General features: G+C 41.8%; 1 protein-coding gene across 2 annotated transcripts; it reads left to right on the top strand.

The window, feature by feature from the left end:
- The first annotated feature begins 21,582 nt into the window (after positions 1-21,582).
- Positions 21,583-51,841, top strand: Armc1 (armadillo repeat containing 1). Of its 2 annotated transcripts, none has more exons than XM_021157671.1 (7): positions 21,583-21,752; positions 26,860-27,080; positions 34,984-35,075; positions 39,764-39,953; positions 48,860-48,976; positions 49,066-49,140; positions 49,759-51,841. In XM_021157671.1, the coding sequence occupies exons 2-7, from the start codon at positions 26,898-26,900 to the stop codon at positions 49,948-49,950; spliced, it is 849 nt and encodes a 282-aa protein (XP_021013330.1). In that variant the 5' UTR covers positions 21,583-21,752; positions 26,860-26,897; the 3' UTR covers positions 49,951-51,841. The 2 variants fall into 2 exon arrangements, with proteins under 2 accessions (XP_021013330.1, XP_029331137.1); XM_029475277.1 differs by lacking the exon at positions 21,583-21,752 and adding an exon at positions 21,783-22,065.
- The last annotated feature ends 5,251 nt before the right edge of the window (positions 51,842-57,092 follow it).

Genomic DNA, 57,092 nt, shown 5'->3' with positions numbered 1-57,092 from the left:
TTTCTCTTACTGCTTTTAGTATTCTATCTTTATTTAGAGCATTTGTTGTTCTGATTATTATGTGTCGGGAGGTATTTCTTTTCTGGTCCAGTCTAGTAACATAGTTCTTATGAGAATATAGCAAGTGCCTGCGGATGCTGATTTTAAGATCAGGTTGCAAAAAGATCTCAGCCTTGACCTTGGCTTGCCTACTCTTGTCTCTCTTTCCCTCACTCTGAGGGAAGCCAATGGCAAGGGGTTCTCTGGTCAACAGGCAGCAATAAAAGTCCAGTGTTCAGTCTGTGGCAGCCTACATCCTACTAAAAGCCATGTGGCTTCAGCATGAGAAAGATCCTCTTGCCGAAGCCTTGAAATGACTGCAGCCACAGCTAGCACCTCTGTGGTACCTTTGTGAAATACCAAGACAGAAGCACTCAGTTAATCTCCGGTAAGCTGCCTGTATTAGGCTTGATACAATCTGTAGTACGCTGATAGGAAGTAAGAGATGATGAGTCCAGCTTCTCTCCCACAAGCTCATTGGTTCCTACATTTCAGTTTGGAGCTACTAATATATATGCACAAACTCCCACTAAGGTGGTTTGGAACAAATTGGTAATCAAATGGCAGATATTACAGGGCAATCCACTTGGGGATACTCGCTGTACATAGATTTTTTTTTTTTTTTTTTTTTTTTTTAGTATATTTGATCCTGGAGGGTCCCCCCCCTCCCCAAATGGATAGTTCAGCTTTTTCTGAAAGAATCTTGAATAACTGAACTGTCTGCCATTTGAATGAAGAGAGGGAAATGAATCAGCAGTTGTCTTGAAAAGGCCCTTTGACTTACAGAGGCCAGGGTGATGCCTCACTAAATGAAGGCTGTTGCCACCAAATTTCACAGCCTGTATTTGATACTGGGACCCCGTGGTGGTTTGAATATGCTTGGCCCAGGGAGTGGCACAATAAGGAGGCGTGGCCTTGTTGGAAGAAGTGTGTCACTGTAGGGGAAACTTTGAGAACCTTTGCTAGCTCCCTGGAAGCTAGCCTTCTGACTGCTTTTGGATCAAGGTATAGAACTCTCCACTACTCCAGAACCATGTCTGCCTGGATGCTATCATGCTTTCTGTCATGATGATAATGGTCCAAACTTCTGAAATTGTAAACCAGTCCCAATTAGTTGTCTTTAATAAGAGTTGCCTTGGTCATGGTCACCACAATGGGAATACTAAGACACATTCCCATACACAAAATAAATAAATGTAGCAAAGAAATTTTTCTTTTGACTTTGTGTGCCTCTGGTCCCAACAGGACAACTCAGAGAATCCTTGAGAACTACTGCATAGCATCTGCCATTCTAAGGTCAATTTCATTTTATCACAGAGACCCCCCCCCCCAAAAAAAGGACAAAAACAGAAATTCCTGCGCTTATGATCCAGTGTTTAGTAAGACAGGAGACGGAATAATGACCTCGTTAGCCCATCCCATGTCAGGCTGAGTGACAGTCACATTTGGTAACACAGATTAAGTTATTTACATGGGGTCTCTTCCAGCAGTCAAGATTCATTTCTTCTTGTGCTGCTTTTACCTTAGCTTAGCAGCCTTGGTGTAGGAAACGAATCGCACAGGCTTCCTGGTTAGAATCAACTGTAATCTAAATATGACAAAGCATCACATACACTGAAGAAAAAATGTGATAGAAATCCTACAGTATGTGTCAATGAAGAAGGGCAGAGTCATATTCCAATCTGACATCTGCAGCAGGCTGAGGAATTCAAGGATTCATGATGTTAAATGCAGAAATAATTTGAAGCCTAGTCACTGTCCAGCAGTGTTGGAGGCTTTATTAAAGCCATGTTTAGGCTTGGGGGATGACTCAGTGGATAAAGCACTTCCTGTGCACGCTGAGACCTGAGTTTAGATCCTTCTAACCCACTTAACCAGGTATGCTAGCTTTTACCCCAGTCCTTACACCTGCGGGGCAGGAGGCAGACACGGGAGAATCTCCCTGTGCCAACTAGCCTGGGTTATGCACTGACACACAATAAAAAACCTTGTAACAAGGTGGAAAGTAAGAAGAAACACACCTAAGTGGCCCTCTGATCTCCACATGCATGCTGTGACACCTGGACACACACACACAGAATTTGTGTTTAAGATCTATTTTTATTTCTGTATATATGTTTCTGTGTGAGTATATGACACACATAATTTTAAAAGACTTTTTTTTTTTCCTTTCTTTGTGTTGTTTTTAAGACAGACCCTGTCTGTCCTGGAACTCGATCTGTAGACCAGCCTGGTCTCAAGCTCACAGAGATCTGCCTTCCTCTGTCTCCCAGATTCTGGGATTAAAGGTGTGGGCCACCACCACCTGGTTAAAGGCACTTTGATAGACCAGCACAGTCAAGAGCATTGATGTGTGCTTCTCAAAGAGGAGTCACAGAATTGTTATAGGTTCTTCAAGAGAGTTGCAATGGTCTCAGAGTTCACCATATATCTCTCCGCTTACATCCCATCATCCTCTGAGGTTATACTGTGGCTCCTGAGACAATTTGGATAGAATTATGATCTGATAAAGTTAAGCTATGAGTCACTAGAGTTGCACAAGGAGTTTAGTACATTTTTTTCCCCTATGGTGAGATTTCTAGAAAATTACAGATTGACATCTGGAAGGAAGAGAGGCCCTAAGCAGGTGTTAATTGTTCTGGAATTCTTGCTTTGTTGGTAGCGAGAGGCTTTAGCCAGATTCCATGGTGAAGAGGATCCTTTGTTATCTCTGTCCAGTTTTCATAAAAGCCACCTTCAGCAATCAATAGTCTACAGTACTGCTACCTCTATAGGCTCGTCCTTCCTCTGATTCATTAAATTTTTTTTAAAAAAATTATGCCTGTGTGTCTGTGTGTGTGTGTGTGCCTTCATAGGCATAAAAATACCATGGAACCTGTGGTATTGAGATCAGGGAACAAATCTTTTTTTTTTTAATCTTTATTAAACTATTTTATTTATTTACATTCCAAAAGTTGCCCCCCGTTTTGGTCTCCCCTTCCCAAGTTCTTCACCCCCTCTGAGAGGGTGCTCCCACTCCTGCCCACTCCTCTCACCCCCACCAGCACCCCTCTTCCCTGGGGTATCAAGTTTCCACAGGATTAAGTGCATCCTTTCCCACTGAGGCTAGACAAGGATGCCCTCTGCTGCACATATGTCCGGGCCAGGAGCCAGACTATGTATGCTCTTTGGTTTTTGGCTTAGTCTCTGGGAGCTCTGAGGTGTCCGGGTTAGTTGACATTGTTGTTCTTCCTGTAGGGTTGCTATCCACTTCAGCTCCTTCAGTCCTTCCTCTAACTCCAACTCCATATTGGCCCCCGACCTCAATCCAATGATTGGCTGTAAGTATCTGCATTTGTCTGTCAGTTGCTGGTAAAGCCTCTCTGAGGACAGCCATGCCAGGTTCTTGTCTGCATGCACAATATGGTCCTCGTAATAGTGTCAGGATTTGGTGTTAATGTGGGGTAGATCCCAAGTTGGGCTGGTCACTGGGTGGCCTTTCTTTCAGTCTCTGCTCAAATTTTGTTCCTGCATTTCCTTTAGACAGAAACAATTCTGGGTTAAAAATTTTGAAGATGAGCCAGTGGCCCCCTGCCTCAACTGAGGGCCATGTCTATCTACTGGAGGTGGTCTCTTTCAGTTCTACCTCTCAACTGTTGGACATTTTGGCTAATGTCATCCCCATTGAGTTCTGGTAGCCTTTCACATCCCAGGTCTCTGGGACTTTCTAGAATTTCCCCTCTGCCTCCCAACCCCCACTACTGCATATTTTGATTCATTTTCCTGATCTTCTGGTCGTCCCTCCTGTCTCTCCCCATACCTGATCCTGCCCCTCCTTTTCTCCTCCCTCTCCCCTCTCCCACCCAGTTTCTTCCCTCCCTCTGCCTCCCATGATTATTTTGTTCCCCTTCTAAGTGGGTTTCAGGTATCCACAGTTGGGCCTTCCTTCTTGTTAAGCTTCCTATGGTCTGTGAGTTGTAGCATGGGTATTCTGAACTTCTTGGCTACTGTCCACTTATCAGTGAGTGCATACCATGCATGTCCTTTTGGGTCTGGGTTACCTCACTCAGGATGGTATTTTCCAGTTGCATCCACTCACCTGCAAAACTCATGATGCAGAGGATAACTCTTAGGAGTCACTCTCTTCTGCCACCTTGCAGTACCTGGGACTCAAGCACAAGTCATCAGGTCTTTGAACAAGTGCCTCTGCTCACTGAACCATCTCACTGGCCTGATGATTCCTTCATTTTTTATTTGCCCTGAGTTCGTGTAGCCTTTTGGCTGACACTCGTCTTTGTTTGTTTTCTTTGGTTGTTTGCCCCGTGCTTTGCGTTTTGCCGGGTTTTGTTTTCTCTTGAATTGGAGTCTCATTTATGTAGTCCACTCTGGCTTTGCTCTGCAACTGAGGATGAGCTTGAGCTGCTCATCCTGCCTTTACCTCTCCAGTTCTGGGATTCTGGCCATTTGCCACAGTGCTTGATATACGTTGTACCTGCTAAGTGAGTGTTCTACCACTTCCCTGAACTACATCCCATTCTGATTCTTCTGAAACTAACCTCAGATAAGTCATTCCATTGAGAAGTGTTTCAATGTATACAATTAAAGGACAAGAAGTCATTTTAAAATATAGCTGTAATACATAATCAGAACTAAAATGCTTACTTCGTTTTATTGTCTTTGCCGTTGTTTTATTTTTGAGACAGGGTCTTAGGTGGCCCTGGCTTGCTTTGTATTCTTGGTCCTTTTGCCTTCACTTCCCAGACACTTTGGTTATGTGTAATCAACCCAAGATCAATTTACTTATTAATATCAGATGATAATCCAGCTTACCATGCTTGGTTTGGTTTTGTTTCTTCATTTGTTCAGATGAGTCTTGAAGCTTTTGATTCTCCTGTTTATTTGTGATAAACCTTTGAGATAGCTTTTATTTACTTAGTTTAACTGGATAGGTCTCCCAAGAAAGCCACACCTTGCATTTGTGGCTATTTCTTTATGATCTATTGTAACATACAGATATTTCAGTTTTCCCTTTTATTTGTTTCTGTTAAGAAACTTACTTTTGTTCTTTAGAATTTCTCACATTCTGGCTATTGCTAGCTGCAGTGACATTTAACAGAGATCTCTGTTTCCTTTCACTGTCTATAAGCTGGTGCTCATGTGTAAAATGTGGATCTGATTCAGATTGGCTGGATTCTATCATAAGTGGCAGGGTGCCATTCCATCAGAAAGCACATAATGATTTGCCAATTGTTTCTTAAGGCATGGTTTCTTGTTATACAGCTCAGACACTGGCTTTGTCCTCATTCTACCACCCAGAATGACCTTGAACCTGAGGTTCTCTTGCCTGGGTGCTAGGTTCATAGGCACCACCACGCCTGGTTTGGTTTCTTTGTTTGTTTTAGGTTTTGTTTTGTAATATTAATATTGATTATTGGTGATCATTAAAGGTTCCCGAAGAGTGCTATTTAGTTATTCCTTTATTTGTTACCTAAATAGTTAAAAAGAGACACAGCTAGAAGAAAACCAGGTTGAATTACTTCTTTCTTTCATTCTTCTTTTTTGTTTTATTTCATAACACTGGAGATGGAGCTCGGATCTCTGCATGATACAGAAGTGATCTACTACTGTTTTTGTTACCTTTACATATAACTCTTACTGAAAATGCAAGTTTTATGGTTGATTTGATTCTCTTTCTTTGTTTTTTTAACCAACTATTGTTAAAAAGATGACTTGCTTACTTAGATTCTCTGATGGTTCATTTTGTTGAGAAGAACAACTGGACTGAGACAAGCCCTGGGCAGTGGTACAGCAAATCTTTGGAAGTGTTTACGGCTCCTCCAGAGATGATTAACTCGTGAAGGTTTAGGCCTAGAGTGGACTCACCACTCACTGCTGACCAGACTCCTCTGTTATTTTTGTCCTTGCTGTAAATAAACTTGAGAGAGTAAAGACTTAGGGCTAGTGAGATAGCTCATTAGTTATGAGCAATAGGTTTTCTTCCAGAGGACCTGGGTTTAAGTGCCAGCACCCATGTGATAGCTCACAACTGCCTGTAACCCCAGTTTCAGGGCATCTAATGCCCTCTTCTGACCTCAGTGCACACCAGACATACATATATGCAGGTACACAGACATACACATGCAGACAAAACAACCATGTACACAATATAATAAAATAAAGGAATAAAAAATAAAATAAATGTTTATTTGGGCTATGCTTTGTGGATGTAGTCCATTGTGGTGGTGTGAATGGCAGCCAGGGCAGCTTATAGCTGTGCAATGGAGCATGAGGCTGTGCATCTGTATCTCTCTGTCAGGAAGCAGAGATGGACAGGAAGCCTGCTGAGCCCTATATGTGACACCTCTCCCTTTTCAGAGCTATTTCCTACAGCTTGCCCCGCATCCTAAGGCTTTATACCCTTCCCTAACAACACTGACAGCTGGGAGCCAAGTGCTCAAGAATAGTAGCGGGGGCGGGGGGAGGGCATTTTAGATCCAAAAGCAAAGATTCTTAATATGGCAGCATTATTGAAAGTGGTGTGTTAATCTGGAACTTTGTGAGAGAAAAACCAATTCCACAATTTTGAGTCGAATTTGAAGCAAGATTTAATTAAGTACTGATTAGGATAGACTTACCAGAGTAAGGCCCATTCTCTGGAACCACAGCACGTGACGGCAAGCCACGAGTCATACGGGCTTTTAAAGGACAAAACCATATGGCCATCGAATTTCCAGTGTGGCTTTGCTATTTTCCAAGACGTATAACTTGCAAGATTCCAGGGAGTTACCTGGTCCTTGGGCAGGTAGGGTGTACAGGCTGCTTAGGCTCTTAGAGGTGGAGGGTGGAGGTAGACATGAAATGGTTGTTAGGGGTGTGCTCTTGGGATCTATACCATACCTTGACCCCTTAGACTCACTTTTTCTTCTCCATGGCCACCATGCTCCTAGCTGTTCTACTCTGCCTTCCTGGCCATGCTGGGCTGAACTGCCCAAATAGACCAAAATGTTACCTGTGGTCAAGATCTGGGCTAGATGTGTACAGGTCCCTGCCTCTAAATGAAAGGACTGAATCAGGGCTCCCACAGATTCATAGAAGTAGTAAGGTAACCTTGTTTAAAAGCAAAGCAACTGCACAGATCTGATGAAACAAATACTGGTAGTATTGACACATGATGCATGAGTGATGGTTTTCAAGGTAGGGGGTATAGTTGGGGTGGTTCTCTATTTCAATTGATAAGTAATATATTCATTTTTCTACTGCACATATCTCTTCATAATGCAGCTGGGTTTAATCATGTGCACACCCAGATTGGCATTAGAGATAAATAAGGGAGTCTCCTACAGATCCATTGAAGACCCAGTTTGCTTTACTGCACCATCATCCAAAACCAGTTAAGGCCAAATCAGTCTTTCCAATCTGTGGTCCAAACACTGGAAATATATTTGAATAGAAACTGTCTAAATCTCATTGTTATTATTGGCAGAGGAAGTTAGTTCAGAGAGGAGTGTATATATGGTCATAAATGTGTAGGCTCATGGTAGAGCCTTTTCCTAAGCATGAAGAAGACCTGCATTAGAAGCATCCACACTCATACGCAGGCACATACACTCCCCAACACACAGAGAAAATAGAGTCAGAGGGACAGAGTCAGACAAAAGGGAAGGGAGAAGGAGACAGAGAGAGCATGAGAAAGAGAGATAGAGCGACAGAGAAAGAGACAGAGAGAGAACTTACAGGAAGACAGACAGGAGAGAGAGAGAGAGTAAGACTTGCATAAATGATTTCACTTAATGCAAACTAGTCACATACAAAAAAGTATTTTATATCCCATTTCCAAGTAATATTATCCTTGCTTTTTAACTTTTCTTTATTTTGTGGACTCCTGTAATGATTACGGTGTTCTGTTTTGTTTTGTTCAACTTGACACAAGCTAGAGTTATCTGGGAAAAGAAAACTCAACTGAGAAAATGTCTTTATCAAGTTGGCCTTTAGGCAAGTGGGGACATTTTCTTAATGAGTGATTGATGAGGGAGGGCCTAGCCTCTGTTGGCAGTGCCATCACCGAGCAGGTAGTTCTGAGAGGTATAAGAAACTGTGTGTCTGGTGAGCAAGCAGCATGGCTCCACCTTCCCTGTTTAAGTTCCTGCCTCCACGTTTCTGCTCTGCTTGAGTTTCTGCCCTGACCTCTCATGTGATAGACGGCAACTGTGAGCTGAAACAAACCCCTTTATCCCCGAGCTGCTGTCAGTCATGGTGTTTATCACAGCAATAGAAGCCCAAGACGGCTCACATCCTGTCCCACTCATTTCAACTGAGAAAGCTAAGTATACCTTTCTGTATTTTTAGTAATCTCATCAGACATGGCTTGTGTACTCATGTATGAGATGGGTGGGGTGAGAGGGATGGTTAAGAGCAGCAACTGAAGAGAAATTAAGAGGACTTTTTGTTCTTGCAGAGGACCTTTTCCAGCACCCACATGCAGCCTGCAACTCCAGTTCCTTGGGGATCCAGTGCCTTCTTCTGACCTTGGTGGGCATCAGCCATGCACATGATGCCTGCACATATATGCAGGCAAAAATCCCATACACAAAATAATATTTAAATATTTCTGCTATCATTTTTTATATATGCTTTTTTATATATGCTTATATATGCTTTTCTGGTACTACTTAAGACTGTAATCTTACAATGCTGTTTATACACCTCTAGACTTCATTTGTTTTTAGTTAAATTACATTTCATTATTTTAATTTTTAATTGATTTATTTAATGTGTACGGATATTTTACCTGTGTATCATGTACGTGACTGGTGCTTACAGAGGTCAGAAGATGGCAATGGAACTAAATGGGACTAGTCTCCTGGAACTTAAGTACAGACAGTTGTGAGTCGAACCTGAATCTTCTGAAATAGCAGCAACTGCTTCTCAATCACTGAGCCATATCCCATCTCCTTGAGTTTTTCAGGCAAGATCTCACTTTGTAGCTCAGACTATCCTCAAACTCAGTTTTCCTACCTGTTTCCCTTGTCCTGTGCTATATGTCTACACCACTATCAGAGTTCTGACCTGTTTTTATTTGTGGTTATACAATGGCCCAAAGCCTTTAGAACTATCATGATTTACTCAAACGGTCCACTAATTCTTTCTTTTTACCTTATTGTTCTTATTAATTTTTGTGGTCCTCAGAATGAGCCCCCACCTCACCTCTACCACTGAACCATGACCTCCGAACATTCCATTCATCCTTGCTGAGGCAGCTCTTGCTTGTTTTTTCAACTTTCTGCAGAGCCCAGGCTGACTTGGAACTCACAATCCTTCTGCCTAGCCTTTCATATTAAATGGGGTTCCTTAAAGGAACAGAACTGATAGAATGTATACATCAAAGGGGGATCTATTAGACTGATTTGCTGAATATGGTCTGAGGAGTCTAACAATTGCTGTCTCAGGATGGAAAGTCTGAGAATCCAGTAGTTGTCCAGCCCACAAGGCTGGACGACTCCGTCCCAAGTTGGTGCTAGAGGCCTGAAGGGCTGCTGGAGAGCCAGTATAGCTTTTGTTATGATGGCAGTTTGAATGAGAATGCCTCCAGTAGGCTCATATATTTGAATGGTTGATCCATAGTTGGTGGAACTGTTTTGGGGAAGGATTGGAAGTGTCCTTGAAGGAAGTGTATTACTGGGGATGGGTTTTAAGAGTTTCGGGAGCCCACTACAGATCCAATCTCATGCCCCCTGCTTGTGGATCAAAACTGTAAACTCTCAGGTACTGCTCCCACCTTGCCTACCTGCTGCCATGCCCGCCAATATGATTGTTATGAACTGACCCTCCGAAGCTAAGCAAAACCCCAGTAAATGCTTTCTTTTATATTTCTGTCTTAGTTAGAGTTTTACAACTGTGAACAGATACCATGACCAAGGCAACTCTTATAAGGACAACATTTAATTGGGACTGGCTTAAAGGTTCAGAGGTTCAGTCCATTATCATCAAGGCAGGAACATGGCAGCATTCAGGCAGGCATGGTGCAGGAGGAGCTGAGAGTTCTACATCTTCATATGAAGGCTGTTAGCAGAATGTTGACTTCCAGGCAGCCAGGATGAGGTCTTAAAGCACACACCCACAGTGACACATTTTCTCCAACAAGGCCACACCTACTACTCTAATAGGGCCATTTCATCCAATAGTGCCACTCCCAGGGCCGAGCATATACAAACCATCACAGTTGCCTTGGTTGTGGTATCTCTTCACAGAAATATAAAAGTTGGGGAGGGCACACGGTCTTTGTGCTCAAAGATAAGCATGAGGGAAACCAGCAATGTTAAGCAGATAGGTTCTCCTCTTCAATGGAAGAAATGTGTGAAGTGGTGGGCTATAAGAGCCATTAAAGCATTTAAGAACCCTTATTAAAAATAGGTTTTGAAAAATCTAAGCATACAAATTTATATAGCTGTTTTCCATTGGGAATGGATACTGTTAATAGCCTAGTGAGCTATGCTGTCTTTGAGGCCAGGCCCCTCCTGAATCCCCCAGACTATTAAGTTAATCCCAGACTCTTCCAGCTTACACCTTTATCTTTACCTCTCAGTCAATAGAAACCAACCATAGGGGAGATGTCACATATTCTTTATAGGCTGGTGACCTCTTTCCTATCTGTGTGATGGAGACCACACTAGATCCTAGGCCCTTATGCTATAAAACCTATCATTATGGAAGAGGTTACATATACTAGGCAAAATATTGTTATAATTGTCACGAGAAAACCTTTGCTCAGCGTTGTACTGTACTTAAATATGTCTAAAATAAATGGCTCAATGTCAGTCTCTAGAAGTTTGAAGCAGCGGAGGCTAACTCAGTTGTGTTGAACGGGATTTCCTTCTTGCCTCACATAGATGTCGCTCTGCTCGCATCTGCAGGAACCCTTACAAAAGTAACTAAGATAGTCATCTATTATGAACAGTGTTGCAGTAAACATCATTCTTCTCATAAATTTATATGCATTTTTTTTGTTTCTATGGTTTAGATCAGTGGTTCTCAAACTGACCCCCTGAGGGAGGGGGTGAACTACACTTTCATGGGGTCACATTTCAGACATCCTGCATATCAGACATTTACATTATGATTCATCACAGTTTTGAATAGCACTGAAATAACTTTATGGTTGGGGGTCACTACATTGGAGAGAGCTGTATTAAAGGACACATTAAGAAGATTAAGACCCACCATTGTGATGGTTTGTATATGCTTGGCCCAGGGAGTGGCACTATTTGGAGGTGTGGCCTTGTTGGAGTGAGTGTGGCCTTGTTGGGGTAGGTGTGTCACTGTGGATGTGAGCTTTAGACCGTCATCTAGCTGCCTGGAAGTCAGTATTCTGCTAGCAGCCTTCAAATGGAGATGGAGAACTCTCAGCTCTACCTGCACCATGTCTGCCTGGATGCTGCCATGCTCCCACCTTGATGATAATGGACTGAACCTGTAAGCCAGCCCCAATTAAATGTTATCCTTATAAGAGTTGTCTTGGTCATGGTGTCTGTTCACAGCAGTAAAACCCTAACTAAGATTCCCATCTAATTTAATTAGGGTGGCTTATGTGAGCATAGGTTGTGTGTGTGTGTGTGTGTGTGCGTGTGTGTGTGTTGGGGGGGGGGTTACAAGAGCATTTAACAATGGCTATGCCTCTGAAGAAAATGACTCTCCCTTCCACAGCAACCATGAGTCATCAATAGCTCCTCAAGAGTGAGTAGGATTTTTGAGTTTCCCTTCATCCAAGATGGAATATTGGCATGTTCCCTCTCATGAAGGTCTTGTGACAGTAACCAAAGCCACTATAATTTCATGAGTGTAATGGTCAGCTCACGTCAAGAAGACAGCAACTCGCAGTAATCTTCTGTATTCTCTGGCTTTTACAATCCTATTCCTCTTCTAAAATCCTCAGAAGAAGGTGGAGAGGGTGACAGTGATGTCTCATTTAGAGCTCAGCACTCAATGGTCACATATCCTCAGAACTTTGTCTAGATACAAGACTCTGCATTAACCACTGCCTACTGCAAAGAGAAGCTAACACCAGGTCCATTTACAAAAACAACATCAACAAGTTCTCTGCTCCCTGCAGATTATGAGCTCCCAGCCATGAGATTTTTGATCATGTTTATGGTACTAGGCATAGATCCCTTCTTGTGGAACAGACCTCAAATCCAGTCAGACAGTAACTGGTTACTCCTATGCCAGGGTTACAACAGGCATATCTTGCCTCAAAGGTTTTGAAGGATTCACAGCTGGGTAAAATTGCTGATTTTTTTGCCCCCCAGGAATCTGCATAATATGTTCTAGTATTACGAACACTGTTCAATAGGGAGGCGACTGCTAGCTTTGTTCCAGCTTAATTTCTCTTTGCAAGCAAAATATGTGGTGTCTTCAGCACCAAAGTTTTACTATTCAGTTCCAGTGCGTAACAAAGAACAGTGGAAATAGCATGTACTCTTGTGGAGGTCACTGGGACCTTAGAATCTTCAGATTCATTCTTTTTTTTTTTTTTTTTCAGTCAGGGTTTCTCTATGACTCTATTGGCCAGGCTGTCTCGGAACTGTCTATGTAAAGCAGACTGACCTCAAACCCAGAGCTAGATCTCCCTCTGCCTTCTGATAGCAGGAATTAAAGACGGGCATCACCATGCTTAAATAGATTTTTAAAAAGATTTACTTTTATTTTATGTGTATTCCATGATTTTGTCACATTTGTACAGGTGTGGTTTGAAGCCAGAAGAAGGTGTCCGATTTGGAGCTGAACTTACAGGTATTATAAGCTGCTTGATGTAGGTACCACAAATTAAACTTAGTTTTTCTGTAAGAGCAGTATGTACTCTTAAATGCTGAGCTATCTTTAAATATATACTATTCTCTCTCTCTCTCTCTCTCTCTCTCTCTCTCTGTCTTTTCTTTTTTTTCTTTTCTTCTCTTCTTTTCTTTTCTTTTCTTTTCTTTTCTTTTCTTTTCTTTTCTTTTCTTTCTTTTTTTCTTCTTGAGACAGAGTCTCACTATATAGCCCTGGCTGCCCTAGAACTCACTGTGTAGATCAGGCTGCCTGTGAATTCACAGAGATCTATCTGCCTCTGCCTCTGAAGTGCTGTGGTATAATGTATATACCACCACACCTGGCTAAAGATTCCTTATGATGATGGTGGTGATGGTTGCTGCTGCTGCTGATTTTTATAATAATAATGATAATAATAATAATAATTAAAGTTATGCTTATGCCTGTGAATATCTGCAGAAGCAAGAGGAGGCTTGTTGAATTCCCCTGGAGCTGGAGTTACAGGCTGTTGTGAGCCACCTAACATAAGTGCTCTTAATTACTGATCCATCTCTCCAGCCCCAGAATCTTTAGAGTCTTCGGGCCACAATTGCTGGGTCAAAGTGTAGCATTTTCTGGAATAGATTTTGATTCACTGCTCTTTACAGTGCTGTGCAAATTTACATCTTCACAGAACTGAATGGGAGTCCTTGCCCTGCTCACTGTCCCTGCTGTCATCATGGTGGGATCTAGACTTGGCCATCAGATCCAAGGGATTGCTCTTACTTTTACATTAAATTGTATTTCCCAATAGACATGAGTTTGCCTACCTTTTCAGGTATTCTGGCAACATTTTTCATTTTATGGCAAATACTATAGGGTTTTATTCTGGTTTTGTCTCTATCAGTAATATTCCAGATTATGTTGTCTACTGACACCTTTTATGCATTTTAAAGCACATATTAATTATATGCAGAATGGATTGCACTATATTTTCATCATGTATATAGAGTATTTGACATATTCATCCTTCATCATCCTCCCTTGCTTGCCCTCCTCCTGTTTCTGATGATCTCCTTCCTCCCTCCCTCCCTTCCTTCCTTCCTCCCTTCTTCCTGCCTTTCTCTTCTTTCTTTCCTTCCTTCCTTCCTTCCTTCTTTCCTTCCTCCCTCCCTTCCTTCCTTCCTTCCTTCCTTCCTTCCTTCCTTCCTTCCTTGTGAACCAATGAATTTAGTTGGGTTAAGCAAATTATCATGGACAACTTGCAGTTTTCTGAAAAACATGTATTTCCCTCCCCCAGCAATGATTAACTGCCTACGAATCCTCCAAAAGGAGAGAACTAACTCCCATAGACATGCTGTGACATGTTACCTGCTCATATTTGAGGGTTTTTGATGTTGTATTGGTGAGAAAGGAAGGGCCTTGCATATGCTAGGGAAGTCCTTTACCACAGAGCTGCACCATACCACCTAAATTTGCTTTAAATATGTATTTATTGTGTAAAAGAGGACTTCATATACTAAGGCATGTGTGTGGATATCAAAAAACAACTTCCAGGAGTCTGTACTCTCCCTCTACCATGTGGATCTTGGACTAAACTCAGACCATCAGTGTCTTTATACACTGCTCTCCCTCCAGCCCTGGTTGAAACCCTTATCTTCCTGCTTCCATCTCCCTACTTGTGTGACTACAGGTGTGTTACCACACAAGGCAAAATACAGTGTGTGTGAGAGAGAGAGAGCGAGAGAGAGAGAGAGCGAGAGCGAGCGAGAGAGAGTGTTTGATGATGGAGAGACCGTTTGAAGGGCAGACATACCCACCACAGTGTGTGTGCACTGTATGTCAGAGGACAAGGCTGGGGAATCAGTTCTCTCCTTCCTTTATGTGGTGCAGTGTTTTGAATGTGAAATGTCCACATTAAGAGACAGTTCTAGGAAAAGACTTTTGATGTTTTATAGTCTGCCCTTCCCACCCCAGCATTCTGTCCTGGTTTGTTTGGTGATTTTTGTCAACTTGCCACAAGCTTGAGTCATTTGGGAAGGACTCTTAATTGAGAAAATGCTTTCATAAGAGTAGCCTGTATGCAAGTCTGCTGGGCATTTTCTTGATTAATGATTGATATGGGAGGGCCCAGCCCATTATGGGCAGTGCCAGCTTTGAGCAGGTGGTCCTGGGTTATGTAAGAAAGCAGGCTGAGGAAGCCAGTAAGCGGAGTGCCCCCGTGACCTCTGCTTCTGTTCCTGCTTCCTGTGATGATGGAATGTGCATGGAACTAATGCTGGAGTAATCCTTTTCCTCCTCAAGTTGCTTTTCCTCATTTTTCCCCCTCTAGAAACCACAACAAAGGATATCTAACTAACACAAAAATTGGTGCCAGGAGGGAAACGTTGCTGACAAACCTGAGCATGTGTTTTCAGGAGGGATGTTTGAAGGACTTTGTACCTTTGCGCTAGAAAAGCCACGGAGTGTTCAGAGCTTAATAAGCTGTGGCTGTGTGAACTTGGAAGATAATGCTGAGAGTAATCTTGCCGATGGAGGCCCGGCTGGTGAAGTTTAAAGAGAAGCAAGGCCATTATCAGGGCCATTTATTTGTTATTTTGAATTAAGAACAGTAGTTCTAGTCACTGGGAAAGGAAATTTTGGCTGTGATTAACAAGAGACCAAAATCGTGAAAACAAAACTTTGCTTTCCTAGGTCAGCTGATACTGGTCATGTAGGACTAAAGAATCAGCTGCAATTAAAAAGACATCAGCATCATTTTGGCAAAAACCTCGGAGAAGTGCTTCCTTAGGGCTGGCACACAGAAGCTGGGATACCGAGGGGGCCAAAGCTGCATCTCATCCTGGCAACCAAACTTGGTAATGTGTAAGAGCTACCCAAGTGGTACTGGTTTTGAAGGCCTGAAAGGAGTCATGCAGAAAAGCTGAGGTTTTGACACTGTGGCAAGTCTGGAATCCTGAAGAGAGTCTAGAAGAGGACGTTAGTGAAGGTGCAGCCTCAGTTGCAGTAAAAGCCTCAGTATTGACCGGATCATGGAGTGGAGTTGAGGTGTGAAGCAAGGTCATAGTCCCCAAACAGAGCCCAGGAGAAGCTAGTGATAAATGTGCATCCCATTTGCAGTGCAGACAGCAGACTTTTGGAGAGGTCAGTATAATGTGACAGCCATTAGAGTGGAGCAAGCCTGAGCCTATGAGACAAACTGTGTGTACAGTATGTAGCAGACCTGGAGACATGGAACTCCCTAAGCCCTTTGGAGGCCAGAGGATCCTCAGTGGGTTCCAGAAGTTTCTCACGGAGCTTTTATACTGATGGACTTTGGCTTTGTTTAGGTTTGATTGTGACTGTGCCCTGGTCATCCCCTCTTGGATTAGGAACTCAGTTAACTTATTTTGACTTTACAGGAACCTAGTTAAGAACCTTTAGATATTTTAGAGAAACGTTGGAGTTTTGGAAATATTGGATTTTTAGAGAGATATTGAACATTTCAAAAAGAGTCCATATGTTTAGTGTTTGACTTTTTAAAGACTGTGGTGATTTTGAAGTTGTGATGTTTTATATATGATGTTAATATCAATATATGAGATCCTGGGGATAAGCAAGAAAGGGTAGGATACTGTTAATAGTGTTGTATTGGCGTGTAAAGTTAACAAGGGGTTGATGGTCCTGTTTTTTTATTTTATTTTTCAGTGTGATATAAGCTAGAGTCACTTGGGATGGACCCTCAATTGAGAAAATACCTCCATAAAATTGGCCTGTAGGAAAAATCTGTTAGGCATTTTCTTGATTAATGATTGATGTAGGAGGATCCAGCTACTACATGGGCAGTGCCTCCTCTGGGTTGGTGGTCCTGGACTTTACATCCAAGTAGGCTAAGCAAACCAGGATGAGGAAGCCAATAAGCAGTGTTCCTGCTTTGAGTTCCTTTGTTGATGGACTGTAGTGTAGCTTTGTAAACGGAAATAAACTTTTCCAAGTCAATTTTTGTCATGGTGTTTTATCACTGCAATAGAAACCCTAATTTAAATACTATGAGTAGGCAAAATGTGATCTCTCTGCCCCTGACTTCCAGGTGAGCCCTAGGCAACTGTTGTTGTGTCTAACCTATCTGAATACCTAACTGTATTCTCCTCTAAGTTGCTTGTGCTCCTAAAATTTCCTCACAGCAGGAGGAAAGTAACTACACATTCCAGGGATCAGGTGCAGGACAGGCTTGCATCATCGGTGGCAAGCTGCCGAGCAATCTTCCTGGTCGAGCTGTTGGTTATTTGTCTCATAGTCTGATAGTCTTAGCCCACATTGGTGTAGAACTCACTAATAGTCAAGGAAATCATCTAATTCCCAATACTTCTGTCTCTGGCCCAGCAATAAGTAAGTAAGTAAGTAAGTAAATAAATAAATAAAAACAGATATTGTGATGGTTTGTATATGCTCTGCCCAGGGGGTGGCCCTACTAGAAGGTGTGGCCCTGGTGGAGTAGGCATGTCACTGTGGGTGTGGGCTTTAAGACCCTCATCTTAACTACCTAGAAGCCAGTATTCTACTAGCAGCCTTCAGATGAAGATGTAGAACTCTTAGCTCCGCCTCCACCATGCCTGCTGGGATGCTGCCATGCTTCTGCCTTGATGATAATGGGCTAATCCTCTGAACCTATAAGCTAGTCCCAATTAAATGCTGTCCTTATAAGAGCTGCTTTGGTCATGGTATCTGTTCACAGCAGCAAAACCCTAACTAAGATAGATATACACATATAAAAGCATGAAACTAGATACTTACCTTTCACACTGCATAAAAATCTACTCTGAACAGATCAAAGACATTAATGCAAGATCCAAGACTTTGAAACTGTAAGAAGAAAAGGTAAGCAAAAGATATCCAGACATAAGCATAGACAAGGGTTTTCTAATAGGATTACAGTTGCTTAGGAAATAATTTCAATAACTGACAAATGGGACCTCATGAAATTGAAAGGCTCCTATGATGCAAAGAAAATACTTAATAAAGAACATCCTGGATTAATATCCAGACAATACAAGGACTAAAAAACTGAACAAGAATAACTCACAATTACTTACTAAATGGGCTAATTGAAGTCAGCAGTCTACAGAAATTGTATACAGGAGAGACCTGAACAATATGTGAGAAATGTAAATCAAAACAAATTTGAGATTCTATTGTACTCCAATCAGAAGGTCAGAGAACTAATCCTGGCAACGATGTGAATGAAAGGGAACTCTTTTTTTTTTTTTTTTTTTTGCATTGACTTACTACCATCTTTATGAAAATCAAATGTACACACAACAATTATGAAAGTGTCTCCATTAAACTTTGATAAGACAACAAAAGAGAACTAACAAATAGCTAAGATGTTGCTGTTTGAGTTAAAAGCATTTCCATTAACGTTTTAATCTGAAAAGGTCCATATTTACACAGTATGATAATGCTTTTCCATCTCATTTTAAATGCATGATACACAAAGAACAGAGATAATGGTTGCAGCAGATCTTCCACCGTCTGACTTTGAAAGGGAACTCTTATTCACAGATGTTGTCCTGTAAACTAGTCTGGCATCCATGGAAATTGGTATGGAAGTTTCCAATAAACTATAAATCAATCAAAGAGACATTTGCACATTACTGTTTAATACAGCACTATTCATGATTGTTAAATGATGGCACCAAATCACCTGGATGAAGAAACTGTGGCATGTACATAGAATGGGATCTTTTTTGCCACAAAGGATTAAGTTATATTGTTTGTAGGGAAATACACATACCTGGAGACAATCATATTACTTTAATTAAGCCAGTCTCAGGAAGATAAATCTCACATTTTCTTTCATTTGTAGTTCCTATGGCTGCTGACTAGTCTTGTGTCAATTTGTTTCACACACTAACAGAGTCATCTGAAAGTAGGAAACCTTAATTGAGAAACATGCCTCCTTTAAGACTCAGTGAGTGATTGATGGGGGCGGGCCCAGCCCACTGAGAGTAGCTCCACCGTTGGGCTGGTGGTCCTGGGTTCTATAAGAAGGCCGAGTGAGCAGCACCCCTTGTGGTCTCTGCATCAGCTCCTGCCTCCAGCATCTTCCCTGTTTGAGTTCTTGTCCTGTTTTCCTACAGTAATGAAAATCCTTTCCTCCCAAAGTTGCTTTTTGGTCCTGGTGTTTCACTGCAGCAATAGAAACCCTAACTAAGACACTAGATTTTTTTTTTTTTTTTAAAGATTTATTTATTTATTTATTATATGTAAATACACTGTAGCTGTCTTCAGACACTCCAGAAGAGGGCGACAGATCTCGTTACGGATGGTTGTGAGCCACCATGTGGTTGCTGGGAATTGAACTCAGGATCTTTGGAAGAGCAGTCAGTGCTCTTAACCGCTGAGCCATCTCTCCAGCCCCAAGACACTAGATTTTATATAATCACATAAAATCATGAACGTATACAGAACATGAAAGAGAACATTAAAGTAGAAGTGAAATTGTTTGGGAAGGGTAACTAAATGGGAGATAGAAGAAATGGGTGGGAAGATAATATAATCTGTACCTGTAAGAAAATTACAGAGGCAGGCGGATTTCTGAGTTCGAGGCCAGCCTGGTCTACAAAGTGAGTGCCAGGACAGCCAGGGCTACACAGAGAAACCCTGTCTTGAAAAACCAAAAAAAAAAAAAAAAAAAAAACCAAACACACACACACACACACACACACACACACACATACTACACACACACACACAAAGAAAATTAAAAACAAGATTAAAATTTCAAAAATGAAAAAGGATTATCTGATCTCAAAATGCAAGAAGGACAGTGGGTTTTTGTTTTTTTTTTTCACTTTGAACCATAGCTAAGACTGTCTCTGGTACAGTGTGTGTATTCAAAAGATGAATGTTAAATAAAACTACAGGGATCTGAATACTGTCTTAAGCAACAGTGGTTGAGAAACTTTACATACCAGTCTGTCCTGTGGCTAGACCCAAGCAACGAGTCATAATGGTAGGTAGCACAACATCACAGGTGTCAAGTTCAGACACTTTTAAACTAGAAATGTGAATTCATAAAGACTTAAAAGACTTCCCTGAGGCTTGTAATCCATTCACAGGAGTTTAGGAAGCACTAATTAATATTTTGTTAAGGCTTCCTTTGCTTTTTAGTTTCAGCCATCTTCTCTTGGTAATGGGATTTTGCACAAAGTTTAGACTTTGCAGAGCTTTAATGGCATCAGTGTGAATACATTAAATTTCAGATGGTGAACTTTCAATAGCTAAAGACATATTTTCACTGACTGGCTCAAAATAACCTGTCATTACTTATTAATTCTGAAAATACTTTATGTCTTTTCTTAATAGGCAGATTAACATTAGCAAAAACAGCGAATTTCCCTTTCTGGATTACTGAGTCACCTTTTATTAGAATATTGGGCAATTCTTCACTTACTCAGCCAGATAGGTTGTGCTGTACTGGGTATGCCCCTTGGACTTAGTATATTTACTTTATTTTTTATTTTTCCTGCTTTCTACATTCACTGTTTTTAATTTAGGCTCAATGTTCTCTTACCACTAATCCCTGTCTTGGCTTTGTGAATAAAGTACACAGACTGGTTTTTGCCTGTAGGTGAGATGGTATTTAGAGACTTGTTCTTGTTTTCTACCAAGCTTTACTTTGGTCTTGTTTTCATTTTGGGTTTTAATAAGATAATCAAGAGCACGGGATCATTAAGAAACTCAAAAGATGGACTCTTTTGTTCTTCTTCTTTTTTTTCTTTTTAAGTCAAGGTTTCTGTGAAGCTCTAGTTAGCCTAAACTGGGCTTGAACTTGAAATGGTCTGCCTTCAGCCTTTACCTACTTAGTGCTCAGATTCCGCCGTGGCGGTCTGGTTTATAAATTCACTTACAAAATATTGGAGATAATAGCGTAGAGTACAGTCCGGTGTAGTGTCTTCCACACCCTTTCCAAATTAAAGCCCTTTCAAATTCCTTGTAACAACAAGAATAACAACAAAGTTCCTGTAACTTTAATGTATGAGCAACACGTCAGAATAAGATTGTAGAAACGAAGATCAAAAAGAAGTATGGATGGATGTATTATTTTCAGATTAGCCTGCGACACTTGGGTTACAATTTCAGAAATACTTTGGAAAATAAAACATACCTAAAGCAACTCCTCGGTAACTAGTATCGATAAAACAAGTATGTCTTTACTTTGATAAATAGAAAACAGCATTAACAAAACTTCATGATGAACTGGAGAACTCTCTTAACAGAAGTCTCTAACAAGAAAAAAGACAAAATTCTTTTCTATGTCAAATCACTTAGGCCAACCCAACAAAAGCACTTCGCATCCCTAGCTTTGCTAGAAAGCGGCACTGGAAAGAAACGAACAAAATCCAGAGAGGCCAGACAGTGTCGACGTTCATAGTAAAAACTACAAGAAAACGTCCGAAGATTCTGGGTAAAGACTCAGACGTGGATGAAGGGTTACAGGTTGTTTTATCAGACCTGGAACACTTGCTGAAGATAAACTATTCTGTTCGCGTGTCTGCACACAGAAGCAGAAGCCCTTCCTGCCGCGGGAACCCTGGGAATTGTAGTCGCGGAGCCGCGATGGCTGTAAATTTGTTTAGCACTCTGTGGACGGCGAGCCCTTGGGGCCAATTCAGTGTTCTGGGTCCTCATAGGTCCGGTCTAGTTCACCAATGAGCTACTAGGTTTGAGAACATCCCGTCTCTGGTTGGGTGTCCTTCCTCACGTTGCTTCATTTTCAGCCAATGGGATAATAAAGCCAGCAGAGGTGACAGGGTCACCGCGGAGCCTGCAGCTCCACGGCCGCCAGCGACTCAGCCCTGTGGTTCTTTGAGTCAGGCCGCGGCTCGGGGTCTCCGCCGCCCGTTGTCCGCCGTGGTGGGTGCGGCTCTGATGCTGCGGCAGGCTCCGGACGCCCGGAGCTCTGGAGGGTACGTAGCCGGGGCCGAGGTGGGGCCGAGGGGCCGCTGCTGCGCGGGCCGGCCGCTGCGCCCGCCTCCTGCCGGCATCCCGCGGGCTGCCTCGGACGGCTCCGGACGTGCTCTTCTCTCCGCTTCCTTCTGACCAGCCAGCCCGCCCTACGAGTAGCGGGTGTCCATGTCTCGGCGTTCTTTCTGTAAATCTGCGAGCCTCTGCGCGCAGGCCTTCATTCAAGAGAAACTCGTGTACACAGGTGGTGGGCATTGGTGCACTTAGCTGCTCCTTTGGTGATACTCAGCGCTTGCAGTAGAAGTTTCCCACTGGGTTAGTTCTGTGCTTGCATGGTACTTGCCAGACATTTTACTGCCTTGCATTTTTTTTTTTTCACCCTGTTACCCGCTCAAAACTGTTACCTGAAGAAACTGAGGCTTGGAGACGGTAATTCAATTCCAGAAGAGTTACAGTTAATTGCAAGGAGAAGCCAGATCGGGTCTCGGTGTTTGATAGTGGTAGTTGCTTTTCAACCCCGCTTAATCATTAAGGATTTAGGATAAGTGTGTGCCCGCAGCAGCACGTGAGGGCTAAATAGTTCTATTAACTAAGTGGTGATTCTTAGCTAAAAGAAAAGGAATACCTTTCCGACATCTGCCCATACACTGATGTCTCGCGTGTCTCTAACTCCGTGCTTCAAGACTTCTTGCCTGACGGCGGCATCCTCCTCATCTGGAAGTTGGTTGGACATCTCAGATTCCCAGACCCACTTACACCCACTGAGCTTGAACTTACTTTTGACAAGGTCCCTTAGGTGATCGCAGTGTCCTTAAAGTTTGAGAAGGGTTCTGTTTGTCAACATAGAACCAAGGAAGAGAAAACAAGTTTGGGTCGTGATGGTGTGCCTGTAATCCCTGCTTTGGGAGGTATTGGCAGGCAGACCCCTCTTAGTTTCAGGCTCATCTCAGCTACATAGGTCAGCCAGAGCTCAGTAAGGAGAAGAAAAAGTAAAGGCATACATCCTATGCACTGTGACCTCTACTCAGACTGAGATACAGAAAAATGAGAACAAAGCTTTTGTCACAGTTTTGTCATTTGCACGATGTTTCTCTTGTCAGAAAATGAATGTGTCTCTTGAGAGTTTTAACTTAGCCGTCCCAACTCTTAAAGTAGACATCAGTATTAACTGTTTCATAATTGTCTTGTAATCATGTAATTGACAGCAGGTGCGGGCTTTGGAAGTAAAAGAGCAAATTAAGACAGAGGGGGTGCTGATTTACTGTTGATGGCTAGTTAGAGTAAAAGAACCTTGTGTTCTTTGTATTCAGTTTGGTGAGGTCTGTGTAAGCCCCACCCCCAGTTTCTTCCATTTGTCGTGAAGATCTTCCCGTTAGTTTTTTGCTGCTGCTACTCCCAGTTTTCCCAGTTTATCCATTTGGTTACTTGATAATAAAGCTGAAACAAACTGCCAGACTCACTTATCCTAATTCCCAGTAGTTAAAGATAGTGTTTCAGAGAGTTTTAGTTTTTAGTGTTTTAATAATAATAAAAATATTATCTATGACTGTTTTGACTGCATATATGTCTGTGCACATGCCTGGTGCCAGAAGAGGGGCATCAGATCCCCTGGAACTGGAGGTAGAGTTGTAAGCTGCTTTCTGGGTGCTGGGACTTGAAGCCCGGTCTTCTGGAAGGTCAGCCAGTATTCCTAACTGCCCAGCCATCTCTGGCCCCACTTTCAGTGCTGTGTTCAAAGGCATTCATTTGTACACCAGTGTAAAGTTTCAGGCTCTTGTTTGCACCAGCAATTATTCGATGTGCATAGGTCTTGGGTCTTGCCTTCAGAAACACCTACTGATTTGGACAGGCCCAAGGAAATTGTATTGTTTGACGTTGTCAGGTCCACGCTTCTTGACATGAGTGCTTTTGATGGAAAATACAACTAGCAAACAGATGAACAAGCACACTTGTGTTTGTGCTAATGTGGTGTTTGTTTGTTTTAACCGTTTATTTGTTTGTGGTTCATTAGCTACTATAAATGTGCTCAGGACAGCATTTCAGGTTATTTAATATTGCCCCTCTTTGTTGTGTGTATGTGTGTTGTGTGTGTGCACACACTGGTGTATGTGTCTGTATGAATGCCCGTGGAGGCTTGAGATCAACTTTGAGTATATTCCTCCATCTCTTACTCAGCCTTCCTTTTTGAGGCAGAACCTGGCGGAGCTAAGCTGGCTCACCTGTGCTCTACCTTCTACCTGCCTCTGTAGCTCCAGCACCAGGATCACCAGATGTGTAAAACCAAGTGCTTGCTTTCGTTGTTTTATACTGGGGCTTAGGATTCAAGTGCAGGCCCTTGTGCTTGTTCAGTCAGCACTACCCACTCAGTCATCTCCACAAGGGTCAGTATATGCATGTGTGCACATAGGGTGCACGTCTGTGCATGTCTGTGGAGGCCAAGGGTCTTCCTCAGGCTCCCTCCAGATTACTCTTTGAGATGGGGTCTGTCAGTGAGCCTCCAGAGATCCACCTGGGTGTTTCTCTCCAGCTAGGATCGCATGCAGCACTGCATCCAGTCTCACATTAGTGTGGGAAATGCGAACTCAGTTTTCATTGCATAGCAGGTACTTTATCAAGAGAACTATCTTTTCAGCCCTAAAATTATTGTTTTAGTTTGATACAGAATAAATAAATTTTTTACATTAGCATACAAAGTAATAAATTCCATGATGACATCTTCATACATATTGTATGTTGCTCTCATTAATTCCTTTCCTACATTTATTTTGATTTCTGCTAAATTTGGAATAGAGAAGTGTGGAGAAAATTCCTGCAGTAATCACATATAACTAGTTTTCCAGCCTGTGAAGGAAAATATTTCTCTTAATCAATTTGATAGTTAATTTAAGTTGATAGTTAACAAAGAATATTTAGTATATAAATTGGGCTTCAGGTTCTATTTTAAAAAAGATTAACTTTTAATTATATGTATTTACATATGTGCCCATGGAGGCCAAAAGAGGGTATCAGATACCCTGGAGATGGAGTTACAGATGGTTGTGAGCAACAAACATGGAAGTTTAGAGCTGAACTTGGGTCCTCTGCAAGAGCAGTTTGTGCTTTTAACCACTCACCATCTCTTCATCTCCAAGTTCTACCTTTTAGTGGTAACCCCCTGATATCCTGTCACTCCAGAAGCAGGTAGAGAATGTTGGGTGTCTTTGTCCCAGCGTCCTGCCTTGCGCCCCTCCCTCCTGTTTTTCTTTTATTGTATGCATTTATGGCACTAGGGAATGAAGTTAGGGTCTCATCCCCAGGCCAGTTGCTGTCTTCCTGCTTTGACAGGCATGGTCATGCACTCATGCAATCTCAGCGCTCAGGGAGCTTTAGCAGAGTGGGAGGTTGGCTCGGGCTGTGCACTGAGACCTTGTATCACAAATCAAAGTAAGGTAAAATAAAAATTGGTTATGTGAGCTCAGCAATCTGCAGCTAAAACATTGATTATTTGAAAAGGTTCAGGCCGCATAGTCAAAAAGGGGCGTCTGTAACCTGATGCCATCCAGATACTAAAATAAAATGAACTTCTGACATTGAATAGCCTTGCTTTGAAGTTTTACGTTAAATCTGTAATTTGGAGAGCAAATCCGAGCACTCCTGCCTGCTTTTCTTACGTTGTTTAAAAGTTGTCATTGCTGTGCCATTTGACCTACAACTCTCCTTGTTTTGGTGTTGAGTTTCTGACTCTTCCCTAGGTAGACCCCAGTTTGAGGCCTTATCAGTAGGGTTTGAGGATTGGAAGCTTTAAGATATTTTGACTGCACGTCATTCTAAAGGAAGGAGAAGATTATATATAGCATTTAAGGGGTGATCTCCATTGAGTAGTTATTGAAGGATGACAGATAAAAACAGAGTGTTACAGTGTCAAAGCCTGGAAGGACACTGTGAAAAAGCCACTGTTTGCTGCGTTTGCTTTTGTTGTAGTGAGTGTGTGTGTGTGTGTGTGTGTGTGTGAGTGTGTGTTAGCATGCATTCATTTACTGTATCTAGGTTTATGTACATATTGGTGCGCATATGCCACCATGTGCCGAGGGTGGAGGTCAGAGACAAGTTGTGGGGTAGGTTCTCTTGTTCTTCTGTTTTGGTTCCTCTGTTTGGGACTTAGTTGTCAGCTTTGGCAGCAAGTGCCTGTACCATGGTCTCCCAGATTGCTTGGTTGAGGCACAGATTAGAGAGAAGCCCTTTTTCATTGTTTCTTTCTTTCTCTCTCTTGCTTTCCTTCCCCGTCTTTGGAATTGAACTCGGAAACTAAGTAAGATGTGCTAGGCAGTGCTCTACCACTTAGCTTGTTCCTTGAACAAAATTTTCATTTTTTTGTCAGGGTCTTAGTAAGTCATCCAGGTAGCCTTGAACTTGAGCCCTTCCTGCCTCAGTGTCTGAGGTAGCTTGCATTGCAGGTAGGCCACAGTGCTTGGCAAGGGTCTCCTTTGCTTTAGGAGATTTCAGTTTGCTGTGCGTCTCTCCCCACCCCCTTCCCACAGATGAGTAAGAAAACCCAAGCTGTCAGCTCACTACTTTGCCTTGAGGCATTTTTTTTTTTTTAGGCCTAGAAAGGTCCTAGGAGGGAAAAGTCCTGGCAGTGTTACAGTTTGAAAAGGGGAGCAAAGGTTACAAGCTTGTACGTAAAGACCGTGTTTATTGGAACCTTAGTGTTAAAATATATATTGCTAAAATGGGATTTAGTGGAATATTGAGGATGGCATATGTGCTTTTGCATATATAAATAACTTGATTGCTTCCTTCAGCTTATGTTCATTTTATTTTTCACAAGCTTTAGAATTGCCAGTCCTTATTTTTGTGTGTGTGATTTAGATTCATCTGCTTCTTTCTAAAGATATTATAATGTAGTTACTTAAAGGTACCAGAGCTAGACACAGAGGGTGCTTGCTTGTAATCCAAGCTTTTGAGAATCAGAGGCAGGGGGATGAGGAATACATGGACAGCATCAGCAGCATAGTGAGTCTGAGGCCAGTCTGCACTGTGTAAGTAAATAGACAAATGGAATCCTCGTTTACCTTGGCAGACGAGAACTGATTTGTCAACCTGACTTCTACTCTTTTTTTTTTTTTACAGAATTTAAGAAGCTTTTATTCATGTGCATGTCATAGAAGATGAATTCATCCTCTTCTACTATGAATGAAGAACCTGATGCTTTATCAGTAGTTAACCAGCTACGGGATTTAGCAGCAGATCCATTAAATAGACGAGCCATCGTCCAGGATCAGGGATGTTTGCCTGGCCTTATTTTATTTATGGACCATCCAAACCCTCCTGTCGTTCACTCAGCTTTGCTTGTAAGTTGCTTTTAATACTTTGTGTTGTGGTTTTAATAATGCAAATACAAATTTTCCAAGATCTTTGATAACATGGTAAAAGACTAAAACATTAGATCATACAGTCTGTATTCTGGCATGTAAAAAACATGGAAACCATGGCATATATGTAGTTCTTCCACACAAATAGCAACATGTTGATTTTGTTCTTTAATGTAAATGGTAACCATGACACATATAGTAATAACATGTTCTGACCCTTGGTATTTCCAGTTAACATGGTGATCTGTTGTTTGTTTGGTTTTCTTTTTTGTGGGGCGGGGGTGATTTGAGACAGGGTTTCTCTGTGTAGCCCTGGCTGTCCTGGAACTCACTCTGTAGCCCAAGCTGGCTTCAAACTCAAAAATCCACCTGCCTCTGCCGCCCAAGTGCTGGGATTAAAGGCGTGCGCCACCACTGCCCGGCTTGTTTGGTTTTCTTTTTGACATGGGATGTGTTGTTGTGTTGGTTGGGCTGTTCTTTCAGCTCTTGGGCACAAGTCATCTTTTGACTGCAGGTATACATTCATCGTCACACCCAGCCTATTACTATTTTCATCCCGAAACCCCCCTGTGTATGTTGAATGTGTAGTGTGTGTAGCTGGGGCTCAAACCCAGGACTTTATGCATATTTGGCAAACCTTCTAATGTTCTCTAGGTCATCAATTAAGAGAATTCTTGAGTTCTGAAGATTACTCTTTAGTACAAGAGGTTAAAAATCAGGTGTCATGGATGTTAAGCACATGTTATACTGAGCTCACCCAAAAGATACATATATTTTTTAAATTTCATAATAGCTTTCTTTGTTGGGGAGGAGAATAAGACATCTTACTTTGTATCACCTGCTCACCTAGAACTCACTATGTAGTCCCAGACTAGACTTGTAGTAGTCATCATGGCCCAGCCTCCCAAGTACTGGGGTTACAGATGTACACTGCCTCATCTGACTTATAACAGCTTTTTCAGATTTAACTTTTATGCCATCGTAAAGGTCATGCATTTAAAATATACTCTGGAGTGGCTTTATTCACAGAGAGTGGTATAGCCATCATTGTAGTCAATTTTAGAACATTTTTTATTTTGTTATATTGTTTGAGACATAGTCTTTTTATGTAATCTACCTGGAACTTGAGATCCTGTTGGTTTAACCTCTGAAGTGTTGGGATTATAATGCTCTAGGAGGGCATTACCACATCTTTCTTTAGAAGTTTTTATCACCCAGATATCACCAGACTGTATTGGTCACCTCTTACTCCTCAGTGCCATCCCCATTATGTAGGCAACACCGATCGGTGCATTTGCTAGTCTGCAAAAATGCCTAAAGAGTTTTTATGTAGATACGGTCATATAATGTGTGACTTGGTGGCATTTCTTTTGTTTATATTGTGTTGGAACAGATACCTATATTCAACAAGTCTCAGCGCTATGTTCCTTTCATGTCTGAGAACAATGGAATCATTGCGTAGACATACACTGTTTCGTTTTTGTTTATCCATTTACTAGTTGATGGGCACGACACTTTAAGGTAAGGAGGACAGATAAGGAAAGAGAAAATATGCAGATAAAAGCTGACAATTCAAAAGGAATTACAGGAAACATGGAGGCTAGGGAAACATGTTAAAGAGCAACAAGACAGACAGATCCAGAATGGAGGAGTTTCTGAGTGACATAAAACGTGGTGCCTTCGGTGGTAAGTAATACAAAGAGGACAGGCAGCTGGGAAGAGGGTGATGATAGTTCTGTGTGCTTTTAAAAACCTATCGCCTTTGCCGGGGTTGCCCGAGCTACTAGCCCCTCCTGGCTTCCCTTTTGTACTACCCGCCTGTGGTTTCAGGAGGCGACCGCACTACCAACCCACTCCTGAGACTCTTGAATCCTCTCTTCGGATAAAACACACACACACACACACACACACACACACAGTTAATTCCTTTAAAATTACCTTCTTGACATAATTGGTGGGCGCAGATATTTCCTGCCTGGATAAGTGTGCCCTTACCAATTTATTATCTCCATCTTTCCAAACCTGCCCTAAACTTAGTGGCTAGTCCCACCTGGCCCTGCCAGATATCCTTGGCCACCTGCCTGCAGCAGAGGCTGCAGACCCTAGCTCTCCTTGAGGCCTTACATAATTGTTGTGTTCTTCTTCCTCCAAAGCATGGCAGAAAAACTCCTCTTCCTTGCATCTTTTCCTCCTGGAACCTAGAAGTCCTACCTGTACTTTCCACCCAGTAATTGGCCCCTGGCCTTCTTTACTGACAAATCAAGAACCAATTGGAGATCAGGACTTTAACCTCAGAGCCTCCCGTTACAGATAGTTACCTTATACATTTTATTTAAGAGATGAATCAGTCAAATGTTATTTGTAGACCTGACTTATATCCTGGTTTAAATGAATTCATCATAAACAACTTTTAAGTGACTGGAAGAGAATGTGCAGCATATGGTAAATGACATTAAAAAGTCATTATGAAGGCTAGTTAGATTCAGCAGTTAAGAGCTCAGACTATTCTTACAGAGTACCTTAGTTTATAGTACACAGGTATACATATAAGCAAAATACCCTTGTATGTAAGAGAAAACAGTTTTTAAAAATGTAAAGTTTTTGCAGCTAATAAGATATCTCAGTGGCTGGTAAAAGTGCTTGTGACCGACCGAGCCTGATGTCCTGAATTGATGTCTAGAACCTACATGTTGGAAGGAGAGAGCAAACCTCTGCTAGTTGTCTCATGACTTCCAGGCAGTCTGTTCTGGTGCAGGGGCATGCACACAAATTGAATAATGTAAAAGTCAAATTAAAAAAATTAATGTTTTAATGTGTGGTGTTAATGTTCTCATGTGTAGTGGCACAGACCTTTAATCCTGACTCCTAAAAAAGGCAGAGTTGGGCATCTCTTGAGTTTGAGACCAGCATGGTCTCCATAGTGAGTTCTAGGCCAGTTAGAGATATATAGTGAGACTCAGTCAAAGCAAAACAAAACACCTTGCTATTGTGGCATTAGTAACTAGGCAATAAAAATGTGTTGAGACTTGAAGAAAAGGTTGTTACTTTTTAAAAAAGTCATTTGTAGGATTTTCTTAAGATAATTAAAAGCTAATTTCTTCCTGAGCATGGTGTCACACACCTTTAATCCCAGCATGTGGGAGGCAGGGGCAGGTTAGTTCCAAGCTGGCCAGGTATATAACATGAGAACATCTCAAGACCCAAAACAACAACAAAAAAACTAAATTTCTTAGAGATGTAGTGAAGTAGATCAGTTATGACAGGAGAGAGGTGAAACCAGATTGTCCAGTGCCTGATGCTGAATGATGGGTACACGGGGTCACCACACGTTGTCTTTATACAGAGGTATGCTCCATATGTCTATAAGAGATGGGTCTGTGTTGGTAAACTTTGCACATCAAAGGTGGAGGCAGGAGAGTTGGGAATTAAAGGCCGGCCTGGGTCACATGAGATAAGTTGTTTTGATCAAATAACAGACAGAAACAACGTAAGGGAGGAAAGGTTTCTTTTGAGTAGTTCATGGGGAAGGCATACCAAGAGCAGCTTAGTTCATGAGTTCAGGAGATGAGAACATGTGGTGAAGCAACTGAACAGAGGCCTAGGGATGGGTCTACTCTCCCCACAATTAGTTTAGGCAGACTTTCCTGAAAGAGCACCGACTTCAGAATGGGGGTACAAGCTGGCTCAACCCCTCCTGCTCTATGAAACCCGTCTGTCTCACCTTTCTTAGTTTGGGATTACAGGTGTGATGCCGTCACAGCTGGCTGGAGTAGGTAATTTTTTTGAGGAGAATTTCCTAAGTATAGAAATTAGAATAAGCTGTTTACTGTGGGGGAGGGTAAAATTGCTCATCAATGTTGAGAGCTGCTTAGTGCAGTAGTACTGGATTAGTATGGTCCTGTGGCTGGATTATTAAACTACTTTTCTTCCCACTTCAGGCCTGCTATAGGCTCTGATAGCCTAATAGCTGGATTTATCCAGGGTTGGTACTTGGCCAGGTAAGTTGGGCAGAATGGCTGTAAGGTACTTAGAATAGGATCATGGCAGGAGTTGATAAATGGTGGGATGATAGGCCTGAGTAGAAAGGGAGTTGGAAGAGAAGGCTGGAACCAGTGAAGCTTAGAGGCCAGTGGGCCAAAGGTCTAACCAGGGTGGCAAGCACGTGCACATTTTAGTAGTTGCCCTTTCATAGCATAACTTCAGAACTTTATTTAGTTCAGTGGTCACTCCCAGTTTTATAATATGCATTTTCAATTTACTTGTCCATGTTTAACCTGATCATATGCCTTATTTATATATGATGTGAGAATCACACAACAATGTGCTACATCTTAATGGACCATATAGACATCATTCGTCTTCACCTTAGGCATTGATATTAAATAGGAAAACTGGTTCATGGCTTCCTTGTCAGCATTAGCTTCTACCTGTGTGTCTTGTATTCCCTTTTCTCCCATCATTGTGTTATTTTCATCATATATCATACTTCGTCTTTGTTTCTAAGGCATACATGCTACATACTGCTTTAAACAATGTGTTCTTTCAGTCTGTGTGTGTGATACTCAGGATTGAACTAGAACCCCATACATTCTAAGCAAGCACCTAGCTAAAGCATTTAGTTAGCTCTAAAATATATTTAAAAATGTAAAATATGGTTGTTTTTTCAGTTTGTTTCTGTCTACGCTGACCCTCACTTGAGACCTGCCTGCCTCTGTCTTTCTGATGCTGGGATTACAGGCTTGTGTTACCACACCCAGTTTCAGTTATTATGCCTCTTGAAAGTTTGGAGGATTTGCGGTGAGGGAGGAATAGGAATTGGAGTGCTGTTGCCCTGTAGTCCAAGCTTGTCTCCAACTTTGGTTTTGTTTGGAGACAGGGTCTCATTTATCCCTGGCTGGCCTGGACCGTAACCTTGTAGACCAGGCTGGCCTTGAGCTCACAAAGATCTGCCTTCCTTTGCCTTCAAGGCATGTGCCACTGTGCCAGGCCTTGCCTTCAACTAGTAACCTCCCTTGTTCACTTTTCCCAGAGCTAAGAGTTGGAGGTATGAGCCACCATATTCAAGTTCAGCTGTCGTTTATATTTATTGTTATCTTTCCCCTTTCTAGTATTCTTTATTCTTAAACATAGACTGAGATTTGTACCAACATCTTTTTTATTTTCCTGCCTGAGGAACTTTCTTTTAATTAACATTTGCAGTATAGGTTTGTTATTGTTTCCCTATACTTAAAAAATATTGCTGCTGTTTGTCTAGTGGCTTATGGCTTTTGTTGTTTTTTGTTTGTTTTGTTTTTTCAGATAAGGTCTCACTCTTATAGTCCAGGCTGGCTTAGAAATTACTATGTAAATCATGCTTGCCTGGGCAATCTGTCTATCTCAGCCTCAGTGTGCTGGGGATACAGGAGTAAGCTACCATATCAGGCTGCCAACTTAGGTGATTTCTAATAAAGTGGTGGACTTGTTTTGAGCATTTTTTATGCTTCTGTACGTGTGTGTGTGTGTGTGTGTGTGTGTGTGTGTGTGCGCGCACACTCTTGTGTGTGAGACAGAGACAGAGACAGAGAGGGTTCATTTGTGGAGGTCAGAGGACAGCTTTCAAGATTGGGTTTTCTCCTTCTCCCATATATTCTGGAGACTGACTTCAGGCTATCAGGTTTCCATGGCAACCCCTTTTACACACTGATAATGAGTAAATGCCATCCTGATAATGTTTTTTGTGACTTTATCTATGATGTTTTCCAGGAAATGATTGATCTATGTATTACAGATTTTGATGTATTTTCATTATTTTACTTGGGATTTTTAATTTCTCGGATCTGTGGGTTTAAATCTCCATGTTTTTCTCCGTGTTGAAATTGTCATCCGTTGTTGTTTTGAAGGTTTTTATTTTTAATTTTTAGTGAAAGTCTTTCCCCTTTCCAGTGTCTCTGTCCACCACTTATGTTTGAGTATGCTGTCCTGTAGGCACTAATCCCTTATGCCCGCTATATCATCCCAAACCACCGGCACTCTACCCTGAGCTCAGGGTCTGTTTTTTTGAGTTTCTGGTGGGATTATTCCCTCACCTTGTGGTCTTTTATGCTTTGAATATACAGATTAATACTTAAACAGTACTCCCTTCCTCTCTGGAAAGCTCTGGAAAGCTCTGGAAATCTCTGGAAGCTGCAGTGTATCGCAGTGTACCCTTTCATCCCAACATCTTTACTTGCAAAAGTTCATTGTAATGATTCACTGGTCTGGTTTGAGGCTTCTGGTTTCTGATACCCTGTCAGCACTAGAACCTCACTGGGACTCCTCTTGGATATTCAGTTGTTGCCCTCTGCCATGGAGGTTCTGTATCTTTGGATCTCTGCCTTTATGCACTGCAGTTCATAGACAAGTAGATGTAGTTGGAGTAGGCCTGGGTGGTAGCTCAGTTGGTCAGCAACTCTTCCCCATGCACCCACTCCACCAGATCAGCTATCCAGCAGTGTCCTGGCTAGCTCACCCAAGGGCCAAGGCCATTTCCCCTCTCATGCCCTCAGGGCCAGCTCACTTGATCCCCTGCTAATAGGATCAGCTCTACTGTACTCCCAGGGAGAGGTGCAGGGCACTGATGGAGAGGGCAAGGAGCCAGCTCTCCTGTCCTCATACCCTTAGGGCCAACTCTACTGTGCTGCGAGAGGTGGGGGACCAGCTCTCCTGAGTGCCGCAGCCAGTGAGAGACTAGGCCAGTTCTGCTCAGCCCTTGGACATCAGCCTGGTCCCCGGGAGCAGCCCAGACCAGGGATATCCATGGACATCAACACAGACTGTTGCTGCTGCAGGGCCACAGACCCAGATATAATCCTCAGTGGCAGCAGGGCCAGGACTTCACCATGGCCCCGGGTGGGGGTACAAGCTACTCTCCCATCATGCTGCTTCTCACCACCCATCTCTCTCTGCAGTGCTCAAAGCATTCCACTTCTCTTTCTCTCATCTCTCCACCACACACTTGGACATCATAGTGGCACCTCAGCGGGTGGGCCACGTATCATTTTTTTACCTGAAAGGCAAAGGCTCAGTGGAAATATGAATGCTAACTAGGCCGAGATAGCTGTGAATGATGGTGATGAAGGCTGGGAATGATAGCAATATTTAGGTGTGAAGGGAAACAGCCAAACCTCAAAAAAGCAGCACGTGAGGGAAACAGAGACAAAAACGTGCTCACTGTGAGAGAAAAAGAACCTGAAAACTTGAAAAAGTTAGCCTAACTCAGCATGTGGCCACTAGTTCATCTCGTAATTTTCTTTTTACTTACTCCGATGTTTTGAGATAGGGTCTCCTGTAGCCCAGGGTGTCCAGAGACTTACTATGCAGTAAAGGCCAGCCTTTGACTCACAGCAAACTCTCCTACCTTAGCCTCCTTCATGCTGAGATTGCAGGCACTGCCACTTTGCCTGTGTTGTTGTTTTGTTTGTTTTCTATTTAAAATACATTTGAAAGGTGTCATATAGTAAAAACAGGACTCAGTTCATTTTATAAAGTTCACTGTATGCTTTGTCCCCAGCAATTTATTTTAAGTAATGAGCAAAAGCACCTGGGCCAGTGATGGCTATTGGAACTACTTTTTGAGATTACTTAATGGAATATAGCTCCTTGTGGCCTTGTCAGGATGAAATGATAAAGTGGGGCAGCCTAGTTTTGACCTTGCAGAGAAGGTCAGGATGTTCGTTTCATACAGCACGTTTAGTTTTCACAGCCCCTAGGAGGTTACTTTGAACGACACAGTTAAAGGAGAATTAAAAATCAGTTGATGCTGAAAATAAAAACATTTATTTTCTTCTTGGTCTTGCAGTAAGTTATAGGTGACATTAATTTTGAGCAGTTCGGATGTATGAACCAACTCTTGTTTTATTTGCAGGCGCTACGATACTTGGCTGAATGCCGTGCAAATAGAGAAAAGATGAAGGGAGAACTGGGGATGATGCTGAGCTTGCAGAATGTCATCCAGAAGTAAGTCCAGCAGGCAGACAGTATGTTAGTAGCATCCTCTGAGGTCCCTGAACGATGCTCTGTGCAAACTGAACCAAGACTCAAATTTTATTTTCTTTTTTAAGCGTCAGGTATTATTTAGAAAATTTAACTCTAATAGAAGATAGGCTTCTGTAGGTTTTATATCCAAAAATTGTTTGCTAATGAATATTAGTTTTCTGTGTAACCCTAGCTGTCCTGGAACTAGCTCTGCAGACCATGCTGGCCTTGAACTCAGACATCTGCTGCCCCTGCCTTCTGAGAGCTAGTATGTGCCACCATGCCTATCTGTTTTTTGTCTTTACTGATAAATGGTAGGTATTTACAGTCCTTATAAATGTTTATATTGTATTTAAGATATTGACATGGTATGCATCCTGTCATTTGGGAATATTAATAAATATTTCAAAATTGATTTGCTTTTCTCTACTAAGTTTTAGAGTTAATACTAGGGTATTTGCAGCTAATGTGACAGAAACAGGGAAACAGGTTTTTGTTCAAATTTGACGACAGCTGAGTATTCATGGCCTTTATTTAGTATCTCAAATATTCCTTCCCATCGAACTATCTAGTTCATTAATTGCTGTTTGTGAGTTTATGGTTTAAGGATTTAAAATCCATATATTTCCTATTGGCTAAAAAAGGATATCAAGAAATTACTCACTCATAGGCCACTGTCTAAAAATTAAAATACACAGTGTGTGTGTGTGTGTGTGTGTGTGTGTATGTTTTATTTTGAACTGCTAATCTTCCTGCCTTTACTTCCAGAGGGCTGGTATGCTATGTGTGTGCCACAGTACCTAGATTCTGTGGTGCACGAGTAGGAACTCAGGAATTCATTCATGCTCGTCAATCACTTTATTAATGGAGCCGAGTGTTGGTGTGCGTGTGTGCATGTGTGTGTGTAAGAGAGTTGTGTGCTGAGTGAAGCTCTATAATAAAGTCCATGAGCTGCTTTGGTAACAGACATCCAGACAACTAGTTATAGCCGAGGATCTGCGTGAGGAAAGCGTGGTGCCCTGTCCTTGTCACTACAGCATCCTGGCTTTACTCAAAGAGCCGTCATCAAGGTCATGGAAACGGAAAGGTTCTTTTGGTGAGGTTATCATGAATCTGATTGATAGAGCCATTTAACTTGATAGATATAATTCTATATATCTGTATATTTTAAATTAGTGGCATGTGTATTCCTTAAACAGGCATAGTTATTGAAGTTCAAAGTAAGTGGTACAAAAAAAGATGTGGAAAATTAGATTTAAAACCAGTGTTGAAGCTAGGTGGTGGCGGCACACACCTTTACTCCCAGCCCTCCAGAGGCAGAGAGCCAGGTGTGATTACCATTCATACCAGAAACTTCAGCACGGGAGAGGCTGAACCAGGATTGCCAGGAGTTAGAAGTCAGCCTGATCTATAGAGACTGCTTCTAAAACCAAGAGAAGGCTCAGTCGTTCACAACACCTGGCTGCTTGTCCTGAGGACCCGGGCTTGCTTCCCCCACCCACGTGGTCACTCACAAGTATCCAAAATGCCAGTTTTAAGGGACCTGAACCTCTCTTTTGGCTTCTGTAGGTACTGCATGCATGTAGTGCACATGCATACATACATACAAAATACCCATACACATAAACATAATAAAACACATTTAAAAACCAAAATAATGTTGAAAAAATTAAAATATATATTTGAATTTTAAAAATTTAAAGTAAGTTTAGGTTATGTACATTTAACCTGTAAAGGTAATTTTTTACCCTGTTGGCTCAAGGATGTAATAAAAGAGTGTGTGTGTGTGTGTATATATATATATATATATATATATATATATATACACACATACATACATATATATATGGAAAAGATAAATTGGTCGAGTGACTGACCACTGTGAGTTTACTCAGAGAAATTGAAGACATTATCTTGGTAGGTCATCAAGGAAGAAGATCTGAGATAAAGTTAGAAATGTTATATGTTATTGTCTTAAGCATAAAGAAGGGTGGAACTGGGTTGGGCATACTCCAGATTACAGTACACATTCAACAAGAAAGGATGCAGTTTCTGGTTACAGTATAGACCCAACAGCCATCCCAGTGGGCAGCTGCAAACCAAAGTGTTTTACAGTAGTCCTGCACTAAGCAGAAATGACAGATCTTACTAGGGGCTGCTTGGCAACAGCATCCCCTGCCCCTCAGATTTATGGTGGTTCTAAAGCTGCTATACTTGCTATATTGACTGTAGAAGAACAACAAGTTCTTTATTTATTTATCTTGTTTTCCTCTGTCCATCTACCTACCCATCCACCCACCCATCCACCCATTCATCCATCCACCCATTCATCCATCCACCCACTCACCCACCCATCTATCCACCCACCCACCCATCCATCCATCCACCCACCCACCCACCCATCCATCCACCCACCCATCCACCCATTCATCTACCCATCTACCCACCCACCCATCCACCCATTCATCTACCCATCTACCCACCCATCCACCCATCCATCCATTCATCCACCCATCTACCCACCCATCCACCCATCCACCCATTCATCCACCCATCTACCCACCCATCCACCCACACACCCACCCATCCATCCATCCATCCATCCACCCATCCATTTTATATGAGTATGTGCTTGGTTGTAGAAGTGAGAGGATAGCTTGAGTTAAGCACCTTTAACTGCTGAATTACCTCACTGTATGGTGATTCTTTGCTCTACTACTAGTAAAATATTTATTACCCATTTTAATTTGGTCCCACAATCCTTTTAATAGTAGAAATAAGGATTGATAACTAGAAGAGGCAGAAAGACATTGCAGTTCCTTTGGCTTCTGTAGATCTTAGTATTTGAAGGTTTCCTTTCATGTTTTGTTTGTTTTTCTGCCCTTCAAGCTTGGGAAAAGTTACCTCTGTTCACTAAAGTAAGCCTTTGAAGCATTTGTGTTTGAATGGTGTGTTAATATAGGTAGTCTAGTTAGCCTAGTTAGTCTGCCTGCGTAGTGTTAGGATTACAGGCAGACCATCACAGGTGAACTCTGCTGCTACCTGAAATCTCTTTGGGCATGGGGCATCCAAACTCCTTTTCTTACTCTCGCATGGCACATACTTTTCCTACTGAGCTCTCTTCCTGACCCTGCTAATATTTCTTGAAATGGCATTGTTAATGTGCTTGCCAGCAGTTTCCATCTCTTTGGACCTTTTTCAAACATTGAAAATTATTTGTACTTCAGCTCTCTGCCTCTACAGTTCAACTTTAAAAATAGCTTAAGCTACCTGAACCAATAAACGAAAGATGATTTGAACAAGAATTGTGGTAGTAGTGGTCCAAAGAAATTTGGTAACTTGATCTTGTTACTTGGTTTCCTAGTTAATGATTTCAATTAAATGTAGTTTTGTGCCGCGCTAGGATCGATTATGAATCTCAGTCATGTTTTTAATGAAACTAGGAGATTGTGCTGGAGAGGTAGCTAAGAGTTCTAAATGAGGATCAGGAGGAAGAGAGAGTGACACTGGGTCTGCCTTGAGCATTCCATACCTCAAAACCCACCCACCAGTGAAATACTTTCTCTAACAAGGCCACACTCCTAATTGTGCCACTCTTTATGAGTCTGTGGGGGCCATTTTAATCACAACCATCAGAATGAGGGAGAGAAAGTTAGCCTGGACTGTGTAAAAAGTTGAAGGGAGTGGCTGGAGAGATGGCTCAGCAGTTAAGAGCACTGACTGCTCTTCCAGAGGTTCTGAGTTCAATTCCCAGTAATCACATGGTGGCTCACAACCATCTGTAATGGGATCTGATGCGCTCTTTTGGTGTGTCTGAAGACAGCTACAGTGTACTCATTAAATAAATAAATAAACCTTTAAAAAAAGTTGAGGGCTGGTGAGATGGCTCAGTGGGTAAGAGCACCCGACTGCTCTTCTGAAGGTCCAGAGTTCAAATCCCAGCAACCACATGGTGGCTCACAACCATCTGTAATGGGATCTGATGCGCTCTTTTGGTGTGTCTGAAGACAGCTACAGTGTACTCATTAAATAAATAAATAAACCTTTAAAAAAAGTTGAGGGCTGGTGAGATGGCTCAGTGGGTAAGAGCACCCGACTGCTCTTCTGAAGGTCCAGAGTTCAAATCCCAGCAACCACATGGTGGCTCACAACCATCCGTAACGAGATCTGGCACCCTCTTCTGGAGTGTCTGGAGACAGCTACAGTGTACTTACATATAATAAATAAATAACTCTTAAAAAAAAAAAAGTTGAAGGGAGATCTTATAGGCTAAATGCTTTTTCTACATTTATTGATGATTCTTATTCTTTCCTTTTCATTTGTTGAATCAGAATCTTGTATTATAGATTGGTATCAAACTTGTGTAGCCAAGGAAGACCTTGAACTTGCTTCCTCCTTCTCCTGCACGTGGTTACTGTAGCAGGAGTCAGGTGTACGCTGTTAATGTGATGCTGCTAGAAACTGAATACAGAGCTCTATACGTGTTAGCCCCGCACTCTGACATCTGAACTGTATCACCAGTTCCCATTATTGGTGATTCTAAGACTCATTGGTGTTTCTTTTTAATTGAACAAGGTATCAGGCTGAATGAAGTAAAACTCATCAAAATTAAGAAGTACAATTATAAAACCAGTAAAAGTAACTTTATGCTTTTTTTTTTTTTTTTCAAGGACTACAACTCCAGGAGAAACAAAACTTCTGGCCTCAGAAATCTATGACATCCTTCAATCCTCCAATCTGGCTGATGGTGATAGTTTTAATGAAATGAATTCCCGTAGAAGGAAAGCTCAGTTTTTTTTGGGAACTACAAATAAACGGGCCAAAACAGTAGTTTTGCACATAGATGGTCTCGATGATACGGTAAGACTTGTAGATGTGGTTCATAGGACAACAATGAGAAATGGCATCACCAAACATGTTCTTTGCAGTCACTTGCTAACACGTTCTAAGAAAAATTTGCAATATTAATAGTTTATACTTAAGACAAAAAAGGTCATCTTATGCTAAAGATATTGGTTAATCAGCATATATAGCAGTTTTAACTGTAATAGTAGGACTTAAAGAATGTGTAATGAAACATCTGAACTGACAGAAATGTAAGACTTGTAAATAGGTCTAATTAGAGCTGTGCATGATTTATGTAGATGAGGTATAACTTAGGAAAGTCAGAAAGGAGATAGGGTCCTGTAGGTGTTAAAAGGCTCTGTGGTTAGCATGACTTTTCAGGGCTCATCAGTATCATGGATGTGAGCATCACTTCATATGTATTCCATCGAGTGGTCTGCAGTACTACTTTGCTGTGTTTCTACATATTGGCTCTTAGAGACCTGAAAAGAGCCTGTCTGTTATAACTTCTTTTAAAGCACGGTGTCAGCGTCTTCTTGGGTGTATACCTAGTGGCATTGCTCAGACATGGTAATTGTATGTAAGCTTAACTTTTTTCATGAACCATCGGATTGTTCACAGTGGCCGCACAGTATTATATTTCAACCAGCATTGTGCGAGGGCCTAGTGTTTCCACATCCTCTAGTAGATTTGAGGTTTAATGGTTTTGATCTATAGTCTCCTGATAACTAGTGGTGTGGAGCAACATTTTAGACGTGTATTGGTCATTGCTTTAGTGGTTAAATTGGGGTTGATTTATATCTTTCACTTCAGATTTATATTTGAGGGAAATACTCATTTCCTCCTTGTTCTTTGTCCAGTTTTAAGTGGTCTTTTATTGTGCAACGTTGACTGTGTATACTGTTAACCGTTGAGCCATCTATGCTCCAGCCCCATATTTGTACATTTTATTGAAATCATTTGGCTCTGGACTTTGCTTTGTGGACAGTTTTTTTGACCATTAATTGAATCTCTTTACATGCTTTATTAGATCTATTTATCTTACCCTCCCCCCCCCTTTTTTTAGTAAGTTTTGATTGTTTATGTCTTTGTAATAATGTTTACATTTTGTTGAGGTTGTTAATATTGACAAACAGTTATTCACATTGCTTGTAAGGCTAAATGCCCTTGAACTAAAAATTCAAGTTTTGAACTGCTTCAATGTCCAAATTTTTTTTCATTTTTTTTTTTATTAGATGATTTCTTTATTTACATTTCAAATGCTATCCCCTTTCCTGGTTTCCCCTCTAAAAACCTCCTATCCTCTCCCCGCTGCCCCTGCTCACCAACCCACCCACTCCTGCTTCCTAGCCCTGGCATTCCCCTATACTGGGGCATAGAACCTTCACAGGACCAAGGGCCTCTCCTCCCATTGATGACCAACTAGGCCATCCTCTGCTAAATATGCAGCTGGAGCCATGGGTCCCTCCATGTGTACTCTTCGGTTGGTGGTTTAGTCCCTGGGACTACTGGGTGTACTGGGTCCTCTGGGTATACTGGTTGGTTCATATTGTTGTTCCTCCTATGGGGCTGCAAACCCATTCAGTTCCTTGGGTTCTTTCTCTAGTTCCTCATTGGGGACCCTCAGTCCAATGGTTGGCTCAGAGCATCAACCTCTGTATTTGTCAGGCACTGGTAGAACCCCTCAGGAGACAGCTATATCAAACTCCTATCAGCAAGGACTTGTTGGTATCCATAGTAGTGTCTGGGTTTGGTGACTGTATATGGAATGGATCCCCAAGTGGGGCAGTCTCTGGATGGCCTTTCCTTCATTCTCTGCTCCACACTTTGTTTCTGTAACTCCTCTCATGGGTATTTTGTTCCCCCTTCTAAGGAGGACTGAAGAGTCCATACTTTGATCTTCCTTCTTGAGCTTCATGTGGTCTATGAATTGCATCTTGGGTATTTTGAGCTTCTGGGCTAATGTCCACTTATCAGTGAGTGCATACCATGTGTGCTCTTTTGTGATTGGGTTACCTCACTCAGGATGGTATTTTCTAGTTCCATCCATTTGTCTAAGAATTTCATGAAGTCATTGTTTCTAATAGCTGAACAGTACTCCATTGTGTAAATGTACCACATTTTCTGTATCCATTCCTCTGTTGAGGGACATCTGGGTTCTTTCCAGCTTCTGGCTATTATAAATATGGCTGCTATGAACATGGTGGAGCATGTGTCCTTCTTACCGGTTGGGACATCTTCTGGATATATGTCCAGGAGAGGTATTGCGGGATCCTCTGGTAGTACTATGTCCAAACTCATTTCCAGAGTGGTTGTACCAGCCTGCAATCCCACCAACAATGGAGGTGTGTGCCTCTTAATCCACATCCTAGCCAGCATCTGTTGTCACCTGAGTTTTTTTATCTTAGCCTTTCTGACTGGTGTGAGGTGGAATCTCAGGGTTATTTTGATTTGCATTTCCTTGATGACTAAGGATGTTGAACATTTCTTTACAGACCTTATTTTTTAAATATCAATGTGATGCTCAAAAAGGTTTGGAGTTGGAAAGTAAAATTTTATTTTTGATTAATAAGTTTTCTCTTATGAGATAAGAGAATTTCATGAAATAAGCCAATTCAGGCCAAATTACAGATATAAAAGCAGCTCTTGACAGGTTCACTGAAAATGGGGCCAGGAAAAATCACTATGTAGACAGGGAGACAGAGAGGGATGGAGAGGGATGGGGGTGGGGGAGGGGTGGGGGAGAGAGAGAGGGAGCTAGAGAGAACTCAAAAGGAAGAGGAACCTAGGGAGGGATGGAGGGAGGGAGTGGGAAATGGAAACGGAGATGGAGAGATGGGTCTGGGGTGACTGGAGGGCCCTTTTTGTACACAGCACACACCTGGTACAGGCAGGTGATGATGCAAGCAGTTGCTAGGTCCTTGAGAACAGGCCAGTGGACTAGCCTGTGTGTTAACGGGGTAAGTGTTAGGGGTCCCTGGTTTGAAGCCCAACACAGATTTGTAAACCTTATTTTATACGAATGGATCCCAAGACCAGGCAAAAGATACTTAACCTTTCATAACGTTTTATTTTTATAAGGTTGGCAGTAATATTTCCTTCTTTATTCCTGAGTTGAGTCGTTGGCTTTTTCTTGGAAGTTAAAGGTTTACCAGTCTCATTGACCTTTTCAAAGACCCAAATGTTCTATTACATTTATTACATTTTAAATTGGGGGTGGGCGGGCAGGGGTGCACATGTGACAGTGAGCGGAGGCTGCTTCTCGCCTGTCCTAGGATCAAGCCTTGGTCCTCAGACCTGGTAGCAGGCACTCTTGAGCTCATCCTGTTATCATTAGTTCTGTGGTTTTGGACTTTTTGGTTTGTTTTTTGATTTTATTTGTTTGTTTTGCTTGTTTTGAGATCTGGTCTCACTTTGTATCCAGGTTGATCTTGAACTCAGGCAGTTCTGCCTCAGCCTCAGGAATGCTGTATGCTCTAATTATAGGATTATGTTGCTGTGCTGGGACTGAGAACCAACTTTTTTAAAGGACACCAAGGTTTTATTGAGAAATAAAGTTAACAGTTCTTAGCAGCAGGGAGTAGTCCCCAAAATGTGCCAAGAACCGCCTTTTGATAAAGATTTTTCTCATTTAAGAATTTTTTTCATGCTCTCAATCTGTTATTCCGTCTAGCTGCTTCAGAGCAACTATTTATTTTCTTCTCTTCCCTTTCCTCCCATCCCCTTCCCCCTCCACTTATCCACCTCCTCCCTCCCTCTTCCTCCTCCAGTTCCTCCCTCCCCCTTCCCCCCATCACCTTCTTTGTTCACTTTCTTCCAGCCCCTTCTTTCCCCCTCTTTTCCCTCCTCTCCCCCCTCTACTTTTCCCTCCCCTTGCCTCCCTGCCTACCCACTTTCTCCCATCCCCCTTCTCCTCTACTTTCTTGCCTGACTTTTACCTCTCTTCCCCTCCCCCCTCCCAACAGTTCTATAGCCTTCATTATTGCAACTTAAACAGTCAACTTTTCAACTTGATTTTCATATGTTCCAAAGCCCTCCTTTTACTTTTGCTTAAAATGGTTTTATTTTTGATGGATATGGACTCCATGTTGACTTTCTTCTACTGCACTTTGAAATAGCCACACACCATGTTGTGTTCAGAATCCTGCTGTCATTTGTCTTTCTCCCTCCTCTTGCTCCTGCACTGCCTGCTCCTCGGTCCTTACTGGCTTGACTGATGTGGATGTCCCTTTCCTGGGCCAAGGCAGAGCAGCCTTGCCCAGCCAGCTTTAGGGCGCACAGCATCTGGATGATAGGGTTGTGCTCTGGAATCTGAGTTTGAAGCTCTCCGGCTAGCAGGAGCCCAGTCTTCTCTTTGTGTGTTTTTCTGTTTCCATTTTATCTAACTTCTTGGCTTTGTGAATTTAAATTTGTGGCAAATTTGTATGGATTTTCCCATCATATCTTCAAAACAAAATTTTCTCCCTTTTTCCTGGATCTGTCAGGGATTCTTAATTACGTGCTGTCCGAGTTCACTGGGGTCCTGTCTACTTCATCCCTTCTCTTACACTTAGCATCGGTTCTGTTTCTGTGTTCCTAATATCTTCTCTGAGTGCTGAGTTTGTTATTCTTCTTCCCCAGTGTGTCTTATAAACATTGTTTTTACAGTGTATTTTCACGTTTTAACTTAGATATTTTATGATGCCACCATTGCACATTTACACTCTCTCTTCTTGAACGTAGAAAACATTTTAGGAAAATTGTTAATGCCCCTGTGCACTAACTCCACCACCTGTATTGTTTCTGAATATATTGGCTTTTCTAGTTTAGTGTAGTGTTTGTTTGCTTCTTTTGAATGTCTGGTGGCAGATATTTTGTGCTTTGTGGAACACAGAATTCATTTGTATGCACAGCCTGTAACTGCTCCTCAGCTGTATTCTGTTTTGTTTGGTTTTTCAGGACAGAGTCTCTCTGTAAATCCCTGTCTGTCCTGGAACTCCCTCTGTAGACCAGGCTGCTACCCTGCCTTCTGAGAACTGGAACTAAAGCTGTGCCCCACTATCCCTGCTCAGCTTTATTGTGAACCGACTGTTGCTTGTTAGTGGTTGGGTCTTGAGCTCTGTTTTAAAGTTTTATTATGTAGGACCATGCTTTTCAACCTAGGGATACGTTTGGTACACTACTGAGGCAATGTTCTTCCTACCCTGTGGACTTACAGTTATTGTCTAGTGTAGTCCATGAGGATATGATGCATTCCTAACCTAGTGTGAGCCCATAGAGTTGTTCTTTCTGCTCCTCCCCAGCAGAGTTTTGCTCAGTCTCGGGTTGCCTCCTAGCATCCATGTACTGACCATCAGTCAGCTCGCAGTGACCACTGCACACTTGACTCTGGAGACAGTGGCTGTCTCTCTGTGTGGCTCCTTCCTCTTTTGTCCTCCTCTCATTATTAATTTGCTTTGCCCTGAGAATTATAGTTGCTTTATTTTACGTCCCTTAACTTGGTCCTGAACTCAGGGAGGCTTCTGAGTTCTGGTTGGTTTTTGTTAGATTTTTTTGTTGCTATGTCAAACTACTTAACAGAAATAACTCAAGAGAGGAGTTGCTTATTTTGGCTTATAGCTTTTAGTTCATGATTCCTGAGCCTTGAGGCTTTGGGCCTGAAATATGCTGTGCCAATGTCTGTGGATAGGGCTAGGGCAGTAGAGGTGGCTGGCTACCCTAGAAGCGGGAGTATCTGCAGGGGCTTTCTTCTTTTCTATTTTTATTCTGTCTGGGGCTGCAGCGTAAGGGATGCCCTCACAGACAACATACTACATACTAGAGATGTTCCTTTTGTGTACATGTGTACAGAGTTCATGGAGGCTGGAAGAGAGTGTTGGATCCTCCACAGATGGTTGTGAGCTGCCATGTGGATTCTGGGACTTGAACCTACTTATTTTGGAAGAGCAGCCAGGGCTCTTATTTAACCCTTAAGCTGTTTCTCTGGCCACAAGCTGTGCTCTCCTAATCTCCTGCTCATTTCTCAGTTCTGTCCAGTTGACAGCCAAGATTAGCATCAATTTCATTTTGCTCACCTCAGTTTCTTCTTTCAGAGATGTTACTTTTCCAATATCTAAGCATCAGGAGGTTGTTTTTTCAATAGCATTTTGTCTGTATTTTAAATTGCTTAATTGTTTTTATAAAGACAATTCATAACCTTTCGCTTTATTTAGGGACTCAAACATAAGGTTTTAAGATTTAGTAAATACGTATGTGTGTATTAGGGGGTGCTTCTACAGTCTTTATTTTCTGTGACAGGACCAAATATGTTAACAAATAACTTACTGAAACTGAGCTACAAAAGCCCAAAACATTTCTAGAAAATTCTAGAAATTTTCTGATAAATGAAAATTGATTAAGTGGAATGCATTAATATACATAAAATATCTCCAGTGTATCCTGTTGATTATGTTGAGAATGAGAAACAGTCACTTTCCAAAGTTAACACAAAATCCCAAAGGGGTGAGGTTCAGCACATAAGAATATTTGGTGTGCAATCATGAGGACCTGAGTTGTATCCTCTGTGCATACATGAGTGTACATATGCAAATACATACATGCCTCCCACCCTCCTCTCTCATATATACCACACACTCAAACGTAACTGCTCACAAATATAGGCCAATATACAGTCATTGTGACCGTGCTTGCCAAAATCTGAAATATAGCTGAATTGATGAGGATACTCTCCTGAAGGTCAAAGAAAAAGGCAGTTTCTTAATTACAGGCACTGGATAGTGATAATGAGAAAAGACAAATCGAATAAGATGTGGTGAAGTGGGATAATTAGCACCCTGCTTTAGAGTATAAAGGTCATGTGTAAAGGTATCTATTACCCTCCTGTTGTAATTGTTGTCTTGAAGCTTACTGTCTCTGTCAGTCCTAGAACTGAGAGCTTCTAGCCTCTGTACAATCTGATCTAGGCCTAGAATATTTTCAGCTTCTGAGACTTACTGCGGAACTGTCGCACTCTTGCTTATTCTTTCAGTACTCTGGCTAGCTGGATCAACTCAGCTGTTCTGTCTTAAATTCCTCTCCTAACTGACTGATTCAGTCTGGCTCTCTCAGCCTCTCCACCTTTGCTTGGCCTCAAACTAACTCTGGCAATCTGTTCTAATCTTCTGGCTTCTAATCTTCTGTTCTTCTCTGACTCATCCTGCTTTCACCTGTGTCTACCTTGTTCTCTCTTCAACCTGTCTCTATAAAACTCTTGTGGTAAAACTTCCTCCTTTTCCTGTCTGTCTGTCATCCGTCCATTTGTCTGCATTGCTTTCTTAAGTAGTTTCCCTTTCCTCCCTCTCCTCATGAGAGTTAGATATATCCTATTCTGTCAAATCTTTCTCGGATTGGTCACTTTGTCTGCCACTCAATTAGACATAACTTTCAAATGGATACTTCCTTCTACAAACTAACTTTACTTTCATTGTTTGAGATTAAATGTGTGTACTAAGGGCAATTCTGTATTCCAGCCAGAGGGATTAAAGATGTGTGCTTGGGGTGAGGCACCACAGCTAGAAACAGGTTTTTCCAGTAAACAACATAGTCTCGGTGTGCTCAAATATCTTCCAATAGCCATGTGTTACAGTGTCAATACTAACAGAGGAAAATAAAAACCAAAAAGATAATATTGATAATACTTGGTATTGCCATGAATGATGAACTATTTATAAGGGACAATGACTCAAATTCCAGATGCTTTTAATTCTAACATAACCCTAAAGATTTTTTTCCAATATATTTTTGTTTGTTTTTTTGTTTTTTGTTTTTTGTTTTTTTTCGAGACAGGGTTTCTCTGTGTAGCGCTGGCTTTCCTGGAATTCACTCTGCAGACCACGATGGCCTTGAATTCAGAAATCCACCTGCCTGTGCCTCCTGAGTGCAGGAATTAAGGCATGCACCACCACTGCTCGGCTCCAACATATTTTTATTGACCATTTGGGAATTTCACATCATATACCCCAATCACAGTCACTTTCCCGTTCTTTCAGGTCTACCCCCTCTTCAAACCCCTCCTGCTGCATGCCCAAAATAAGAGAAAACCAAATCCAGCTAGAGATTCTTAAACTAGAATAGACTGTTTCAGGCATGCCCTATGCTCTCTGTTGCACTTGTCGACTCTGTCTCATCATTAAGCTGCGGTCAGGTGATATGTAGGTAAAGGAGTGTGGCTGTCTCAGGAGATCGGCACAGAAATGGGAAGGACTGCAGTTTGATCACCTTTAAGCTTCAGGAACCTCTGCTTCTGTTTTTGAGCACTTTGTCCTGTTATTCATTTGTTCTTTCTATGATATTAATTAGCATTGGGTGATGTCTTTCTGGTATTAGAAATTATTAAACCTCATATTAATATTGAAGTTTGAGCTAGGTGGTGATAGTATAAAGTTTTTAGCACTCGGGGGGGCAGAGGAAGGCTGATCTCTTGAGTTTGAGGCCAGCCTGGTTTCAAGACAGCCAGGACTACCCCCAGCTCCCCCCAAAAATGGAGTTTGAAATATGCTAGGAATTACTGATAAGTTGGAATCCAGACCTAGTTCAGTTAACACATAGCAATGTTTCATGTCATGACATGTTGTTAATAGTGGACCACATATTTCTCTGTGGCACCGTAAGATTATAATGCTGCTGCTGTTACTGTGTTAGATATGCTTATGCAGACAAGCATGTACCTTCATTACTCAATTCCTTGCAATTTCCAGCATAGGAATTAGCTGTTGTGGAGGCTTAATGTAGTAGGCTACACCTTACAGCTTATGTGTGCAGTAGGCCTTGACATGTGGGTTTGTATAAGTCTGTTCCTTAGTGTTTTAAAAGGGACAGAGTCAGCACTGATGAGTAGGGTATGTGGTTTGAGCTGTTTTCTTTCCTCTGCCTGTTTTAGTAACTGTTTGCCTTCACTTTTTCAGTCTCGACGAAATCTATGTGAAGAGGCTTTGTTAAAAATTAAAGGTGTTATTAGCTTTACTTTTCAAATGGCTGTTCAAAGATGCGTGGTGCGGATCCGTTCAGATTTGAAAGCAGAGGTTAGTACTTTCAACAACTGAATGATGTTATGCATGAAGTTGTAACTTAGCACATCACCATTTAGAATTGCTCCTTTTTCCCGGCCCAGGCTCTGGCGTCAGCAATAGCATCAACCAAGGTCATGAAAGCTCAGCAAGTTGTGAAGAGCGAGAGTGGGGAAGAGGTAAACTTGTACTTTACTCTAGTCCTACCAAACTGGGGCTCGTGGTTATTTTTATGATTAGAAAATTATAACATTTGTAGAGGAATAGTTATGAAATTCATGTCTATATTAATAAACAGTTAATTACTGTCTTAGTAGTATAGAAAATTTGTTCTGAAGTTCAGAGTGCTCTTGTAAGGCGAACTTGAGCGCAGTGGAGCTGTGATGCACATGTATGGGTAAAGGACACCATTTCCTTATGCTCTTTCAGTACTTTCTTTCTAACTTGAACTAGTTTTGCCAATCCAAGAAAATAAAAGTACACCTTTTGAACAAGTAAATATGGTGAGTACTAGCTTCTGTGATGAGGAGGAATGCATCTGTCAGCTGTGAGCTCCTTTGGCTTCCCACAGATGTGTTCAAAGCGCCCCCGCCCCTGTTTAACCCATTTCTACATTGATAGGTTACTCCTATCCTAGAACCCAGACAGACTGACTTCATGAAAGGAGAAAGCATTAGACTCGGAGCCCTTGCGACTCTTGGGAATGAAGATGGTGCTTAGAATGAGGATGTGACTTGGGGGATGTATGTGTCGTGTTAGGCTGGTTTGTAATGGCTCTTCCGGCTTCTCCGTGTCAGATGCTGGTCCCTTTTCAGGATGCCCCTGTGGAAGTGGAAGAGAACACAGAGCTACCTGACTACCTGCCTGAGGATGAGAGTCCCTCAAAGGAGCAGGACAAGGCAGTGTCCCGGGTTGGATCACACCCTGAAGGTGGAGCCAGCTGGTTGAGCACAGCTGCAAACTTTTTATCCAGATCATTTTACTGGTGACTTCAACTTCAGTTTGGGCTCAAGGACTGTGCAAACCAACAGGGGGCCAGCTTTCCATTGTTGTGGTGAACTGTCAAGTGCAATTTGCAATAAATTATCATGGAAAGTTTCTAGATTACATGACTATGTATGCTGCATTTTACATCTTATTGGACATTTTCCGCACAAGACAGAGGCTACAGGTCAAGTTTGTTTATGAAGGTATTTTGGTATTGTTTTCCTTTGCTTAATTGCCTCACATTTTGTTCTGAAAAACATGGGTCCACTGTTAAAACCAAATGTATGTGTAGCTTTATATTCTGTTTCACAGAAGCATGTGATTGGAAAACTCATTTTCTCCTCAAGCCTCAGGAGACTTCTAAAAAGTTTTGCGTAGCTCAAGTTGTGCATGAATTACCGAATATATTATTTTTCAGCTTTTCTTCATGAACGATATTTGACATGTGCTTTGGTACCCTTCTCTGAAAGGTGAAAACATACCTACTTAGTCCCTTCTGTGCCTTTTTTATTTTGCCAACCATGTTTTATGGAAAAGACATTAGCAATTACATTTTGCAAATGGAATTGTGTTCATTTGAACATAGAAGTACCTAAAAAGAAAAAAAAAAACCTCTACAAAAAGCTGTACAGTCATACTTGCTGTAATTTTAATAAGATTACTGTAGACCAGTTAAAACACAGGGACATTTGCTGTAAAGTGCTTTTGGGAGGATTTGAATGTGGCCAAGCCTGGCTCTGTTGACTCCTGCTCACCGGTTAGAGTGGCTTTTAAGAATTAAGTCCACTGTGATGTTTGAGCAGCAGATGGTCTCTTGGCCTTACTCTGTGGTGACACTGTATCCTGCTAGAGAAAATTAATAGTTTAAACAACTGACAAACTTGAAAAGGAAATTGGATGCCTAGAATGCCACAGTGCCACCTTGGTTGGTCTGATGTCAGACATCAACACATACCCATCCCAGAGATGCTGGGCTTATTGCCTTTTTGTGGTTATTAAGAAAGGACTGCAGTCAGTTTGACTAAAACAGGATCCACATTATTGCTTAGAGAGAAAGAAAGCCAGCACTGATCACTTATTCTTATTTTTCATATCTATCCAGAAAACTGACTTCAATGAAGGTAAGATGTATACATAGAGACATACACTTGTGTTTTTCTTTAAGACTGAAGTACAAGTATGCGATGCTTTCTTAAAATTCTAACATATTTGACAACTAATATTTCTTTTTAGAAGTCAGCTAAATCTATTTAAAGGCAACATCATTAAAACTAACAGGAAGAAACTGAAATGCATCTTTACCAGGTAGAGCTGCTGTTTTGCTACTTGGAGAAAGTGAAGGGAAGTTAGACCCTGGAGGGTTTCCTTACGTCTTTGTTGTCTCTCTCTTAGAGATCATTGAAGCCATCCAGTGTTGCTGAGGAGAAATAACCGTACAATTCTATGGCCCATGAGACCATTAAGTTCATTAACATTTGGCTTTCTGGAAGGGGGGTGTTGAAGGCATTTAGAGCATTTTCCCCACGTCTGGTCTCTGATTCAAGTGCTATGTACAAGCAGAAAGCAGACATTTTCAGGGCACATCGCTAAGCTGTATAACTGCTTGCTGCCAGAACCAGACGTGTTGAAGACAAAACAACAAATCACCTCCTTTCTATATCCATTAAAGCAAAGTTTACTTTCTGTTTCAACAGGTTTTTATTTTATTTTGCATTGTCACACATTTATTTAAAAACTATAGCCCTTTTGGTAGTGATGGTCCAGGTCGGTTGGTATTTCGGACTGAAGTTTGTGTGTGTCTAGGTGTTCAAGGACTCTCAGAGAACTCAAGGCAACTATAATGGCATTTTTGAAATATATTGTAAGATAATAAAAGATAACAATGAAAATCAAGCAGTTATTGTATTTTTAAATTTTTATTTATCAACTTGACTTCCTGCCAATCCATCCATCCATCCATCCATCCATCCATCCATCCATCCATCCATCCATCCATCCATCATCCATGTCTCTGTGTGTACATGCCTGGGGGAGTCAGGAGACTATTAGGTCACTGGAGCTGGAGTTACAGGCAGTTGTGAACTGTCTGATATGGTTGCTGGGAGTGAGCTCAGTGCTCTGCAAGAATAATACATGTTCTTAACCACTGAGTTATTTCTCTAACCCTGGGATATTGTAGTATAAAGATTGATACGCGCGTGCGTGCGTGCGTGCGTGCGTGCGTGCGTGCGTGCGTGCGTGCGTGTGTGTGTGTGTGTGTGATGCTGGGTATCCAGCCAGTGACTCAGAATTCTTTTTAAGCTTGTTTGAAATTATCTATTTATACATTTAGAGACAAGGTCTTACTATCTAGTCCAAGCTGGCCTGAACCTTTTATGTGGCCCACCTTAACCTTGAACTCTAGATTCTCTTGCATCCTGAATGGCAGGATTATAGGCATGTATCATCATGCCAAGCTCTTTGGCAGTTTGCACACATAATGTATGGTACATAGTCTTAGTTCTATAGTTGCAAGAGTCAGGGGAAGTACCTCACCTGTTACTGTGTAACTATGTGTGGACCCCTGAGCTGGACAAACCAGACCTGCACTCTTGTCATGTTTTTGGGTTTGGTTTTCCAGAGCCTCCTGTAGAAGTTTGTGTTCCAACCTCAGATCTACCCATATTCTGATTTTAAAGAATTGTTACAGGAGAATAAAAATTGCTTCTTATAACTTGCAACCTGTGTAATTACTAGACCGTAATCCCTGAACTATATAGCAAACTGAAGGTAAATTTCACACAGGATCATTTACAGGGTTCAATGAGATCATGGTGTTTTACAAGAAATACTTACTGGTATCTGGTGGAATTGTTACTACTGGTCATGTGGCACGATTGTCACAATGTTAACATTGATTCATTCCCTCTCTCCTGCCCTCTGTACATGTGCACATATGCCAAGGTACACATGAAGAGACAGCTTCTGGAAGTTAGCTCTCTCCTTCCATCATGTCAGTTCCCAGTATTGAACTGAGGTTGTCAGGTGTAGCTTGGCCAGTAGTCATCTGTCCCTGATGAGCCATCTTATCAGCCTCTGGAATCTCAAGAGATAACCCACTATTAGCCTTCAACTCATCTACTCAAGACTCATCAAGAGCTTGTGGTTGTTTCTGAGGCTTAGTTATCTGCAGTTTTTATCTAAAATTACCCCTTGAATCCATTTATCCATTGTCAAATTTTTTTCCCTCTCAGATGCTGAAATTCATATTTATCTGGAAAGTACAGACATGATGAAACGTAAGAAAGTGTTAACATTTAAGACTAGTATGCAAGAGCTTTTGTACTGTTCATATACGTTTTCTGTAAGTCTCAAAGTGGCATGACACGGATACATTATAACCACTAATAGAAAAGTCACAATACACACAGAATAAATGTAAGTTTGATGGAAAAGTTACTCCACCAGATACTAAGTACAGTGAAAGGATGACAGAAGAGTCATACAGTCACTGTTGTGATTACTTTTTTTAAATTTATTTTTTTAATTAGGTATTTTCTTCATTTACATTTCAAATGCTATCCCAAAAGTCCCCCAGACCCCCCCCCCACTCCCCTACCCACCCACTCCCACTTCTTGGCCCTGGCGTTCCCCCGTACTGCGGCATATAAAGTTTGCAAGACCAATGGGCCTCTCTTCCCAATGATGGCCGACTAGGCCATCTTCTGCTACATATGCAGCTAGAGACACTAGCTCTGGGGGTACTGGTTAGCTCATATTGTTGTTCCACCTATAGGGTTGCAGACCCCTTTAGCTCCTTGGGTACTTTCTCTAGCTCCTCCATTGGGGCCCTGTGTTCCATGCAATAGCTGACTGTGAGCATCCACTTCTGTGTTTGCCAGGCCCCGGCATACCCTCACAAAAACAGCTTCAGTGAAGTAGCTGGATATAAAATTAACTCAAACAAGTCAATGGCCTTTCTCTACACAAAGGATAAACAGGCTGAGAAAGAAATTAGGGAAACAACACCCTTCACAATAGTCACAAATAATATAAAATACCTTGGTGTGACTCTAAGGAAGTGAAAGATCTGTGTGATTACTTTTTAAATTAATTTTATTTACTGCCCAGATGTTGCCTCCCCATCCTCCCTGCATCCCCTCTCCAATCTAGAGTTCTTCCCCTCATCACCCCTCCCCTTTGCCTCTGAGAGGATGCCCCACCTCTCTGCATCCCCTTCCCTGGGGCATCAAGTCTACATGATTAGGTTCATCCTCTTCTCTGAGGCTAGTCCTCTGCTACATATGTGCTGGGGGTTCAGACAACCTATGTATGCTCTTTGGTTGGTGGTAGGGTCCTGTATAGATCCTTAGGGTTTAGGTTAGTTGATACTGTTGGTCTTCCTGTGGGGTTACCATTCCCTTCAGTTCCTTTAATCCTTCCCCTAACTCTTCTGTAGGGGTCCCCAACTTGAGTCCAATGCTTGGCTGTGAGTATCTGCATCTGTTTCAGTTGCTGGTAGACCCTCTCAGAGGACAGCCATGCTAGGCTCCTGTCTGCAAGCACAACATAGCATTAGTAATAGTGTCAGGGTTTGGTGCCTGCTCATGGAATGGTTTCCAAGTTGGGACAGTCACAGGCCAGTCATTCCTTCAATCTGTTCCATTTTTGATCCTGCATTTCTTTTACTCGGGACCAATTTTGGGTTGCGAGTTTTGTAGATAGGTTGATGTCCCCATCCATCTACCCAGGGTCCTGTCTGACTCCTGGAGGTGGTCTCAGGTTCCATATCCTTTCTTTGGGGCATTTTGGCTAAGCTCACCCACATTGAGTCCTGGGAGCCTCCTCATCCCAGGTCTTTGGATTTTCTAGACGTTCCTCCCACCCCACACCCCTGACAGCTGCATATTTCCATTCATTCTCCTGGCCCTCTCAGCTTCTGTCTTTCTCCATACCTGATCCTGTTTGGTCTATTGTTTTTATGTGTATATATGCTTGGGTAAGAAGAATACACTACACTTCTGACATGTTAAAAATATCTGTTTATCCAGAATAAAGTCATTGTACTCTCTCTCCTTTGCAACCTTTACTCTCTGGTTCTCACTGATGATATTTCGAATGTCTTATCAACAAACATAAACTTAACCGACCTTTTCATAACACCCCTGCACTTCACAAATGACTGTATCATGTCCCATATCTTACCCTTTGTCTCAAATTGTTACTCTATACTTTCTACATTGATTTTTTTATCTGAATTATGCATATGAGAAAAAATGTATTTGTCTAAGTCTTACTTGTATGCTTCATATTTTGGTTCTACTCAATTTATTTGAAACTCAAATCTCTTATTTGTATCTATAGGCGTGTGAACTTTCATGGGTTTACGTGCAGCACTACATGCATGAGTCCACAGAGGGTACAAGAGAGCATTGCTTCCCCTGGAACTGGAGTTGGAGGTGATTATGAGTAAGATGGTTGCAAGGAAACAAACTTGGGTCCTCTGCAAGAGTAGTAACAATGGTAACCACTAAGCCACATCTCTAAGCCCATTCTCTAATTTCATTCTTAATAGATGACTAGTAGTCCACTGTGTGTGTATGTGTGTGTGTGTATGACACTATTCTGCCTTTATTCATTCACTTATGGCACTCAGATTGGTTTCATATATTAGCATTTATTAAGAGTGCAAAAAGAAGTAATGCATGGCATGATGGCAAGTATTAATTATCAACTTGACAAAAATCTAGACTCCCCTGGGAGACAGGCTTCTGAGCATGCCTGTTGGGGTTATTCTGACTGTAGTAATTGAAGTGAAGGCCCATCCTTTGTAGTGACATCATTCCCTGCATGAAAACCTAAACTGTAAGTAGAGAAGAGTAGCTGTTACTTAGTAGGAGAATCCTACTATTAAGGTTGAAGTCCACCATGTCTGGATAGCTCTCTGAGCTTGGCACAGAATGGAGGACTCCCTTTCTTAGTGGGGCTTCTCTTTCTTTGTCTAACCTTACATGGAGAGTGTCTCTGAGTACAGATGTGTGACCTTATCTAAGGAATGTGCACAGTTCTCTATAAGGGACACTCAGCACACAAATCCTGCTCTAGCTCCCCAGCTATATGATAACTAAGTACTGTGTTATAGCTAATCAACCCTTCCTGCCTTTATGATAATTAAGTACTGTACTTTGACCAATCAGTCCTTTCCATCCATACCCCTAAGAACCCTTATATTGTTACCCTCCCCCTGAAACAATAAAGGAGAGCTGTGTTACAGAAGCTGACTCCTGGGAATCCTTCTGTCATACACATAGCTATCCAAACCTTGTTTGTCAGTTCTGCTCCCTCTATTCCCATGGCCAATGACCCCCAAGGAAAGGGAGAGCCTCAGGTAACTGAGCAGTAACAAACACTTCTCAGTCCTGGTTCCTGATTGATAATGTGATGTGACCAGCTGCTTCAAGTTCCTCTGCCCTGACTCATCATGATGGACCATACCCTCGAACTGTGATCCAGAATAAACCTGTTCTCCTTCAAGTTACTTTTGTCAGATGTATTCCTACAGCAACAGCAGACATCTCTTGAGTACTGATGAGGTTCATGGCAAACTCTGTGTGTGTGTGTGTGAATGGTATAGCTGGGTCACATTGTTAGGTTTTTGAGGAACATACTGATTTCAAAAATAGTTGCACTAATTTGTATTCAAAAAAAGAATGTGTTCTTTTCCCCCTATGTGCTTACCAGCATTTGATGGAATCTCAATATGGATTTTGTTTTCACTGCTATAATGAGTAATGTATGTATCATTTTTGTTTCCTTAAACTTACTGGGTATTTGTATTTCTCTGGACTGCTTAATGAGGGTCAAGCAAAAGGAATCTAGAATAAAGTGGGGAGACTTGTGTGTGGTAGGTCTGGATCCTTTGATAGAGTTTACAACTCCCTGTAACTGGCTCCAGGGAGATCTAATATTCTCTTCTGGCCTCTGGGGCACCAACACGCAACACACACACACACACACACACACACACACACACACACACACACACACACACACACACACACACACACACACGCGTATACCAAAGTTTAAAATATGATAGAGTGTTAAAAGAATTCCTTGAAGAATCTGCAGACTCCTAGATTGCTACCTGCTTCCTATAATCATC

The sequence above is a fragment of the Mus caroli genome, chromosome 3 (assembly GCF_900094665.2).
Source record: "Mus caroli chromosome 3, CAROLI_EIJ_v1.1, whole genome shotgun sequence".
Lineage (NCBI taxonomy): Eukaryota > Metazoa > Chordata > Mammalia > Rodentia > Muridae > Mus > Mus caroli.
Note: the sequence above shows the minus strand (reverse complement) of the source record. Positions and strands in the feature narration are given on the sequence as shown.

Bases quoted from the DNA above. Each gene is read 5' to 3' on its own strand.
- Armc1 (XM_021157671.1), top strand. From the start codon at position 26,898: ATGAATTCATCCTCTTCTACTATGAATGAAGAACCTGATGCTTTATCA. The intron at 35,076-39,763 runs GTAAGTCCAGCA...TTTTTTTTCAAG, and splicing joins TTGCAGAATGTCATCCAGAA to GACTACAACTCCAGGAGAAA. The intron at 49,141-49,758 runs GTAAACTTGTAC...TCTCCGTGTCAG, and splicing joins AGAGCGAGAGTGGGGAAGAG to ATGCTGGTCCCTTTTCAGGA.